A 72,089-nucleotide genomic window follows, 5' to 3' on the forward strand; every position below is an offset into this window, starting at 1 on the left:
TAATAATATTATTACTAATAATATATAAATAATAATATTATTAACAATAATATACAACTAACAATACTGATAGGGTCAATATAAAATATATATGTATATGTATGTAGATATATATTAATACTAACTATGAAATAAATATATATGTGTGCGTGTGTTGTGCGTGCCTTGCAGAGGGAAGCACTTACAGTGGGGACTCACCGGGGAGATCTTGCCGTCGAGACTCGTGGCTCGCAAACAGCAGCAGGGGGCTCTGGGGGGTGGCTTCGTGGGGAAGGAAGTCTGGTGTCTGTGGCCGAGGGTGGTGCTGGAGCTGGAATGGATGGAGGCTGTGGATGGTCTGGAGCAGCAGCGGGAGACCTCTTCGGCTTGGGCAGTGGCTTCTTTTCAGGGAGGTTCACGGATGTTCTGTGAGTGGTGGCCGGTAGTCGTCTCGGGAGGAAACAGACACGGTGGTTGCTGGAGGTGGCTCACGGCAGCAGTGGAAGCAGCGGGCTGCTGTGGTGACGGCTAGGTGTGCTGGTTGAGGCGGGTATGATGTTCGCCGACGGTGACGGTTAGAGCTTCTGCTGCTGCTGCGCCAGCAGGGTGGTAGGGGACGATGATGCTAAGGAGTCAGTTTTCCGACGGTTGGAGCTACGACGATGACGACGACTCAGCCAGAGGATAGGGGCGATTGCGACACCTGCCTGCTGGGCGCTAGAGGTTTTGCCGTGAGGTTTGACTGGAGGCAGGGGAAGATGGAGCGAAGAAGCAATGAGTTTGAGAGAGGAGATGGTGTTGGAGAGCTGGGCTGGTGGTCGGAGACGTAGGGATTTGGCGATGAAGAAGAAGAAGAAGAAGAAAAAAAATTTTTCTTTTTCTTTTTTGGCTGTGCTGCGCTGGCTCCGTGTGCCCCCCCTTTGCTGTGTGTTCCCAAGCCTTTTTAAAGGCTCTCCCCAAAAACCCTAATATAACTTTCCTTTTTTGTTTTTTTTGTTTTTATTTTTTATAATGATAATAATAATAGGTATAATAATAATAGTAGGATAATAATAATAATCATAATAGTAATACTAATAATACCAATAGTAATAATAATAATAATAATAATAATAATAATAATAATAATAATAAAACAAAAATAATAATGATTGCAAAAATAACAAAAATAATAATAATGATAATAACTAACAAATAATAATAATAATAATAATAATAATAATAATAATAATAAGAAAAATAGCAAAATAATAGTAAAGTACTAATAACATAGGAAAATAATAATAATAATAATAATAAAGTATTTTGAATATAATAATAATAATAATAATAATAATAATAATAAGGTAATAATAAAAATAATAGTGGTAATAACAATAAGAATAGTAATAATCCAAAATAATTATAGTAAATTAATAATAACAATAAATAATACAAATAATTATAAGAAAGTAAAAATAAAAATACTAATAATAATAATAAAATAATAATAAAAAGGGAATCCCTTGTTCTATTTGACTAGGGCAAAAATAGGGTGTCTACACTCATCACAATACTTAATGCCCAAAAGGACACCAAGAGAGGTCAACCAATTATCTGGTGTTCTCTCTTAAAGATATCTCACCATCCCATTCTCTTACACGTGAGTAACCATTCGTTGGTCTAATGACCATAGATCAAGGCGTGATAATGCCATCATAACAACTATTTGGATTGATCACGTACAATGTCATAGTGACATTTAAAATGCATCCTAAATATATGATAACTAAACTTCCTTCAATAATCCATTCGACAAATTAGTTGTTTGGACAAGGGTCACAAATACAAGAATCTAGCGCTGTGACACATAGCACTAGTACATAATTTATATGCTTATTAATATTTCATATAGTAATAAAAATGCTAATATTGATTATGTTGTTAGAGAGTTTTAAATAATTAACAAACTGAGATATTTTTGCCTATTATATCAAATCTTAAACATGCAAAATATTTGTTTATGCATTGGTGTAGTGTCATGATCTCACATCAAACTGACATATATAAGAGAGATCAGACTATTAGCAACACACTCCCCTCAATCAATTCCATCCATGCATACACTTCAGCAAATCCCTCACCAAATAAAAAGAATTTAATCCATATGAAGACTACTCGAAGGGCTATAAAATCAAACAAAAAAAGGATGCTCCTAATCAATATGCAAATCTGACACCCAAAGAAAATCATCAACGGATTGATCAAACCATCGATGGTTTCACCATTCCATTGATGGAAACATTGACTGTTTCAAAAATTATGCACTCCCAAAGCAAACCGTCAATAGTACAGTCTACGGTTACATCCACGGTTTAAGACAGTATCGAATCTCAATAGCAAACCGTCGATGGTTTGGTGAAATTGTCAATGGTTTCATCGCAAGACATGACCGTTGTTGCACACTTATTGAAGATTTGATTCAATATTCAAGGAGCCAAATTTATGAAATTCAAAATACCACAATTGTATCATTCATCGCCTATAAATACTACCCTTTGTATAGCCTAAGTGTTCACGTTGCCACACCTTTAAATAAAATTATCTTTTATTTCAAATTCTTTGAATTTATATTTTTCTTTTTGGTATCAAAGCCATTGTGAACACTAGGCCAAAAAAATTATCAGTTCTTGCGTCATTCAACGTTCTTACTTACCTTCCGCTCCATTTCATTTGTATCCTTCTTGCCTTTTTTCATGGTTACATTATCCTTCAATGTTGGCAACTTCATCACCCTTAAACTTCCCCCAAACAATTATCCCTTGTGGTGTGAGCAAGCACTGGCTTTAGCTGAGAGTCAAGAATTAGTAGGGCATCTCACAAATGAAGAGCCTGCACCAACAAAATACAGCATACCAAATCCAAGCATTCCCACAAATGTAGGGGACACAACTCCTCAATTAACAAATGCTTTTATAGCATGGCGAAAGTCCGATAGTCTCCTTCGAGGTTTAATCATTGGGACACTGTTTGAGGAGACTCTTGGATTTGTTGTTGGCCTTGACACAGCTCATGCGGTGTGGTAGACTCTCAAAAGTGCATATGCCCAAGAATCACAAGAATGTGAGTTTACTTTATGCCAACAAGATACATATCTTTGAAAAGAAGGTCACATAACAATCACAGACCACATTTGCAACTTTAAAGGTTTTTGTGACAATTTAGCAGCAATTGGGAAGCCTATTCTAGACCAAGAAAATGTATTTTTCCTTCTCACTAGTCTTGGTCCACAATATAAAGTCTTCACAAAAAACAATATGTTCTGAGTTGGTCTCTCAACTCCGAAATTTTGATCAAAGACGAAATTGGTTTTATAGCCACACCGATGTTTTACCCACATCTCTTGCCCAGCAGGTGGCATTTTATGGACAACAACAGTGACGTTCCCAATCAAGCCCTTCAGACTATCATGAACCATCACAAAAATTCATGTCAACCGGACGTGGATTTAAGGCACAACAAAATAGGGACTCAAGGTAAGCCCACACAAAATATACCCCTTAGTCAAATACACAGCGGCGTCCTCCACCACCAGGACACTGTATAACACCTATCGAAAGGGACAAGTATTGTGACCAACAGTGTCAATATTGTGGCACGATGGGCCACATTGCAAAGATATGCTGGTGGATACCCAAGAAATTAGTTTCTTAAGATGATATCCACAAGCACTTGCAATATTAATGCTGGACAACACCGCTGCAGACACAAAATGGACTATCGACACCGGTTGTAGTGACCTGAATTTTATATAGCGAAAGACCTCAAATATATTTACTAGAGTACTAAAAATTATTATTACAACAATATCTCCAATATCAAATATTATCATTCTTAAAATTCTAAAACATTAAAAAAACAGCTAATTTAAGATCTATTCTAAATAACTCTTCTATCCCACCCACGTTTCTACTACGCTACTCTGATTTCGATTAGGCTCCTTAGGATATCTGAAATGTATGAAAATAATTGGGTGAGACACCTCTCAGTAAGTATGGACTAAATTATTATCAATGTGTGGCTAAAATGAGTTGTGGTATAAAAATACATTCAATAATTATATTCTAATAAAAATTGAATTTGTAAATATTTAATTTAATAATTTAACTCTTAAACTTGCATTTGTAAAACAATGGACCACATATAAACAAATATGCGTAATTTCCTTCAAATCATAATTTAAGCCTATCATATGGTCATAATCATATAAATACATAAATATGTATAAAGAACTCTTTTTTGGTCATATCATGTTTAACCCCCATGACCAGGTTGTCCGATCCGAGGACTGGACTTAACTAGTTGGTCACCAACCAACCAGACTAAATCAAAAGTTTATGTCTGTAAGATCAGTTTGTCTGTCACATCCTCATACTCATTCTCATACTCAGGCCGAACTGACTATCCACCGCCAACACTTCAACAACAGTGTAGCTGCACTAATATTCATCTATAATTATGACCATCGAGGTTCTTAAAACATATAATACAATTTATGCAATTAAACCATATAATAATCTAAACATTTCCCCAACATCAAATTTATAGTCAAATTGCATAAATATTTTCAATAAATCACATAATAAGCATAACACGGCGAAAATCTCAAATTTGCTCAGTTATGGAAAAATAAAATTAACTCATGCCACCCGATTTGTCTAATAATTATAAATTTAACAAATTACCATAAAAAATGTATAATAATCCACCTATTTAATTTAATACCAATATAATCAAAAAACCCGATATAATCAAATCTTCGCAGTACAATTTAACTCAAGCATAAGGATATAATTAAATTAACGTAATCAATTTAATTTAAGCATATTTTAAAGTTAAATCTGACATAATCTAGCCCACTTACCACATCCCTGGAGTGGTGCCTACAGCGTACATGAGACAAAATTTCTCCGATCAAATCCTTGAAGGGCGGAACTGGGACCTGGGAATGATGACCGTTCTTCAATTTGGCCAAGAAATGCAAGAGAGAGAAAGAGAGAGTGAGAGAGACGTTGGGGGGGGGTTCTTGCTTCCTTATCTCAATCTATTGTGTGTGTATGTATATATATATATATATATAACATTATAATATTATATTATATATGTATATATTATATAATATTATTTAATTAAGTATAATTATTATTTAATTAAAAATTATTATTAATTAATTAATTAATTTTAATTTTTTTACACTTTCATGCATAATATTTTTGGGGTCGTTACATTCTCCCTTTCTTTTAAAAATTTTACCCTCGAAATTTTGGTAGATATAACCCTAATTGAAATCTAACGTAATCCTAGGTTTAAAGCTATCCTAGCCTACCCATTCCCTACCCTTATCCTAATTAATACTTGGTAAAAATCATTCCTAAAGTCTACATAATCTATATCCTAACCTCTAATACCAACTGTAGTGACCCAAAAACTTGCTCTGATATCAACTGTAGTAATCCAAATTTTATATAGCGAAAGACCTCAAATTCATTTATATTAGAGTACTAAAAACCTTTATATTACAACAAAATCTCCAATATCAAATATTATCATCCGTAAAATTCTAAAATATTAAAAATACAACTAATTTAAAATCTATTCTAAATAACTCCTCTATCCCACCCACGCTTCCGTTACGCTACTCTGATTTCGGTTAGACTCCTCAAGGTATCTGAAATGTATGAAAATAATTGGGTGAGACACCTTTTAGTAAGTATGAACTAGATTATTATCAGTGTGTGACTAAAATAAGCTATAGTATAAAAATACATTCAATAATTCTATTCTAATAAAAATCGCATTTGTAAATATTTAATTTAATAATTTAACTCTTAAACCTGCATTTGTAAAATAGTTGACCACATATAAACAAATATACATAATTTCCTTCAAATCATAATTTAAGCCTATCATTTGATCATAATCACATAAATACATAAATATGTATAAAGAACTCATTTTTGGCCATGTCATGTTTAACCCCTATGATCGTGTTGTGCGGTTCGAAAACTGGACTTAACTGGTTGGCCACCAACCAACCAGACTAAATCAAAAGTTTATGTCTGTAAGATCAATTTGCCTATCACATCCTCATACTCATTCTCATCCTCATACTCATTCTCGTACTCAGGTCAAATTGACTATCTACTGCCAACACTTCCACAACAGTATGACTGCACTAATATTCATCTGTAACTACGACCATCAGAGTTCTTAAAACATATAATATAATTTATGCAATTAAATCGTATAATAATCTAAACATTTCCCCAACATCAAATTTATAGTCAAATCGCATAAATATTTTCAATAAATCACATAATAAACATAACGCTGCAAAAATCCCAAATTTGCTCAATTATGCAAAAATATAAAATTAACTTATGCCACCCAATTTGCCTAATAATTATAATTTTAACAAATTACCATAGAAAATGTATAATAATTCATCTATTTAATTTAATACCAATATAATCAGAAAACCCGATATAATCAAATCCCAGCATAAATATATAATTAAATTAACGTAATCAATTTAATTTAGGTATATTTAAAGAAAAATCTGACATAATCTAATCCACTTACCCTACCCCTAGAGTTGTGCCTACGATGTACGGGAGACGAAATTTCTCCGGTCAAATTCTTGAAGAGTGGAATTGGGACCCAGGAATGGCATCCGTTCTTCAATATGACCGAGAAATGTAAGAAAAATTAAGAGAGAGAAAGAGAGAGCGAGAGAGAGGTTAAGGGAGAGAAAGGACGGAGAGAGAGAGAGAGAGAGAGAGAGAGAGAGAGAGAGAGAGAGAGAGAGGAGAGAGAGAGAGAGAGAGAGAGAGAGAATTTTCTTTATTTGTGCTGGATTTGCTAACCACAATTTGAATATGCATATCTCTGGAATTCATCCTTCACTAATAGAAGAATAAGGGATTAGGTAACAGATGGTTAAAGGAAGAAGGGCGGAGGGGTTTCCAGAAGGAAGGCAAAAGTGGGAGAGAGAGAGAGAGAGAGAGAGAAAGTGAGAGAGACGTGTGGGGGGAGTGCTGCTTCTTTGTCTCAATCTTATTTTAAAATTAGATTGAGGTTGAATCTTAATCTAATGTGTATATATACATAATATTATTATATTATATTATAATTTAATTAAAATTTATTAATTGATTAATTAATTATATTTTTTTTTTACACTTTCATGCATATTATTTTTGGGATTGTTACATTTTCTCCTCCTTATTGAAATTTTGTTAAATATAACCCTAATTAAAATCTAACGTAATTCTAGGTTTAAAGCTATCATAACCCACCCATTCCTACCCTTATCCTAATTAATACTCTGGTAAAAATCATTCATAAAGTCTACATAATCTATATCCTAAGCTCTAATACCAACTATAGTAATCCAAATTTTATATAGCGGAAGACCTTAAATTCATTTATATCAGAGTACTAAAAACCTTTATATTACAACGAAATCTCTAATATCAAATATTATCATCTGTAAAATTATAAAATAATAAAAATATAGCTAATTTAAAATCTATTCTAAATAACTCTTCTATCTCAGCCATGCTTCCGCTATGCTACTCAGATTTTGGCTAAACTCATAAAGGTATATGAAATGTATGAAAATAATTAGGTGAGATACCTCTCAGTAAGTATGGACTAAATTATTATCCGTGTGTGGCTAAAATGAGCTGTAGTATAAAAATATATTCAATAATTCTATTCAAATAAAAATCGCATTTGTAAATATTTAATTTAATAATTTAATTCTTAAATATGCATTTGAAAAAGAGTGGACCACATACAAACAAATATATGTAATTTCCTTCAAATCATAATTTAAGCCTATTAAATGATCATAATCACATAAATACATAAATATGTATAAAGAACTCCTTTTTAGTCATGTCATGTTTAACCCCCATAACCGGGTTATACGGTCGTCTAAAAACTGAACTTAGCTGGTTGACTACCAACCAACCAGATTAAATCAAAAGTTTAAGTCTGTAAAATCAGTTTTCCTGTGACATCCTCATACTCATTCTCATACTCAGGCCAAACTGACTATCCACCCCCAACACTTCAACAACGGTATGGCTGCACTAATATTCATCTGTAATTATGGTTATTAGGGTTCTTAAAACATATAATACAATTTATGCAATTAAACCGTATAATAATTTAAACATTTCCCCAACATCAAATTTATAGTCAAATTGCATAAATATTTTTAATAAATCACATAATAAGCATAACACCGCAAAAAATTCCAATTTTGCTCAATTATGCAAAAATATAAAATTAACTCATGCCACATGATTTGTCTAATAATTATAATTTTAACAAATTACCATAGAAAATGTATAATAATCCACCTATTTAATTTAATACCAATATAATCAGAAAACCCGATATAATCGAATCCTCGCAATACAATTTAACTCAGACATAAGGATATAATTAAATTAACGTAATTAATTTAATTTATGAATATTTTAAAGTAAAATCTGACATAATTTAGCCTACTTACCCTACCCCTAGAGTGGTTCTTACAATGTACGGGAGATGAAATTTTCCCAGTCAAATCCTTGAAGAGCGGGGCTGGGACCTGAGAATGATGTCCATTCTTCAATTTGACCGAGAAATGCAAGAAAAATTAAGAGAGAGTGAAAGAGAGGTTGAGGGAGAGAGAGAGAGAGAGAGAGAGAGAGAGAGAGAGAGAGAGAGAGAGAGAGAGAGAGAGAGAGAATTTTCTGAATTTGTTCTAGATTTGCTAACCACAATCTGAATATGCATATCTTTGGAATTCATCCTTCAGCGATAGAAGAACAAGGAACTAGGCAACTGATGGTTAAAGGAAGAAGGGGGGTGGGGTTTCCAGAAGGAAGGAAAAGGGGGAAGAGAGAGAGAGAGACGTGTGGGGGGTATCCTGCTTCCTTATCTCAATCTATATATATAATATTATATTATTATATTATTATATTATTATATTCTATTATGTTATTTAATTAATAATTATCATTTAATTAAAAACTTATTATTATTAATTAATTTTTTTTTTTACACTTCTATGCATGTTATTTTTGGAGTCGTTACATTGGTGCTTCCAATAACATGACTGGTAAGTCAGGTATGTTAACTAATCTCCAAAAATACTCTGGTTTTGACTCAGTACTAATTGGAGATGTGTCTTCATTGCCAATTCTCGCCATTTGAGACTCTTATTTAAAACAAAACAACTTTGTCTTACACCTAAATGATGTGTTATTAGTCCCTAACTTAACAAATAATTTACTTTCTGTAAGTTGATTAACCACTCAATTTCCTGTTAATTGTGAATTTTCTAATATTGATTTTCTTGTTAAGGAAAGGGAAACAGGACAAGCAGTGATGACAGGGAAACGCAAGAGCGATTTTTATGTTCTACCAACTTCACTAGAGTTATATTTCTCTTATCGATTCAAATCCAGCATTGCAGAAGTTTGGCATCAACACTTGGTCATCCTTAGTCTTCAGCTTTACAAAGACTAAAAAATAAAGGATTAATTGATGTCGTAGGGATGACAAAATCATAGTATCTTTGTGATAGTTGTCAATTAGGATAACTTAGTCGGTTACCTTTTTCTTGTTCAAAACATTCAAGTACTAGTTCCTTTGAAAAAAAAATCATTGTGATTTGTGGGCACATGCTCCTACTCTTTCTATTGAAAAATTCAGATATTATGCTTGTTTGGTTGATAATTTTTCTAAATATACATGGATTATTCCTTTATGTCAAAAATCTGATTTTTTTCAGTGCATATATAGCTTTTGAAAATTATGTAGCTAGACAATTCAACAAGCAAATACAAATTTTTCGTTCAGATGGAGGTGGTGAGTTCATAAATTCCTAATTGTCTACTCACTTTCTTTCCACAAGCATTGTGCATCAAGTATCAGCACCATTTATGCCCAAGCAAATAAGTATGGTCGAAATACGCCATAGGACTATAAGAGAACTAGTTATGACCATGCTATTTCATTGAGGTAAACCTTTATATTTATTGGTAGAAGCCTTCACTATCGCAGTTTATCTAATGAATCGGCTGCCCTCATTAGCCCTCAATTTTGAAACTCCATATTATGCATTACATGAAACCCATCCAATTTACTCCTCACTTCGAACCTTTGGCTCTAAGTGTTTTTCCTACACTTGGGATATGTGACGCCACAAGTTTGACCCCAAAACACTTCTCTGCATTTTTGTTGGTTACAACTGTAACGCCTCAAACCAGCTAATTAGGGCCTGGGGTGTTATGTGTTCTATTAACCTATCTCTGATACCATAAATATCATCCAAGCAACGGAATACACTTAAACATCCTCAAATAAAATACCAGAGTGTTGACCTCATAGGTCACACACCTGATTTTGATAATGACAAATACTCAAGTATTTGATGGCTATCTAGTTTATGTGCAAGTATATAATTAGCCAATCAAATTGATGGCACATGAAGTAGAGCTAGAAGACCTTGAAGACTATAATATGTTGTATTTCAATTCATTTCTTATTTGGATCTATAATAGTAAATAGGAAATGGTCTGTAATAATCAATGCATTTCATGCATGATTAGATAGATAAGTTCAAAAAGACCTAGACTAACCTTAGGTCCCCCATGCATGCATAAAAGAGTGCCCTATTAAAATAAGTTGATCACCATGTGAATAGGGTTAGCATTTTAAAGAGAAAAGGACTGATGCCCAAATTGACATATTCTGTAAGAACCCAAACCGTGATAGGTGGGTTTAATTAATTAAGAGAAGGGCGAGATGGTAATTAAAGAGGCTTCTTCGACGAAGCCAGAGTTTGTCGACGAAGGCCTTACATTTCTCGTCAACGAGGTGCAGGGGTTCGTCGATGAGGAGAAGTCGAGAGGTTTTTGGGAGTGCGACGAAACCCCTCAGCTTCTCCTCGTCGATGAGATTCTGAATTCATCACACAGAATTCCCCTGAGCTAGTAGGGAATAATTCCTTTTCAACAAACTTTGTGATTGCATTTCGTGATTGCATTTCCTTTTTATTTTTGAATTTCATTTGCTAACCAACGTGTAATTTTGAAATCGATTTTTTTTCAAATTTTAATTAAGTTTTTAGAGTGAGTCTTTAAAATCATGTGCTTGCTGAGTCTTAAAGTCATTTTATCATCAGGTGTCTTTTAGGACAAATTGGTCAATTGTGGGTCAAAATTGAAATGCACGTATTTTATTAAAAAGGGGAGGGGGCACGTGTCCCAAGTATAGGTGAGGGCAACACAATGAGGAAATACAAATTGCTCATGGGGAGAGCCGCACTGAATACAAGGAAAATAAAATGACAGATACAAGGGAATATAGTACATACAGTGAAAAGTGTATGTGTCAAACTAAAAAAAGAGATAAGGAACTCTATTTCAAAAACTAGGGACTTACAAAACTTGTCCTAAAAGAGATTGACTTTGAAATAACGGACATTAACTAAAGTTAAAAGAACTCCTTTTAAAATGAAAATTAAAAGGACTTAACATTTTTCCTAGGCTAACATGACTCAAACTCGAAATAGGAAGACTCTACTTGAAACAACTAGGGCTTCAAAATGGGACTCTAATTTTGAAAATGACTCAATTGAAAACAAACTAGGGCTTCCAATGAAATAGAACAATCAGTGCTTGATCAAACTTAAAGTTGACTTTTTTACGCTAGGACTTTTCAAGGTTGCCTGGTTAAAATTGGAGTGTCCACAGGTATGTCAAAGGGTTAATTGGCATGGGGTTACATTTTTCTTCACACACCACACTTGATCTAGTTGCTTTTTCAGATGCAAATTGGGCAGGAAGTCCTACAACGAGATGATCAACCACAGGCTATTGTACATTCCTTGGCGGGAACCTCATCTCGTGGTGTGTAACGACCCGAATTTAGAATGGTATTTAAATAATAAAGAGAGGGAAATGGAGATCGGAAACAGAAGGAGGTCTTCGACTTCGTCAACGACATTGAACTTTGGGAGGAAGAACGGAAAAAGGGAATCAGCAGGACTTCATTGACGAGCACAGGGTTTCATTGATGAAGGCTTAAGAGAATTCGTCAACGAACACAGGGGGCTCGTTGACGAGAAAATACTGAGAGGGGTTCTGAGGCAGCCTGAATTTCATCGACGAAAACAGGGTCTTGTCAACGAAAATTGTGAAGGACTAGTAGACGAATGACGTGGCTTGTCGATGAAATCCCCAGTTCTATAAATATGGAAATCCATATTTTAAGCTTCTTTAAGAAACTAACTCTCTCCTCTCTCTCCCCTTCAGTTCTCCCTCTTTCTTTCATCGATTTCAGGCCAGATTTTCATCGGATCGACAATCCAAAGTCACCATAACGCTCTTGGGGAAGTTCTCTCCAAATCTACTGGAGCGGATCGTTGGTGAAAGCAAGTTGGAAACCATCCTAAATCCAGGGTAAGACTTTTTACTCATTATTTGAACTTTTGACAATAGAGAAAAGTGTTATACACGTAGAAATATCGAAGTTTAATATTGGGAATTTTCATTTCCAGGGGTGTTGAATTGGGAACGTAGGAAATCATCCCTGAGTTGAGGTAAGGTTTTTTAAGTCATATTTGGTCTTGCGCTAGTTATAAGAAATGTTGTGCGCATGAAAATACTAAAGTTTAATACTGAGAATTTTCATTTTCAGGTTATTGAGTTGGGAACCTTGGGGGTGCAGGGACGATTTTCTTAGGGGCTTTGTAGGAATCAGGTAAGGGAATAAACTAAGCTAGTTCTGTTTTAAGAAAATGTATGTATATATATATTTAGCATCTGATTTGCAGAAAATGTATATATATTTATATATATGTTTTATATTTGCAAAATACTGTGAAAATGATCGTATGATTGAATATGTGAAAATCCGTTTGTGTGGCATGAGTATAAAACTGTTGTGAAATACTGTTTTCTGGGAATGTGGATGATGTGAATTTTTATGATGGAAAACCAGCGTACGGGCCGAGATTTTTATGATTTGCCAGCATATGGGCTGTGCTATGATTTGCCAGCGTACGGGTCGTGCTATATGGATGCGATTTGCTAGTATACGGGCTGTGCTATGTGATTTGCCGGCGTACGGGCCGAGTTATGTGATTTACTAGTGTACGGGCCGATGATTTTTATAATACACGTATATATGCAAAATGATATGATTGATGTGAAAATTAATGATATGAGATATCCATGTATCACCGTTTTAGAATATATATTATATGATATCAGAACTTGGTTGGCTTGGTTTAGGCTAGCACTTGCACGGTACCATTGCTACGTGTCCATGGTCTTCGAGATCATGATAATTGTGTTAACGTCGCTGTACGGAGTGGTGTGAGATTGGATGGTCGATGTGGTTATTAAAGAAGTGTGCTGTTATCGCCCCTAGTGTACGGACTAGGTCTAGCAGACCCATCGGACCTACAGACTAGACTATTGACTTGGCAGTGGTCCGCCAACCATTATCAAGTCCCGCCTTCGGGCCACATAACCCAGTCATGTGGGGGTAATACATGACAATAGCCAGCTAACCTACCAGGATTGTTTTTATGTTATTATTATTATAATATGAGATAAGATATGCTTATGAAATGCAGTATGTTCTACCATGTTTTGATATACATATGTTTTCCCAGATTTGATAAACAGTACTGAATATGTTATATATGATATATGTAGAACACAGAATACTTATGTTGTCACACACTGGTATTAATTTATTTCCCTTACTGAGAGGTGTCTCATCCCTTAACCTTATAAACTTTTCAAGAGACCCTGATAGGAGAGCGGGAAAAGCCCCGCTGACCTAATGCTGGATATCTGCCCTTTTTGAAGGGTAAGTTTTTGGTAGGGATAGTTAGGTTTTATGAGACTTGTCCCTAGATTTCATTTTTGGGATGTATATATAGAAGTACAGCGATTATAGTAACTCTAGTATATTGTGATATATGAAATGATGAGATGCATGAGATTGTATGTTTTTTGCTGCTAGGGCTTCTGCTGTATGTTATGATGTATCCCTGGTACCCACGGGTCCAGGTGGATTGTGACCTGCTGAGCTGGAATGTGAGATGTGTGGTATTGATTGATATTGATATTATTATAAAAAAAAAAATATGTGGAAAATGAGCCGGTCGCGACATGGTGTGCAAAGAAATAACACACCATTTCACGTTCAAGCAAGGAGGCTGAGTACCGTGCCATGGCCAACACAACAACTGAGCTTTCTTAGATCACCTTTATCCTCCAAGACATTCGAATTACATTACCATCACCTCCCATACTCTACTGTGACAACCTCAGTGTACTTCACATAACTGTTAATCTTGCTTCCCACGCTTGTAGCAAATATATTGAGCTGAATTATCATTTTGTGCGCGAACATGTTGCACGTGGTGTGCTCATCACTCAACATGTCTCAACCACTCAATAGGTCGCCGATCTCTTTACTAAGTCAATGTCCAAGTCAGCTCTTCATTATTTTTGTACCAAATTTTGCCTCTAGACCCGACAAGGTTTGCGGGAGAGTATTAGCAACACACTCCCCTCAATCAATTCCATCCATGAAGAAATCAATTCCATCCATGCAGACACTTCAGCAAATCCCTCACCAAATAAATAAGAATTCAATCCGCATGAAGATTACTCCAACAACCATAAAATTAATCAAAAAAAGGACGCTCCTAATCAATACGTAGATTCGACACCTGACAAAAACCGTCAATGGATTCATCAAACCGTCAGCAATTTCACCATTTTGTCAATGCAAACATCGACAGTTTCACCATTCTGTCGATAGAAACATTGACAGTTTCAGACAATACACACTCCCAAAGTAAACCGTCAACAGTTTCACAAAACAGTCAACAGTTTCATCGCAAGATATGATCGTTGCTGCACACTTATTGAAGATCTTATTCGATATTCAAGGAGTCGAACTTATGAAATTTAAAATATCACAACTGTATCATTCATCCCCTATAAATACTACCCATTGTATAGCCTAAGTGTTCACGTTGCCACACCTTTAAATAAAATTATCTTTTCTTTCAAATTCTTTGTATTTCTATTTTTCTTTACAAACCATATATTAAGGATGATTTAGACCTTCATATTGTGAGACTCCTTTACGGGGTGAAATCATAAAACCGATTGGAACAAAGTGAACAATGCCTTATGGTTTTGCACATAGATTGTTGCATTTGATATCAATGCCACCTTGATAGTACTTGTATGTGAATGGATCCTAACAATGGCTCTCACATAGGCATGCATGCCACCTGGACAAGTGTCTCAAGAATTAGATTGGAGTTTGTTATGATCTCAGGCTGGATGTATACTTGGTGATCTTGGTTGTATAAAAGGATTATTAATTATTCTTAAACCTTATGAGGCGCTTTTTGTAAAGAAAAATTGTGAGATCTAATAAGATAAAGTGAAAATACTTCATTAAAGTTGGGGTAAGACTATAATGCATAGTAGATGAATGGAGGCCTTATTCATCCCATCATGTTTAGGGCTCCCAAAGTCAGCAAGTGCTTATGTTTATACTCTAAAATAGGGAATTTCAAGTACATATTGTTGGAAAAAATGAATAAAAAGAGGATGCAAAAAATAAAATCAGTACAACTTATTGGGTGTACATAACACTATCCTTAGGGAAGATTTTGCCCATTCAATACGGTGCAAAAGGTTGATTGGCATCTACTCTCAAGATATAATAGCCCTTTCTATTGGTATGCAGTCATTAATTGGGAGATAATGACAATATGATTTAGTTAGTCCAAACAAATATAAATAATCATAGAACAGAAACAACAATCAAATTACAATAGAAAATGGTAGCATTCACATCCTATAATATATCTAGCATCAATACTTACACACACAAAATTCTTATAAGACAGTGATAAAAAGTCATGGAACAGTTACAAAAACAGTTATAACCAATTTAAAAACATGATCATGTATGTATGGGTTTTCAAAGTTTCAATAGCATTTCTTATTAATGTTGGACATTCTAAAAAAGAAATTTTAAAATAATTGTATATATTTCAAGATTAACCTTGAGGCTAACCTCTTCAACTTGCTCCCCAAGTCCCCACAATAAAAGCTTTCAACTTAAAAGCTTGAAATTGTGACACTAACCTCTACACAGTAGTTAGAGTTACTGTAATTCCGTTGACAACCAAACCCTTAAAGAGGATCAACTTAAAAGTTAGGATCATATGCTTGTTATTTTTCTCACAAAGTCCTACCTTGTGAATAGTTGCATTTTTTTTTTCTCAATTATTATCATGAAAAGTAATAATGATAAAAATTGTAATATTACATTTGACTTGAAAAAAATATATATTGCTAGAAATAAAACAAAATATATTTTGTAAATGCGATAGAGATTATATAAAATATAATATTTTTAAAAATCATCAAATTTTCATTACTTAGTATTTGTAAGGATGAATTTTTTCATGACTTGAATTTGAGTTTGCGCGTGTTTAAAAGAGTCCTAACCAATACAAATTCAAGTTCAAAGTTCTAATTTCATGCTCCCAAGTAGGGTAAGAATTTTCCTTTAATTTTGAAAATAAATATTGATTTTTTTATTTTATGTTATAGCTAATAAATTATTTTTAGACGAAAATACATTTTCTTTTAAGTTTATCAACCAAACGTAACCTAAAAAAATAAACGCACGCGCCTTCCCTCCCTCTCCCTTCACTTTCGACTTCCGACCCCGTCCGCTCTCATCGCCGTCGCGTCCCTCACCCTACATCGTCGACGCTTGCCAATCCCAACCGACGTCGCCACTTCCTCTCGCCCCTGTCACTCTTCCCTGTCAGCTGCAAAACGATTTCACGCGCGGGGGTAGCGGCCCAAGCTGATCAGAGTGGCAGCTACCTCTCTTCTTGATCATTCGGGCTGTCTTTGTCTCTCAGCCCTGGTAACCACAACCATCTTCTTCCTCTTCAATGCTGCAAGTTAATTAGTTTTTGAAGAAACTGATTTTGAATTATAATTGAAAGTTTTGATTAGAAAATGGAGCGTTAATCAGCTTTACGAAATTAGAATTAGAATGGTGCTACTATATGAATTCCGAACCGCATGTATATATTTCGAATTACTACTGATATGTCATCCTCATCACCTTTTACTTGCTACTAATTGATTAGTGTATATGTTGGATGGTGATATATTATTTCTTAGTGTTTGGTCTATACTAATCACTTGCTGCTAACTTAGGGCCTGTACGTGCCACTCAGCTAAGCTTATTATATACTGTTCAAATTGCCTTTAATTTCCAATGTCTCTTTCTGCCTACGGGATGTTTGTTAAAATGCCTAAGTTCTCCATATATGGGATGTTTGTGAAAATGTTTCTGTAGTTATTAACCACTGAAGTTTATCATTGTTATGTTTCTTGAGTGCTGGCATAATTCCTCCTCCCTGTTTGTCATTGTTTTTTTCCCTTTAAAGATTTTTCAGTTTGATATTAATTGGGTGCAACCAAAGCAAGAATATTGCTTTGAGGTGACTTGTTTAAGTAAAATAAACTAGGTTTTGTTTAGGAATGTAGGCTAGGTGGACAAAGGAGTTCATAATGGCAGCCATGGTAGTGGCAACAAGTCAACAATGCACGAGACGTATGATGAATGGGTGATAGACGGAAATGTTGTGGATGCTAGAGGCCCTGGTGAATTGGAGTCTAGAGATAGAAGTTGGTGTTGAATGAAGTGAGTTTTGAATTTGAAATTTACAAGTTAACAATGTGATCAACAACATTATAAAGTCATCAATAAAAACTGTAGTATTACTGTGTACCAATTCTGTCCATATAGCATTTTAAATATATACTTTATTGCCAGCTTGTAAAAAAGTTGCAAGATTATTAAAGCATGAAAGCATAATAATTCCAATGGTCTGACACTCTGACTAAAATTTTCCTAAAAATGAAAATGACTAATAAACAAATAACTCCCATAAGGGTTTAAAATGCTTAGTATTCTAATTTTTACAGGTTGAGTATGATGAATCCAAAATCCAGAGATACAATTGAAATTTCACTAGCCTATAGATAATCGTACCTGTTTTTGTTTTACAGGTTGACCTTGGTGCACAGAGACTTAATTGTTTGTGAAGATGAAATTTTTTCATGTTATAAAAAATCTATATTTTAAATCTTTATGAACTGTTCTGCATTTTGATTGATTGTTTGGAGGCTGGTGTTTAATAAAATTGAAATTCAATATTGTAGTTTGTGTATAGAGGTTTGTCCTACAGTACATAAAATTGCGTTTTGATTTACAAGTTAAAGAATATCTGGGGTGTCCAAAAGAAAAATTTCAGGTAGGAAACAATGTGAAAATTCTATCTTTGTAGTCTTAATACCTAAGAAGGTGTTGTCAAGGAGGGACAGATTTAGACCTATAATTCTATGAGTTTAGTTACTAGTTTTTACAGGATTTTAAATGTTAAACCTCGTGTTGAAGAAAGCTACTGAAGGAGGGCTCCTTAAAAGTCTCAGATTGGAGAAAAACTGGTGGTTTATGGAAGTCTCACATCTTCTCTTTGCGGATGACACCATAATTTTTGTGAAGAAGACCCCCTCCAAATCCTAATGGTTTTACATTCAGGATAGTTGGGAGTTCATATAGGAGGATATTATGAGGTTTTTCACTTTAATTGTAATTGTGTGGTAGGAAACAATGTGAAAATTCTATCTTTGTAAACTTCATTCCTAAGAAGGTGCCGTCGAGGAGGCTGAGAGATTTTAGACTGGTGATTCTATGAGTTTGGGAGTCTGGGACAAGATTTGAAGTGTTAAACTTCAGGTTGAAGAAAGCTACCAAAGGAGGGCTCCTTGGTGACTTCGGTTTAGTTTGCTTTTACTAAAGTCATACAAATTTTATATATAATGTTGGTGGCTTAAGACATCAAGGTATCAACCTATCTGGTTCTCCATTAGAATTAAAGCTGCAAACAAGCCAGTCTGAGCTTTATCATGTTCAAGCTTGTTCATTAAATATTTAATTGAGCTTGAGCTGGAGCTCAAGACAAGCTAAAATCAAGCTTGAAGTGTGAGCTTGAAATACTTGTTCAAGCTTGTTATTGAAGTATAAATGGAGGTCAAGCCAAGCTGCACTAAGCTAACCCAATCTTTATTATGCTCATGCTAAATGGTTAAATTTTTAATAAACTTATAGAGGTTGAGTTGAGTTTAATTCAAGCTTTATTATGCTAATGCTAAATGGTAAATTTGATGTCATGTGACCTGGAGGTCATGGGTTCGAGGCATGTAAACAACCTTTTGAAAAAATGCAAGGTAAGACTACGTACTATGAACCCATTGTTGTTTGCCCCTTCCCAGACCCTACATGTGCAGGAGCTTTGTGCACTGGGCTGACCTTTTTTTTAATATACTTATTCAAGCGAGCTTGCTACCAAGCTTTGGTTATTTATTTTAATTTAAAATAAGCTTATTTGATATATTTATGTGATGAACATACGTACACATAAACAAGGAGTGGGGCTACCATGTTGTCATCCTTTTGTCTTACTGATGATAATCACTTTTTGAGGGTGCATGAGTTTACAATTCTTGTTTCTTAATTATTGGTACTCGAAGTAGATGGCTAGGTTAGGTTTGTCAAATTGAAAATTTAGAGATTGAAAAAAGAGTAAAAAATAAAGATCAAAGTGAGTTAGATTAAATGGGTTGTATATTGATATTTTTATTGTCACTCCTATTTGGCCCTTTAAATGTGTCCACCAGCAAGCTTTCAAAAGGCCTAAGCCTGTAAATGAGCCCAAACAATCCGATAAATGGACTATTCACAGACCCAAAAGAGCCAAGCTTCAACTTTGTTTAGGCTTTGCTCGTTTAATAAATGGCCCTCAAAATGAGGTTTTGGAATTGCTCTTTTATGCAAATGAATGAGCGAGCCCTTACAAGCTGAGCTACCAAGCTGCTCATGAATGGATTGGTTTGTTTGTAGCCTTAGAATGCAGAAATGCAGGAATTTTTTTTTTAAAATTTGGGAACCAGGTTTATGTAGTCAATAGTATGACGTTTTAATCTACAATTTCAATATGAGATTAGTTTAGATAAATTATGAAAGAAAATTTTGTTGGTGAACTCCTAAATCTGGACCCATAACCATTTGAAAGACATTTTTCACTATAGAAGAGTTTATGCATGAATTCTTAAATTGACCTTCTATATTTTGGGATTACAAAAATTCCAATTTATCAATGGTAGGTGGTAATGTGGTTATAGAAGTCAAACTTCTACCTAAAACGTGAAAAAGCCTTATTATTTCACCTGCTTTAGTAGGTTCTTAGTTATCATAATTGGGATATGCATCACTTTTGTCTCAATTGGAAGTAAAACATCTTTATTGAAATAAATGATGTCATAAAGCTAGCACTTCTCAGATTAAATGTTGGAGACATTACAAGACCCTGAACATGGCATACACTTGCATCTTGATCTTGATCAAGATCATGAGCCTAACTATAAAATAATTTATCCAAAATCCATAGAAAATTTTGAGTTCCCATTTCAAAAACTTTTCCTGTTGCCCAGATGAAGTCATCCACTTGAAATGTGGAGTAACTTTTCCCATTGCCATCTGTATTGAGAAAGTGATTATCAAATAACTTATTAGATAAGCAAATGTTCTGCATTAAACTTAAAATTTATAAAGCTCAGTGAATTCATCAAATAGTTAGAGGGACCCTGAAATCTAATAGATTGAGTACAAGCAACATTATCTCACTTCTAAATTTGAAGTGAAACTTATGAATAACAGAATCAATTGTCAAACATGCTTTTAGAATTACAATGTCTGTTCACTTATATTTCATGTTTTAGCATCAAATTTACTCATGGAGCACAAAATCGATTGTCCTGTTTCAATTGTTTTACAATTACAATATCTGTTCATCTGTATTTTAAATTTTAAATCAAATATAATTTGTATGTGAGACGATGTTGCTTTTACTAAACCTATAAGATTTCAAGGTCCCCGCCTATTTGATGAACTCAATGAATGAGTTCTATATTTTTGAAGAGAAACAAAAACATTTGCTTTTCTGTAGTTTTATTTGATAAATTACTTTACCATTAAGTAGGGCTGTGGGAAAAATTACTTTTCATTTCATGTGGATGACTTCATATTTCTATTGACGTGCAGTTGTTCTGGAAATTTTGAAATGGGATCTCAAAATTTTCTATGGAACTTGGCTAAGAAGTATTTCACTGTTGGGCTCGTGACCTTGACCATTTCAGATCGGTATGCAAGTATGGGCCATGTTCGGGGTCTTTCTATGTCACCCACATTTAATCCAAGAAGCACTAGTTTTATGGGATCATTTTATGGTAAAAATTTCGAGATAAAGCTCAAGCGGAGTACTTTGCATGTTGAATTTTATTGGTCTGACCATTGATTTGGCTGCAGATGACTATGTTCTGGTGGAGAAATTTTGCCTTGAAAATTATAAGTTTTCACATGGTGATGTGGTAGTTTTCTGGTAAATCTTATTACAATAATTATTTTGATACCTTTTCTTCTTTGATAACCGCCATCTCTTGGAATATAGAATTGAATAGTTCAAATGATTTTGTGATAGATGTTTCATACTTTATGTAGAAATCCGGTGGCCTGTTGTAAATGTAATGCCATATTCATACTTACCTATCCCAAAGAAAAAAAAAAGTACTCAGCAAGGACAATCAAAAGTTAAGCCACCATTTTATTCATATAACTTGCTGCAACTTCTGTTGATAACCACAGAAGAATGAGAATTCTCTGTCAGTAACTAACAGTTAACTCTGATTTTGTTCACCATCTAGGTTATAACCTCTATGGAAGTTGTTAATCTAATCTTAATAGAAATGCAATGTTGTATTGTATGGACCAGAATCTTATGGCTTGCTTTAAGCTAATCCTAGTAATTCACATTTGATGGGATTAGAGCCACTCATTCTTGGATTGAGTCATCGAGCTATTAAAATTGTATGAATGTAAAATTTTGGTTTTGGTGCGTCACATCTTGTGTGGAAAGAGATTGTGTTTTAATCTTGCTATTACTTTCAAGCTTGTAATATTCGTGGAAGGATAAATGTTCAAACTTCGCTACTCCTAGGTTCAATAGCCATGACTGAAGGTGAATGTGAGGGCACATAAACCTTCAGGTGAACTTCAGTGTGAAGTGAAGTAAAAAATCCTAGAACTGAAAATCTAACACAAATGACCCAAAATGCACATGCCTTTCTTGATGAGGTGCATGCCTTTTGCAAAAGGCGTACACCTTTTCAAGCGAGGTGTACTTTTAGGCAATTAAAAAATAAAATTTTTTATTTTTATAAGATACATAATAGACTGTTCAGAAAAGGACACAGAATCTTCCATACCCTTTTACTTCTCCCTTCCCTCAGACTCTAAATTTACCCCAATCACATTTATGGTCTCTCTCTTACTGTCGTGAGACTAATCATCTTTCTCTCAGTCTGACTAACATTTTTCTTTGATCAACAAAAAGAAAATGTATTACGAACCCGTGGTACAAAACATCAACCACCCTGTTTAGCGTCACAAACATCAAGGATTACAAAATGATCATTAACAATTTTCCCACTAAGCCAGCTTGAGATAGCAGTAATCCATTGGGGTTTGCAGGTCTGAAGCATAGTAGACGAATCTTTGAAAGCTCTCTTTTTTCTTTCCTTCCAAGCCCACCAAAAGATGGCAAGACATATGAGGTTCAAAGCCTTTCGCTTCTCCTTCATGGCTTTGATGCTTTTCCAAGCCCAAATCTCCCCTCCAACTGAATTTGCCATAACCCACTGCTGCCCAGTCGAGGAAAGAGGCAAATTCCACATGTTCCTTGTCCAGGGCAGTGGAGAAGAATGTGGTTTACTGATTCTGCATCAGCCATACAGAGAAAACACCAATTTGTGACTGTAAGCCCTCTTTTCTGCAGATTGTTGAGGGTTAAAATATTTCCATGTACAGACTCCCAAGAAAAAAAAGGCAACCTTTGAAGGGCTGCTGTCCTCCAAATGTGAATCCAAGGAGAGTTATTGCAATATGTTCCCAACGGTGAGAGCTTCTTATAAAATATTTAGTAGAGAAAATGACTTTTTTGTGCAAAGCCCATTTTGGCTCATTGGGGATGTTTTGGTGATGGGAATTGTATAGAAATCTGTAGAATTGAGAGTGTGTGAAGTTCCCAATCTGCCAATGTTCCTTGTAAAAGACATGTCCCAAAAAATCCCCTGGCCAGTGATTTGGAGGTGATGACTGACAAGTGCATTTTTATCACAAGCAAGCTGTATATGGAAGGAAATGCAGCCCTAAGATTACAGGTCTCGCACCACAAATCATGCCAAAAGTAAACATTGGCTCCATTCCCTACTTGAAATGTCACAAATTGGAAATGATCATCCAATCCTTTCTTGGAGAATTTCCATACACTCACTACATAGGGGCTTATTCTATTATGTGTTGTCCAATCATTGTGCTCTAGCCCATATTTAGAAACAATAATGTTCCACCAAAGGTGGTCTTTCTCATTGATGAACCCCCATAATCACTTCCGGGGGAGGGTTTTATTGAAAGTGAGAAGGGATTTCAACCCTAGACCTCCTAAACAAATGGGTTGTTTGACCAATCCCTATCTAACAAGATGGTATTTAAACTTCTCCCTGAAGCTTCCCCAAATAAATCTTCTTTGAATTCCCTCCAATCTCCTAGTGACTAAGGCTAGTAAGAGAAGGAGAAACATGAAGTAAATGTGAAGATTTGTCAAAGTGCTCTTGATAAGAGTGAGTCTGCCTCCTTTTGATAAAAAAATTATTTTCCATCCTGCCAATCTCCTTTCGAACTTTTAAAGAATAGGGCCCTTGGCTCCTTTATCTTTGAATTTGGCTCCAAGTGAGAGACCGAGGTAATGAACGGGAAAGGTTCCCATCTTGCAATCAAATAGACCAGTAAGGAAAGTTCTCCCTTGTGTTCTCCCTAATAGGAATAAGCTAGCTTCTGCCAAGGTTCACTTTTAGGCCTGATATGGCCTCAAACTCTATCAAAATGCATCGAAGGTTGAGAATATGGAGGGGATCATCTTCACAGAAAATAATATAATCATCTGCGAAAAGAAGATGAGAAACTTCTATAAGTCTTCCATTTCTACCCACTTTTGAGACCTCTAAAGATCTCTCCTTCAATAGCTTTCATCAACATGATGCTAAGCACCTCCATCACCAAAATAAACAAAAAAAGGGACAAGGGATCTCCTCGTCTCAAGCCTCTCAAGTAGTGAAAGAAATCAAAAGGGCATCTATTAATGAGCATTGAGAAGCTTGGGTTTTTGATGCATTGAGCAATCCAACTACACCAAGCTTACTAAAGCCCATTTTCCTAAGGAGATAAAAAAGGAAGTTCTAGTTGACAAGATTGAATGCTTTCTCCATATCCAGTTTGCACATTATTCCCCCTTTTCCCTCCTTCATATAGGCATTCACCCCTTCATTAACAATAAGGGTAGCATCTATGATCTGTCTTCTAGCCACAAAAGTATGTTGATACTAGCCAGTGACTTCCAGTATTGTGTTTTTGAACCTTTCAGCATGTACTTTGGCAATGATTTTATAAATGCTTCCCACCAATCTAATGGGGCCAAAATCTTTGATGCTAACAACTCCAACTTTCTTTGGAACAATAGTTACAAAAGTGGTATTTATGCAAATGACGAATTTGCCTGATATCTAGAACTCCTCAAACATGTTTAATGAGTCATATTTAAGGAGGCTCCAGTTAGCCTAAAAAAGCCAAGGGGAAACTATCTAGCCTAGGCACTTTAGCCATTGCAATTTTTAATAGCTTGGAGCACTTCTTTTTCTTCAAAAGGTCTCTCAAGCCTCTACGATGGAAGAACTAAGGGATCTAAAATTGATGTCATCCACTATAGGTTTTAGAGACTCGGGTTCAGTGTAGAAGTCTTTATAATTATCACAAATACCTTTTCTAAAACTCCTTCCCCTAGTTAAGGGGACTTCCCCAATTTCAATGCTGGATAGGGTGTTACTTCTATAGTGACATTTGTTGTTTGATGAAAAAATTTTGTATTACGGTCCCCCGCTTTGAGCCATAGAGCTTTGGATTTCTGCCTCCAAGATATCTCTTCAAGATTAATAACCTCATACAATTCCTTCTTAAGCAGAGCTATTTTGGCTCTCTAATCATCATTAAGACCCTAGATTACCTTTTGCTCATCAATCTCTTTGATGCCATTAAAAATAATGTTGTATTTGTGTGTGGCTCTTATTCTTATTGGGGTTCATAAACAAAGCAAGAAAAGGATATGGATAAAGACTTTGTGCTATGCAGCAGTGACTCGTCGACTAGCAGGTACTGAGAGCCAGAAAATTGCAAAAGTTCTGAGACTCGTTGACGAGTGGCTGTACTAGTCGACAAGTGGTCTTCTCTCTCTCGTCGACGAGTGCCCTGTGCTCATTGACGAGTGCTTTGGGGCTGCGAGGAAAAATTCAAATTTTGAATTGGAACGTTGGGAGGTTGGGCATTCGGAGGGAAACCTCTGAGTGGTTGTTATATATGTTCTTCGGGGCATATTTTGATAAGAGTGAGGGGGAGAGAAGGAGAGAAGATTATTGTATACCATTGTAGTGTGTATCTTTGATTTTCATAGTGAAACTCTTGTTGATTGTTCCCGTGGATGCAGGCTTTGCTGAACCACGTAATTTCTGGTGGTGTTGTTCTTATTATTGTTTTTTGTTATGTTGCTATGGTTGTGTAAATATTCTGTATTCACCATTTAGATTGTTGCAAGTGTATGTTTGATCCTTTACAACAATATTATTATTTTGCTGTGCATTAGTTGAGAGGTGTTAATTTCACAACAAATTGGTGCTCGTAGATACCTAGAGCTAGAAAATTGCAGAAGTTCTAAGACTCGTCGACGAGTGGCCGTATTAGTCGACAAGGTGGAGATTGTTGTATTTGTGTGTGACTCTTATACTTGTTGGGGTTCATAAACAAAGAAAGAAAAACATATGGATGAAAACTGTGTGCTGTGCAGCAGTGACTCGTAGACGAGTAGATACCGAGAGTCAGAAAATTGTAGAAGTTTCGAGACTCGTTGATGAGTGGCCGTACCAGTCGACGAGTGTTCTTCTCTCTCTCGATGACGAGTGCTCTAGGGTTGCGAGAAAAAATTCAAATTTTGAATTGGAACGTTGGGACGGTTGGGTATTCGGAGGGAAGCTTCCGAGGGATTGTTATATATGTTCTTCTGGGCATATTTTGATTAGAGTGAGGGTGAGAGAAGGAGAGAAGATCATTTTATACCATTGTAGTGTGTATCTTTGATTTTCATAGTGAAACTCTCATCGATTGCTCTCATGGATGTAGGCTTTGCTGAATCACATAATTTCTGGTGTCGTCGTTCTTATTATTGCTTTCTTTATGTTGCTATGGTTGTGTAAATATTCTGTATTCACCATTTAGATTGTTGCAAGTGTATGTTTGATCCTTTACAACAATATTATTATTCCGCTGTGCATTATTTGAGAGGCGTTAATTTCACAATAGATAACAATCTTCTTCACTTGGACATTCCTAAAGATGTTTGTGTTCCAAATATTAAGCTTTTCTTTTATTCCCTTCAATTTTGAGACAAGCACAAAACTAGCCTTCCCTGTGATTAGAATAGAAGACCACCAAGTTTTTACTAACTCCTTGAAACCATCATGTTTTAACCATATATTCTCAAAGTGAAAGGGGGTTGGCCCCTATTTAACTCCCCTTATGTCAAGGAAGACAGGGAAATGGTCTGAGATGGGCCTAGGAAGTATACTTTGAATCATGTAAGGAAAATAAAGTTCCAATTCAACTGAAATAGGAACTTATCGATCCTTGAAAATGAAGGTAACTCCTTGGAGTTGGACCAAGTGAGTTGCCATCAATGAGAGGGCGATCAGTCAAGCCATTCCCACTTCTAAAGTCAAGGAATTCTCTTATGCTACTAGTTTCAAGGCTACCCCAACTTCTTTCATGCGAATACACAATCATGTTGACATTGCCTCCAAAAATCCAAGGGGCGTCCCATCTACTCCTTTTCTCAAAGAGCTCATTTTAAAAAAGAGACCTAAAGGGGCCTTCATCCAGGCCATACTCCCTAAGAAAATCCACTAAAAGTTATCATTCGTGTTTTTGAACAAAGAGGCTGAGAAGGAGTTTATGGACTAGTCCAACAATGCCACAACGCTAGGCTTCCACAAGACTAGTATACCCCCTGAGCTACCTACTACTCCAAAAGATATCCAATCACAGGCATCTCGGCCTCAAAGTCCATTGATCAAGAGCTTCTCCATAGTCTCCACCTTGGTTTCTTGCAAGCACACTACATCACCCCTCCTATCCTTAAGAAAGGACTTGATTGCACTCATGTTCTAGGAAATGATTTTTCTTGACATGATTTAACACCAAAGCTCCAACTGTTGCATGGCTCTTCTATTTTTGACCATCCTCCTGTTTTTCCATAGTTCACTGTCCATACTGTGCGCTTCAATTCCCTATTGGTATCCAACTTTCTCATGCTTCCTGTAGGTTTTTGTGTGATTGCTTCCCATTTCCTCTATTCTCTTTGCTTCCCATTTCCTCTCTTCTCTTTCTTTCAATATCCTCAAACAACTGTAAGGATCTATCCTTAAATCGTTCGAAATACACGCCTATGGTTTTGCTTATCGATTTCAGCTTCTAGAGGACCCAAACAATTACCTGTTTCTAAGCACTATTTGAGTCTAAATCAAAGTTTCAAAATTGGGTCTATCAAACAAAACCTCAAAGTTGGGATTGGCACCCAAAGTGTCAAAGCTAGTACTAGGGGCTGGGACAAGGGCTAGTCGTCCAATGTCATTTGGAGAATTAGGAGGTTTTTGCTCCAAAACTGTCTCCTTCTAGATGCAACTACCTATGTGGGGAGGTCCTGTAGGAGGACAACCTTCCCGAAGTGAACTAGCTTTTTGACAACTTCAAAAGGACCATCATGCAGCTTAAAGGGAGAAAAAGATTTGGGATTGGACATTGAACAGTCAAGTGGGATCGCAAGGCCGAAAAATATCCCCTTATCTATAGCTCCAAGGTCCAAGTTAAGGCCCACACCGACATCCTCAAATGAGACAAAGGTTTTGGGACTGCCTTTATCAATCTTGGGGAAATCCGAAGAGTCACCTGCATCACTGCTCTTCAGTAAAAGACTCAAAGGCTTGCCACAATGAGGGCAAGGGCACACGGGAGCTGAACTGTTGAGAATTGCAATTGCTAAATCTCTCTCTCTTCTCTTGATGATATTGTCTACTAACTCCTCCATTACCATTCTTCTCGACTGCTTTTTACCTCTTCGACAAATACAAATCAGAGGTTTTCTTTCCCTTGCCTTTGTGCCTTTTTGAGAAACAGACAATAAGTTGATATTTTTTTAGATATATTATGCTAGTTAAAGATGAAAGTGAATACAATATAATACATTGAGTTAAAGCTGGTTGGTTAAAATGGAGAAATAATTTGGGTGTGTTGTGTGTTTTTTAGAAATTTTTAAAAAGGAAAGTGTATGGAATGGCTATGCCATTATGCCATATGGAGAAGAAGGTTGGCAACTAAGAAACAATATATCCAAAATTAAAGGTTGTAGGAAAATGTTATGATGGATGAGCGGTATAACTCTAGAAGATAAAGAAATGAACAGGTCCATGGTAAGGCAGGTGTAGCACCTATATAAAATAAGGGAAGGGCAGTTAACATGGTTTGGACACTTGCAACATAGACCAAATAATGCAGCAGTGACATGAGTGAACTAGTTGTTCTTAGTGTCAGAAGGATAGAGTGGTAGACTTAAAAATAACTTGGATCAAGATGGTAAGAATTTAGCATCATTCCAACTTTTTAGAGTTATTGACTTAGATTGATTGGAATGGTAGAAAATGATTCATGACCACACCTAGTGGCATTTAAGGTTTGGTTGTTATTGTTGTTGTTGTTGTTGTGTATGTGTATATACATTATATATATTTTGTAGCACTACAATTGATTGTGACCAAAGATCATATTTGATAATTTAGGCTAATAAGGGAGGAGAAAGGATTTATTAATGTATAATGTTTATTTATATATTTTTTAACAGAAGTAAATTTCCAAAGGCCTAACCTTGCTCATTAGGGATATAGGGCTAAAATACCTCGTCTTATACCTTTGCCTTTCAAGATACAAAGAAACACTACCCTAACCCCACTCATCTCCTAAATGCCAACTGCAATCTAGAAGGCACATGCATAATCAAGAAGCTCATCACAATCACCATTGCTAACAATTTATGAGTTAGAACATAAGTATAAAAACAATGAAGTGAGAATGAATTACAGGCAAAAAGAACACTCAAGTAGAGCATCATACAGTGTATTAATAACACAGAATGAGAACTATGTGCCTTGAAACTCAAAAATTTTCAATTGAGATGCCACGCTAATTGCAATGAGTGTGGGGTGCACATCCATCTATATACATATTATATGTTAGAGTATGAATGTATTAAGGGTGTAAAACATTGAGTTTGACAAAAATATCTTTCCTTTTCAGGCTGTTTGTACAGAAATGCCTTTTATGGGACTACCATACGCAAGTACCTTAAGTACATTATTATATGTGATGAAAATATCCTTATCTTTGTTTCTACTAAAACATCCTTGAATGCCATTCTGAGTAAAATATTATATTTGAAAAAAAAAAATACTTATTTCTGAAATTGTTATATTGAAATACTTATAGGTATACCATATCTAATGATCCTATTATGATTGTATACAAATATTTTATGGTAAAATGAATTTTTATTTTGTGCGAAAAATTTTTATTGCCAAAAATTCTGTACTTCAAAATCATCAATCCAGACTAATAAATTGATTTTTTTTAAAATTTTACTCATACATTTTTCATAAGATGAGGGGAAAAAATATATAGAAACATCTATCTAAAAGATTGAATGCTTTTGTCTGAAAAATGCCAATACCAAAGGATTAAATATTGCTCCTAGGAGGAATTAAATGCAAAAAGGTGAAGTATCAAATTCATTAATGTTGCTACAAATTGATTATTGTCTTATGATGGTTCATATTTCCCTCTCCCACTCTCCTTCTTCTCTCTCAAAGATCTTCCTTTATCTCTCACTTGCTATATTTCATCCTCTCTTAGCCATGGTTGCAGTATCTAGTTGCCATTGTGAAAAGGAATCACTTGCAATCTGTCCAAATCAAAGGGAAACTTTTGATTCGAAAGTAGAATTGGGCTTGGAGTTGCCTAGTGAGTATCTAGTTGCCATTGTGAAAAGGAATCACTTGCAATCTGTCCAAATCAAAGGGAAACCTTTGATTCGAAAGTAGAATTGGGCCTGGAGTTGCCTAGTGAGGATTTCTAGGTCATCGGTTTGTTTTTTCTTTGGTTAGGGCATTTGTTGAATGTTTGCGGTGTTTCAAGTATTTCATGACAGTTAGATCAACAAGAAGGGGCAAGTTTCTTGAAGTGGGTTTGTATTTGAATTGTAAGGGCGATTCCATTTCCACTAGTGGTTGGAAAATATTTGTGGAAGTGTTACTGTATCATGTTCAGTTTGAAGGATTTAAATGTATCCCAGTACAAGAGTCTTAGAAATTTTGAGGTGAATTTAGTTAATCATTGACTTAAGCGTGTTGATTGTTTGGTTAGATCAACAAGAAGGGGCAAGTTTCTTGAAGTGGGTTTGCATTTGAATTGTAAGGGCGATTCCATTTCCACTAGTGGTTGGAAAATATTTGTGGAAGTGTTACTGTATCATGTTCAGTTTGAAGGATTTAAATGTATCCCAGTACAAGAGTCTTAGAAATTTTGAGGTGAATTTAGTTAATCATTGACTTAAGCGTGTTGATTGTTTGGTTGGTGGTACAAGCAGGGGTTGGCTGGGTTTTGCAGATGAATGAAAATGTGGATAAAAAATGAAGCGCATGGTTAAATTGCAGGGCTGCAACTGGGTTGGAATTGGCCTGGCATTATTCAGATCTTAGTGGACTAACTTGATAAAAGTAATGAGAAGGTCCAGTTACAAATTAAGTATCAAATATTAGTTTTGGGCTCTTTTTTGGTAGAAACATACCTTTATTAAAAAATCAAAAGGAGAAACAAAATATTAAAAGGGTACAATCATATTTATGGTGGATGAGATGCAAGCCATGTGTTAAAATCCTGTTTTTCTGTGAAAATGGCCTATTGCTGAGATCCAGAAATATTGTGTGCATCCAAGATAAACATGTGATATGAGACAAAATAAAATCACTATGAAATGGATAGCCAAGCCTGAAAACATGGTGGTCCAAAATAAGATTGCAGGAAGATTTTTTTTTTTTGGATGGAAGAGCGGGAAGCTTTATCTAGCTGTGACTATAAGACCACATAGGGATTTTCTTCTCTAGCAATTATTGAAAATGCTGATGAGGTGGAGGGCCCTATGTATTAACAAGAAGAAGTGTCATGGTGATGAGGGGTTGAGATGCAGCTCCGTATGCTGTGGGAAAGATGGCATACTCACGGGGTCTTGGTGCTAATTTTACAGACATATTAATCCAATTGGGAGGTTTCCTCCCCAGTGATGGCAGAGGCAGAAAAGAAAGTGGATAATTGGAAACATTCTTTTAGCACAAGGCTTTCAAGTGCAAGTGTAGTTTTTAACCAAATGGGTGAAATGCTAAGGGGGCTATTTATTATTTGCGCAGAAGTCCCTGGAAGTTCATTTCTTAGTTTTCTCATTTGTTTTGTCCCCTTATTGTGTTTGAAATTAGGGATGGGTCTTCTATTTACTTTTGGTAATGTTTGGAATGGAATTTCCCCTTTGGTTGCATATCTACCTTGGCTTTGTAGAGTTTCTTATCTTCATAATGCACCTATTCATCTTTCTATCTGGAGTTCTTAACAAAAGGGGAATTGATGAGCTTATGCATTTGGTGGAGGTCTTTGCTTCTTTTGTTCCTCATTCTAGTTTTGATATCAAGTTATTCCTCTTGTATATCTTTCTTGGTGTGTTTGTTGGAGGATTCCCTTTCTCCTTTGTTTCCTTTGGAGAAGGTTATTAGGAAAGCAAAAGTTCCTAAGTTAACTTCTCCACCTAGTTTCTAGTTTTTAACAAAATTAATACCAATGGCTTTTCACAAATGAAGAGGCGTGCACAGTACAAAGTCCAAATATTTATGTTTTGGGCAAGTCTCAGAAGGAAACTGGTGCACATATTTTTCTACACTATCAGTGTGCAAGACCATTTTTTGATGTTTTTGATAAGTTACAGGTTTCTCTAGCTATGATGGGAGAACTTTTCATGTTCAGTTTAAGAGGGTTTGGTTGCAATAAGGGCATGGTTTTGTGGTATTGTGTTTGTTCTGCTATTTATTGGATTTTTTGTGTGGAGAGGAATAATATGGTCTTTCTGGATTGGTTTCCTCCTTCCACTTTGGTACAAAAATTTCTTTTTGAGCTTCTCCTTGCCCTTTTCTTCAGGTGTTTTTAAGAGTATTTCTTTGATTGGTTTGTATATCATGTTATGAACGAGCAAGGAGGCCAAACTATATTTGATAACAGGATGTTTTTTGGTTATGGCATGTAGAGTTGGAGAAAAACCATGTATTGATCGTAGTCACTAGTTTTTGAATAAATTACAACATGAACAAGTGCAATGAACTAAATCCTTTTTGATGTTAGAAAACTGGAAGTTCTATCTTTAACTTGATTACGTTTTAGTGTGAAAAGTGGACAATGTTCTTGGAAAGATGCATATAAGTCTTCTCTTTTATTTGAAGCTTAAATGGAAGAGTTTTCCCGATGTTGAAGGGTGGGGTAAAAAGTAATGAGTCAAGAATTGAATCAATTAATAAATTGTCTCCAGTAGTTGTTCATTATTAGATGGTTGATTGGATCTATCTGAGTTGATGGTATGCATAGAGTAAGAGTGAACTTTGATTTTGTAAACTATGTTTTGTTTTGTTTTGTGTGCGTGCTTGTATGTGTGTGTGTTGAGTCTTGTTTGTGCACGCACTTTTGTCTTAAGATTTTGTTTGTCTGGATGGCTGTAAACCGACTTGCATTCTCGTGATTGGGTGACATGAATGCTAGAAGCTAGCTAGCGTTAGGAAAATATGTGGACTACATGCATGCGCTCATGCGGTGTGTGTTGCTAGCCCACTTGTTATAGAAATTTGTAGCTAGAGATACAAATTATTTGACAATGTTAATGAAGTTTATTGATAGCAATTTTACAAATACTGAAATCCGATTAACTTAAGTCACATTCTTTTGCAGCTCCCCCACTAATTACAAGGAGAAACACATAAAAAGAATAATTGCCCTGCCTGGTGACTGGATCAAAATCCCTAATTCATATGATGCACTGAAGATTCCAGAGGGGCACTGTTGGGTAGAGGGAGACAATTCAGCTTCTAGCATGGATTCAAGATTTTTTGGTCCAGTATGTTACCATTACCTTATATGTATCTGTTGCTTGAACAATAGCATAAATGGGTTTTTAATGATAATAGTTCCCATCTGTTTTAATCTATATTTTCAACAATCTTTCATTTAAGAGTCCTGCAGTCCAGCGTCAGTCCTTTTCTTAAGAATGAGGGATATTCCCTTTCCGTTAAAACAACCAGTTAAAGCTTTCCATGTGTCATTCAAGGCCCATTCGTGGAATGCTTGTGAGTGTAGTATATGAATGGCTCCGACTCAAAAAGGGATTGGTCCATTTCCTGAATGAACAGGATTTAAGTTAAGAGTTTTTTATTTAGATAGAAATCAGCCTGCAGCTGGCAATGCAATTTGTTGCATTACATTTAATCTGTAATCTCTGTGGTAGATAAAAGGTTTTTGATCTATTTCACTAATTAATCAACAATATATCTAACATAAACATGCTGTCATTGGCAGATTCCTTTGGGTTTAATTCGTGGAAGGGTCACTCATATTCTGTGGCCTCCTGGGAGAGTAGGTGTCGTTGAGAGAAGAATATCTCAAGACAGGCTCTCTTCCTACTGATTTACAGACTGCAGGTTCTTCTTTCAGAGAACAAATAATTTTTTGGTTCATTTCTTTGTGGGCATTAGCCAAGCCAGCATTGTTTTCTTGAATGGGTGGTCCTGAGTCATGAAATGTTTTCACCATCCAAGAGCTGCTGTATTTGACAGAAACAGGGTTGTTCTTCCAACTGTTCTACTGCAATGAGGGTTCCTCTTGGCAGGGCTTTTGATTTATTATAGGGCATTTGCCCCACGGCAACACTTTTTGGTTGGATCAGTGATTTGAGGCTGAAATGTTTTTTCAACTATTCTGGAGATGATGCTAATTGTAGCAAACACCAGAGTATGCAGTAATTAATGTATTGACCACAGACAAATTTGGAGTGGATGTGACAAAAAAATTGACTATTTGTCATTGTTTGATGACATTTCAACAGTTTTTGTTCTAATATTTGTGAGGATGGTCAAATGATGTAAGAACTTGATGTTGAATGGACCTATTTGTGATTCATTGCTTGATGACATTTCTACAGTCATAATTGGATGAGGTTTTTCTTTTGTTTTCTCCTAATTTCATGAGCCTAAAGCATTTGGGCAACTTCATAGGAATGCATGTTAAATAGCATGGAAAGCAAGCATAATGCACCACTAGAGAACTGAATCGGGACGTCATGATGGAGAGGAGTGACGAGAAAATATTTGGGATTTTTATATTTTGGGTGGCATTTCTAGGGAACAGTTCAATCCCTGAAGCAAACACAGAAAGCCCTTGACTTGTTTTATGAAGCATGGTGTTTCATTTTCTTTTTCTTTGGCTAGGCAAAATGCTCCAAAAAATGGTTGAGTAGGCATTTTCCCTCCATATGCTATTGGCAATTTAAGTATTTTTTGGCCAAAATGTGATAAGTCAATACCTACCATTGCTCTTCCAGTCAAGCTGTCAATCACTTCTCTGTTCAAGCCTCCATTATGTAATGACCTCGACCCGCCATGTGGGTCCGTAGTCCTACTTTAATGACGTTAGTGTATCTGATACTTATTCATCAAATATAAAATACACATATGCAGCGAAAATAAAATATAAAATTCTCAAATTACATTACCGGTGTTTTAATTATCTTTATACACAAATATATCCATTTTCACATAATTACATCTCACAAAACTAAACAAAAATAAAATCTCCATCTACACATTACCTACATAAAATTCACACCACTAGCTCGACTCCTTTAGCCTGCTAGACTCGATCTATAGGATTCCCTGAAAAGACAGTTTGTAAAGTAGGGGTAAGACATAACTCAGTAAGGGAAAGACTAAGTTAATGTCAGTGTGTGACTAACATGCATTTAGTGTACAAAAAATAACTAGTTTATTAAGCAGATAAACACATTTATGAAAACATTCTTATTTTACACTCACACACACAATTAACCAATGATAGGGAAGATTACCTGCCCATACAAGTAGCTTCGCTCTGCTCTAGTACCATTACTGCTATTAGGGCACTCATCTTTCTCAATAAGTCCTCGAAGTTATCTTATTAATTAACCATATTCACATAAATTAACATATATATAAGACACTCCTTGTGACAAACACGCCATTTACATCCCCATGACACGAGTTGTGTGGCCTGAAAGTTAGACTAATGTCCTGGGGGATTCACCTAGACAGTAGTCATCTATACTCTCTGCTAACATACTTCGCGAGTACACGCAACTCCAACTGCTGGTCCGATTGCCCTCACCCAGGGGTGCATTCTCCTCACGTAGGCAAATCAGACAAGCCCATCCTACACCTCTCAGCACAGGTATGGGCGCACACGGCTACATAACAAATCTCTAGCAATGGTACCGTGCTCACACTACACTGGTCCCCAGGGTTCTTATCATGCAATTTAAATAATAGAAAATATCATTTAAAACATAATTTTACATATATTTCTTGTTATTCGAAAAACCCGGCCCTCGGCTAAAAATACAATTCAGCATATAGCCATCAAATAAAACTCGATTCTCAGCCGTCAAATAATAATCATGGCCCTTGGCCAACCAAACAATATCTGGCCACTGGTCGTTAGTTCAAACCCCTGCATTTCATAAATAGTTCTAGTATTTTTACAAGCATTTTCAGTATTTTTCACAATAATTCTAGTATTTCAAAATTCCAAATTTAGATATACAATAATCCATACAAATTAAATCATCTGCCACACAATTTTCCACATTCTGACATATCCATTTAAATAAACAAGCTTTCCACCATTCATTTTATTCAAAAATATCATACCGTATATCCTACATTAGTAAAACCTATTTCGAACGGTTGGTTTCCAAAATAGAATTTAAATTCTCAAATGAATAAATAAATAAATAAATATATTAATTTAATCAGTTAAAATTAAATAAAATTCCTAACTTAACTTAATCCCCTTACTTGATTCCTGAAAAAGCTCGCTAATACCCCGACTTACGCCCCAGGCGTTAAAAAAAATCCGGAGCCTTGAAATTCAAAATTCACTATATTATTCGTCACAATCCCTAGAACAACTTTTTCTAAAATTTCTTTAAGTTCTAAATACCCTAAATAGCCTAATAAAAGTCTAAATTATTAAACTTACCCCCAATTAGGATTGGTAACTCGGAGCTCCAATTCAAAAACTTGCTCCGGCTAGATTGTAGAGAATCTCCCCATGAGTCTCCTGACAATTTTCGTTCGTTGATGGGGCTTATAATTTAAGAGAAATTGAGGTAAGTTTGAGATTTGGCCTTACCATAGGAGATATGCCTACGCTGCTCCCGCGACAGATCCGCTCCAATAGAAATGTTGGTGGCGGGGAGCAGAGTCCAACGGTATTTTTAGATTTTTGATCGACCGGATAACGGAGACGAGATGGAGGAAAGTGGGAGAGAGGGGACGAGGTGATGAAGGACGCTGCTCTGTGCGTAGGATGAATGGAAAAAAAAACTGAGGCTTCGTGGAGGCTTCTTGAAGGATCTTTGATCCTTCAAAATAAGTTAACCTATATTATATAATATATTTTATTATAATATTAGATTATTATTATATTATATTATATTATTAATTATAATAATTAATTAATTAATTTTTTAATTTTTTAAAGTTTAAAATTTTTATTTTAATTAATTTTTTTAATAATAATTTTTTAAATTTTTTTTAGGATCACTACATTCTCCACTCCTTACAAAAATTTCGTCTTCGAAATTTGTTAACTACTACCAATTATCTCTTTAATTTACGATCCCTGTCTATAGAAGAGTCGGTAGCCACCCACATAGTGGCCTCGTTCCACATTTATTAACTATCCTCACTTATGGCAGAGGAATACCGTGGTTACAATATTGCCTTTGGGAAATTACAATAATCATAACAAAGTTTCCCAAAAACTATCCATAATTAAAACTATACACAACTAACTACACCACCTACATTAATCCATCCATATACAACAATACCCTTACCCGTCTGACACTAGCCCTCGCTGAAAAGCTGTGGGTACCTTTGGTGTATTTCCATTTCTAAATCCCAAGAAGCCTTCTCAACTACATGATTTCGCCACAACACCTTCACTAACGGTATATCCTTAGTACGTAGTTCCTGTATTTTTTGATCCAAAATCTGAATTGGTACCTCCTCGTATGACTTAGTATCCCCGATCTCCAACAATTCATAACTGATCACATGTGAGGGGTCTGGAACGTACCTCCTCAATATGGACACGTGAAACACGTCGTGTATCCTGGACAGCGTTGGGGATAGTGCTATCCTATACACTGCAGAACCAATCCTCTCCAGAATCTCGAATGGTCTAATGTATCTAGGGCTCAGCTTGCCCTTCTTTCCATACCTTATCACTCCCTTCATTGGAGCAATCATTAAGAATATCATATCCCCTATTTCAAATTCTAGCTCCCTTCGGCGAGTATCCGCATAACTCTTCTGCCGACTCTGGGCTGCTTTAATCTTTTCTCTAATAAGTTCAACCTTTGTAGAGGCCTGATGAACAAGTTCTAGTCCCAAAATCTGCCGCTTGCCTACTTCATCCCAGTATAACGGAGATCTGTACCGGCGACCATACAAAGCCTCATATGGTGCCATTCCAATGCTGGCCTGCTGACTGTTATTGTATGCAAACTCAACCAACGATAGATATCGGATCCAACTACCCCCAAAATCTAACACACATGCCCACAACATATCCTCGAGAATCTGAATGGTTCGTTCGAACTGTCCATCTGTCTGAGGGTGAAATGCAGTACTAAAAGTGAGTTGAGAACCCAATTCCCTGCAAACTCTTCCAGAAACAGGAAGTGAACCACAGATTCCGATTTGAAATGATGAACACGACCATGCCATGTATTCTGACTATCTCCTGAACATAGAGTTCTGCCAGCTTATCCATGGAATAACTGGTTCTAATCGGAATGAAATGGGCAGTCTTTGTCAATCTGTCAACCACTACCCATATGACATTCTACCCATGCAATGTTGAAGGCAATCCCGATACAAAGTCCATCGAGATATGTTCCCACTTCCACGTAGGGATGTCCAGTTGTTGAAGTGGTCCCGCTGGCCTCTGGTGTTCTACCTTCACTCGTTGACATGTCAAGCATTGACCCACAAATTTAGCAATTTCCCTCTTCATGTTACTCCACCAGTTTCTCACAAGTCTCTATACATCTTCGTGCTACCTGGGTGAACAGTATAGAGAAAGCGGTGAGCTTCCCCTATAATCGTCCTCTTTATCTTTGCGTCATCTGGCACACACAATCGAGTGTGAAATCTGAGAACTCCATCCTCAACAACATTAAAGTCTGTATGTTGCTCATCCCATATCATCTCTACAATCTCCACCAACTCTGCATCTTTCAACTGAGTTGTTCTGATTCTTTCCTGTAAAGTCGGTTGAACCACCAGACTATAAATGAGCGCTTGATGATTCCCTTCTACCAATTCTACACCCAACCTCTCCAGGTCCATCACGATATGATGAGAAGCCATAACTGCTAAGGCTGACGTACCCCCTGATTTCTGGCTCAATGCATTGGCTACCACGTTTGCCTTTCCTGGGTGATAGCTAATGGTGCAGTCGTAATCCTTTATCAACTCAAGCCATCTGCGCTACCTCATATTCAACTCCTTTTGGGTGAAGAAGTACTTGAGACTCTTATGGTCAGTAAAGATCTCGCACCTTACACCATAAAGGTAGTGTCGCTAGATTTTCAATGCAAACACAACTGCTGCAAGCTCCAAGTCGTGCGTAGGATAGTTCTTTTCGTACTCTTTCAACTGGCGAGAAGCATATGCAATGACTTTTCCTTGCTGCATTAGAACACAACCAAGTCCCTTTTGTCATGCGTCACTATAAATTACAAATCCACCCTAACCTGATGGAAGGGTCAACATTGGGGTAGTGACTAGACGCGTGACTAGACGCTGCTTCAATTACTGGAAGCCCTGCTCATATTCTTCGGTCCAGTCAAACTTCACATTCTTCCTCGTGAGTCGTGTCAAAAACCCTGATAATCTGGAGAACCCCTCTACAAATCAGCAGTAGTATCTGGCAAGACCTAGAAAACTTCTGACTTCCTGCACGTTCTTTAACCTTACTCAGTCAACTACAACCTCCACTTTGCTTGGATCCATTGAAATCCCTTCCTTGGATACCACATGGCCTAGAAATGCAACCTGCTCTAGCCAGAATTCACATTTCTTAAGTTTAGCAAATAGTTTCTTTTCCCTGAGCACTTGAAGTACTAGTCTCAAATGAGCTTCATGCTCCTCAAGGCTCCTTGAGTAAACCAAAATATCATCTATGAACACAATAACAAACTGGTCTAAGTACTCGTGGAATACCCTGTTCATCAAATCCATAAATATCGCTAGAGCATTCGTCAACTTGAACGGCATAACTAAGAATTCGTAATGGTCGTACCGAGTCCGAAAAGCAGTCTTTGATACATCATTTGATCTAACCTTCACCTGATGATATCTAGATCGAAGATCGATTTTAGAGAAAATCTGCGTACCCTGAAGCTTATCAAACAGGTCGTTAGTTTGGGGTAATGGATACTTGTTCTTCACTATTACCTTATTAATCTCTCGGTAGTCGATGCACATCCTCATCGACCTATCCTTTTTCTTCACAAACAACACTGGTGCACCCTAGGGTGATACACTCAGTCTGATAAACCCCCTGTCTAGAAGCTCCCGTAGTTGCTCCTTTAACTCATTTAATTCAGCTAGAGCCATTCTGTATGGGGCTTTGGAGATTTGTGTTGTACTTGGGATTATATCAATTGCAAATTCCACCTCCCAATCAGGAGGCAACCCCGGTAAATCCTCTGGAAAAACATCAAAGAACTCCTTTATCACTAGGATATCTTCCAACTTGAGTTCCTCCTTCAGCACTTCCTTCACCATTGCAAGGTAACCCTGGCATCCCCCCAAAAGTAACCTCTTTGCCTGGATAGCTGAAAGGATCCGTGGTGCTGAACGCACACACGACCTAACAAATACAAACTCCTACTCCCCAGGAGGTCTAAATACCACCTCCTTCCTGCGACAATCAATGCTTGCGTAGATGGATGCTAGTCAGTCCATGCCCAAAATAATATCAAAACCATGCATATCAAGGACTATCAAATTAGCAGGCAGCACTCTCCCCTGAATCTCTACTGGATAATCCTTGATCACCTTACTACATACTAACACTGACCCTGTCAGTGTGCTCACTACTAACTCTGTCTCTAACTATTGAACCCTTAACCCATATAATTTAACAAACCCTTGAGACACAAACAAGTGGGTTGCACCTGAATCAAATAATACAATGGCACTATCTGATAGTATGGAAATAATACCTGTCACCACATCGTCGGCATTCTCCACATCACCCGGCGTAAGGGAGTATACTTGCACCTGAGCCGCACCCCACTGGTGACCACCTCAGGGTGCCTGGTTACCTCCTCGATACTGTGGCTGTGGCAGCACGTAGTTCAATACCGCACGACAATCTCGCATCCGATGTCCCACCTTTCCACACCGGTAGCAAACAACTGATCCTCCCTGCACTCACCCCAATGCCTCTAATGGCATCTGGAACAGATAGGACACTGCGGACCCCCTTGATGACCTCGGTACCCCATCTCCTGTCGCTGGCCCGAGAAACTGCCAGGCCGCTTCCATGTGCCCTGGCTAGTACTGGTTTGAAACCCCTGAGGTAAGGGCCTCTTCTTCTGATTCACCACTTTTTCCCCCTCCTGAATACTGGCCTCAATTGCCATGGCCTGATCTACCAACTCAGAAAAGCTCTGAGTCAACAACGCCACCACCTGTGCGCGTATACTCTATCTCAGTCCCTCTCAAACATCCGTGCCTTCAGCGGCTCATTCGGAACCATGTGTGGAGCAAACGGGACAACTCCACAAACTTGGCCGCATACTGCTGCACAGTCATGGGCCCTTGAGTCAGCTGCAGGAATTTCTCAACCTTAGCTGCGCAGGTGACAGCGGGGAAATACCTATCGAAAAATACCTCCCTGAACCGGCTCCAAGTGATAGTCACCGGCCCTAGGCGCTGCTCTTCCACCATTTTCGCCGATCGCCACCATCTCTTTGCTTCCCCCACTAGTTTGTAAGTGGCATACTTCACATTTTGCTCCTCAGTACACTCCAACACCCCCAGTAGCTCCTCTATTTCCTGAATCCAATCTTCAGCTACAATCGGTTTCGGTCCACCTGCAAACGCCGGTGGGTTCGCCTGGGTGAATTGTTGAAATGTGCAACCCCTATTAGCCACTGGCTGATCCTGCTTTCTAGAGTCCCTCCTATTTTCCTTTCTAGCCTACCATGCTATATTTCGCAGCACTGCTGAAGCATCAGCATCATCCTCGCTAGAGGTATCTCCTCCAATCACAACATCTTTTTCCCTGGAATCCATCTCGTAAATAGGACATACCCCGACTTCAAAATTTCGCATTTAACATAATTAATACAAATATGGAATGATGGGATTGATATAATATACAAGTTCTAATTTAATAATATTCATATTCCAATTCTATCACAAACCATTGAGGTAAAAATCACCATCCTAACATTAACTTCACACATATACCCACTCATCCTAATATTTCAACCTAAATTTTTTGAGTTCAAGTCCCTCAACCTAGAAATAAAACCATCGATGGATTTACCATGGTTTTCTGAAACTCATGACTGATTCAGAAAATCACAGAAGTCTGTCAATATATTTCTACCTCCAAGCTTCCATACCAAAACCCATTTTAACTCAACCTATACTCTGGTAATTATTAATCCTCGAAGTCTGCATAACCTAACAAACCTAAGCTCTAATACCACCTGTAACAACCCCAACTCGCCACGTGGGCCGCCCGGAGTGCTACTTTAGTAACGTTAGTGTACTTGATACCTTATTCATCAAATATAAAATACACATATGCAGCAAAAATAAAATATAAAATCCTCAAATTACATTACCAGAGTTTAATTATCTTTATACACAAATATATCCATTTTCACATAATGACATCCCAAAAAACTGGAAAAAGAAATAAAATCTCCATCTACACACTACCTACATAAAATTCACACCACTAGCCCGGCTCCTCTAGCCTGCTAGACCCGATCCATAGGATTCCCTGAAAAGACAGTTTGTAAAGTAAGGGTGAGGCACAACTCAGTAAGGGAAAGACTAAGTTAATGTCAGTGTGTGGCTAACATGCATTTAGTGTACAAAAAATAACCAGTTTACTAAGCAGATAAATACATTTATGAAAACATTCTTATTTTACACTCTTACACACAATTAGCCGAGGATAGGGAAGATTACCCGTCCATACAAGTAGCTTCCCTCTACTTTAGTACCATTATTGCTACCAGGGCACTCACCTTTCTTAGTAAGTTCTTGAAGTTATCTTATTAATTAACCATATTCACATAAATTAACAGATATGCATATAAGACACTCCCTGTGACAAACACGCCATTTACATCCCCATTGCACGAGTTGTGCGGCCTGAAGGCTGGATTAATGTCCTGGGGGATCCACCTAGACAGTAGTCATCTATACTCTCCGTTAACATACTTCGCAGGTACACGCAGCTCCAACTGTTGGTCTGATTGCTCTCACCTAGGGGTGCATTCTCCTCATGTAGGCAAATCGGACAAGGCCACCCTACACCTCTTAGCACAGGTGTAGGCGCACACGGCCACATAACAAATCTCTAGCAATGGTACCGTGCTCACACTACACTGGTCCCCAGGGTTCCTAAAGCATATCATGCAATTTAAATAATAGAAAATATCATTTAAAACATTATTTCACATATATTTCTTGTTATTCCAAAAATCCAGCCCCTGGCCAAAAATACAATTCGGCATATAGCCATCAAATAAAACTCGGCCCTCACCCGTCAAATAATAATCATGGCCCTTGGCCAACCAAACAATACCCGGTCACTGACCGTTAGTTCAAACCCCTGCATTTCATAAACAGTTTCAGTATTTTCACAAGCATTTTTAGTATTTTTCACAATAATTCCAATATTTCAAAATCTCAAATCCAGATATACAATAATCCATACAAATTAAATCATCTGCCACACAATTTTCCACATTCTAACATATTCATTTAAATAAACAAGCTTTCCACCATTCATTTTATTCAAAAATATCATACTGCATATCCTATGTTTGTAAAACCCATTTCGAACGGTTGGTTTCCAAAATAGCATTTAAATTCCCAAATGAATAAATAAATAAATAAATATGTTAATTTAATCGGTTCAAATTAAATAAAATTCCTGACTTAACTTAATCCCCTTACTTGATTCCTGAAAAAGCTCGCTAATACCCCGGCCTACGCCACAGGCGTTAAAAAAAAAATCCCTGAGCCCTAAAATTCAAAATTCACTATATTATTCATCACAATCCTTAGAACAACTTTCCCTAAAATTTCCCTAGGTTCTGAATACCCTAAATAGCCTAATAAAAGCCTAAATTATTAAACTTACCCCCGATTTAGGATTGGTACCCCGGAGCTCCAATTTGAAAACTCGCTCCAGCTAGATTGTAGAGAATCTCCCCACGAGTCTCCTGGAAATTTCCGTTCATTAATGGGGCTTATAATTTAAGAGAAATTGAGGTAAGTTTGAGATTTGGCCTTACCCTAGGAGATATGCCTACGTCGCTCCCATGACAGATCCGCTCCAGTAGAAATGTTGGTGGCGGCGAGCAGAGTCCAACAATATTTTTAGATTTTTGATTGGCCGAATAATGGAGACGAGATGGAGGAGAGTGGGAGAGAGGAGACGAGGAGATGAAGGACGCTGCTCTATGTGCAGGATGAATGAAAAAAAAAAATAATAAAATTGAGAGGCTTTCTGAAGGATCTTTGATCCTTTAGGATAAGTTAACCTATATTATATAATATATTTTATTATAATATTAGATTATAATAATAATTATTTAATTATTTATTTTTTTAAAATTTTTTATTTTTAAATTGTAATTTTAATTAATTTTTTTTTTTAGGATCACTACACATTATCTCCTTGAATCTTAGCTGAGATTACTCTAAACTTACTGTGTATAGCTCCTACATCCATTGCTAAACATGTATAAAATTATGTACAACCATGTATCATTCATCATTTTGAAATATACAAGATTAGTTACTTCCTTTATGGTATCAAAGCCATGATTCCTGAAATTGACAAGCCACCTACGCTTCTCTCTCTCCATCTCTTCTCCACTCCATACACAGTCTTAGCTCAATCCTAGATTTTTTTTTTCCTATGAATCTCTCTAGTAATTCCTTACAGCCTGTCACAGGAAATGCTCTAGACTTTGGTCTGGCGCCGGCCAGGTGACAGGCCATGAGCGACGAATACAATGCCTTACTCTTCAATCACACATGGTCTCTTGTTACACGCAATCCTACACAAAATGTTATTGGGCGTAAGTGGGTCTATAGGATTAAGAGGAATCCTGATGGGTCCATAACTCGTTACAAAGCTCACTTAGAGGCCAAAGGTTTCCATCAATGACCTGGGATAGATTTTTTTGAAACCTACAGCCTAGTTGTCAAACCTGCCACGGTTCGGTTATAACTTACTCTTGATGTGACTGACGATTGGCCTATTCGCCAACTAGATGTAAATAATGCGTTCTTGCAGAACTCTTTATCTAAGGCAGTCTTCATGGACTAGCCCCCTGACTTCACCCACCCTGATCTTCTTGATCATGTCTATTTCTTATGCAAGACCATATATGGGCTTCGACAAGCTCCTTGCACATGGTATCGTGAACTTTGCAATTTTCTTATCTCGGAAGGCTTCACCAACTCTCAGTTGGACACCTCCTTGTTTATGCTTCACTCTTCCGGCACAGTTTTTTATCTATTATTTTATGTGGATGACATCATCATCACTGGGTCCTCCGCTGCTTATGTGACTACCTTCATCACCAGTCTTTCCAAATGATTCTCTCTTAAGGATCTTAGTAATCTCTCATATTTTCTTAGGATTGAAGCTCACTTTACCTCTAATGGTTTGTTTTTTTCTCAAAGGAAATATATCCAAGACCTCTTGTGTAGTAACCTAAACCCAGAAAATAAAATAAAAATAAATAAAAAAGGAAAATATATAAAGGAAAGGAGAAGTAAGAAAAAGGAAGGAAAAAGGTTTGGCCAGGACCAAATCGTGGACGGTTTGTGCAGGATCATACTAACTAGATCACATTGATAGTATGACTTTTAAGGGCCCATAATAATTAATGTCTTACCTACATGGTAAGATATATAAGCTCAAGACCATAGATGGATCTTAGGGATCACCCTTCGGTCGACTGACGCCAGATTTTTAGGGTATATGCTCAAAGGCCTTAGATCGACCATATGACTCATAATATTGCATGAAAATGACCCCAATAATCTTAGTGTTGATTATCATGTGAATAGGGGTAACTTTATAAGAAAAAGATCGAAATGCACAAAAAGGGCATGTTCGGTCGACCAAACTTCTACATGCAGAACTCTTTGGTCGACCGAACCTCCCTGGGTCAACAAGTTGACCGCTCAGTCAACCGACCAGAAACATATAGGCAATGCCCTGGTCGACCGAACCTCCCTGGGATCAAAAGTTGACCCTTCGGTCGATTGACCAGAAAATGAACTCCAATGCTCTAGTCAACTGACATCCTCGAGAGAAACCCCAACCGTCTGGTCGATCGAACCTCTTAGTTCAAAATGATCTAGTCGATCAAATCGCGCAGATTTGGAAAATTGCCTTTGAAACCCTCAAGATGGTCGACCATATTTTCAGTTCAATTTTTTCACGGTCGACCGAACTGAGACTCTCGCTCAACCGGTCAAACGAACCTTAAGTACGGTCGATCGATGCTCTTGGGTTGGTGAAAAATGCCGAGGTTAAAAACGCTGTTATTTTTTAATTAATCTCATTTAGACATTTCCAAAAATGAAAAATAGGTCCCAAACAGTTAAAAATACAAAGGTGTCTATATATACCCCCTCATTTGCAAAAATTAGTGGGAGATTAGCAAAAACAATTAGCAAATTTTCTCTGATTTTCAAAAGCTCTATTTCTCACATTCAAATTTCATTCCTTCATTCTTACTCATCCTCATTGCAAATCTTGCTAAGTAAGAGTGTTATTGTGAGTTTCTAGTTAAGCTTATACTCTCATTAGTTCCCATTTTGATTAAGATTAATTTTTCCTTAAGAGTAAGCTTCTAGTTTTTCTAGGGGGCTTCATAAATAAGCCTTCCGTAGGAAAACTTCTTAGAGCTTCTGAGTTTTGCATATTCATTGCAATACTTAAGAGTTCATATTGCATTTTGTTTGTGAAATACTATTTTACAAACCAATTTCAAATATCTTGTGTGGTTTATTTTGAGAAAAATATTTGTTAAAGGTATTTGAAGTGTGCTTGAAGATAAATACTATTTTACAAACCCATTTCAAATATCTCTTGTGATTTATTTTGAGAAAAATATTTGTTAAAGATATTTAAAGTGTGCTTGAGATCTTTGTTGTTGCATTGTGATTGCTACTATTATTTTGACACAAAGATCCTTTCACATACTCTCATGAACTGATTGTCATATTTGCATTAATCTTTGATAGTAGACATTAAGACTACACTGAGCTTATCATATCCTATCTTTCAGTAGTGCATTGATTATACTGTGTGTATCGTAGTACATACCTACTTAGTGTAAGAAACATTTCTATGTACGTAAATTTGTATATATTTATTGTATTCTGGACATATGCTTGAAGAGGGAGACTAACCTTGTTGAATAGTCTCGGATTGGCTTAGACTTGGTTAGGAAAGTTAGGTGCACCATCCTGGTAAGGTGTAGGTTGAGGTCAGTCCCGTGAATTGACCTAGTTGTAACTAGTGCCGCTCCACCCATTAAGTGAGCAATAGTGGAATCCTCGGGCTTGCGAGCTAGAGGCAGGGATGTAGGCAGTATTGACTGAACCCCGATAATATATCTGGTGTTGATTTTATTTTTCGTAATTTACGTTCTGCACTTGTATGTTTATGTTTATTATTTGAATATTTCTTTGGGATTATGAATACATAGAAAGACTCTAGGTTTGTGAAATACCGCCTGCAGGATTAGCTAAACTTAGGAAGAATTTTTAAATTTCCAATTCACCCCCCCCCCTTTTGGGATTGCATCAAAGTTAACAATTGGTATCAAAGCCTTGTGACATTGACTTAAACGTTTTTGCTAAAAGATCGAAATGACTCTTATTGGTGTATCCCCATTCGGAAAGGGACGATCACCTTCTAGTCCTCCATTATTTTGTGGTGTTGATTACACCGCCTGGAAAATTAGAATGAGCATTTTGTAAAATCTATGAATTGGAGGGTCTGACAGGTGATTGATAAGGAAATTTGTATGCAAGTAGAAAATGATATTAATTTGATGCATGCAAATTCATATGCCATGGACATGTTATATCTTGCATTAGATTCTAATATTTTTTTGTTGAGTTTGTGGCATGTTATAGTGCACAGGAAATCTGAGATGAACTAGAAAAGAAATGTGAAAAATCTTAAGAGAAGGAGATCGTAACTCCTTCGAATGCTCCAAGCTCAAATGATTAAGAGGAGTAAATCATGAGTTAGAAATCAACAAGGAGGTATATGATTCTCACTCTAGATCGTTTGATGATTCTTGTGATGAATGTTGTGTTGTGTCATATGCTGAATCATCTGTTGATAATACTATTAATGATGCATGCGATGATTCTCATGGAAAATATTGCAATATAATGTATGTTGAATCATCTGTCAAACCTTGTGATAATACTGTAAATGATTCATGCGATGTTTATTGTGAAAAATCTTGTGATGAATCATATGTTGAAGTTTATGATGAAAACATGCCCTTGAACAAAGAACTAGAATGTACTTTATTAAAAATGAATAAGCTTCTAGTTAGGATGAATAAACAAAAAACATTTTTGAAAATTTTTATTTTAAAAGGGTAGCAATACAATTAGAAGAACTAAAAGACTATCATTCTATCCTTGAAAAGGAAAAGTTGTGAAAGTTTTGAAAATCATCTATCTACAAAGAAAAACTGAAAAATATTTTGAAATGATTTTCAAATCCACAAATGCAAAAGACTACTTCGACAAACCCTTTGCAGTTAAAAACAAAAATATTTTCAAAACGGGTTCATATTATAAGTCCCACAGTCATACGTCGTCAAATAAAAATAAAACAAGTAAGCATAATCTGTCACATGTACATAAATTTCACTTGTCTTGTAAAATGAAAGGGCATATCCGACTTAAAAATGCCAGAGGTATAAACAAAGAAATGATGTGGGTTATAATGAAGGCAAACTCCGTAGGACCTAAGGAAAAATGGATCTAAATTAATATTATATAATCATTTAATCCATCCTTAGCTCCTAAGTTTAGGGGTAGTGATGATCAAAAGGCTAGGAAGTGGTCTTTGCTTAATATGTCACTATCCACTATTGCCATACTAAGAATCATAAGATAACCAAGCCAATACAAAAATTGAATAAAATCCACTTTCAAAATGGACAAAGCATTTTTTCTTGGTAAACAATTCAAAATGCTTAACTCATACTTAAAAGTAAACATCTTAAGTTAAGCACACATTATCCATTGCACAAGCTTGTGGTTTAGGGAATCCATCTCACACTATATATCATTTAATCCTAAACCCATCCTTGAACTTTATAGCCTTGAACAAGTAGAAGTCATCACTCTAGGTGTAAGCACTAGTTATTATAAATTCCTAATCTGATAAGTGCTTGTTACAAGATATCATTCCTTAGTCAAAATTAGAGGCATCCACCAGGGGAGTGTCCCTTTTAAGTTTAGATTGTAAACCCTTTAATTTTGGTTAACTTCTTCCATAGGAAATATTTACCATATCACGATCACATCAGGTAAAGATCCATCCTCTCATTGGTTCGTATCCTTGCTCCAAAACTCTGATCATGGTCGAAGGATACATTCCAATCTCCAAAGAGCATTGATAAAAAATATTCATATTCTCCTATATGCTCTTTGCCAAAACAGTTAGGACATTTTCTTTAGAATGGTTATCTTGTATAATGTCTTGCTACTACCAAAATACTCTTCTAAACATATTAATAATTTAATCTTTAAGAGTATTTATCCCTGCTAGCTTCATAAGCTCTCAAAACGTTAAGTAAAATATCTTAGAGCTTCAAATAATGTTGAATGACTAAAGTAGTTGCACTAGGTTTCAAATCTAGAAAATGAAATGAAATCTCAAGTAGACCTATGCACATGCAGTTTAAATTGAAAGCCATTTCATCTTGTGCCTCTCACACCATGAAATTCATTAAAGAAAAGTGATGTGCTGGCTTATGATCCTAAAGAAGTATTGTGTATGAATTTTTGGTCCGATAAGCCTAAGAACTCAAAGCCAAGTTAAAATCATTGAAAATATTATAACTCTTGGTTATTGAACTTGAAGCTGAAAGAAAAAGTATAAAATGAGTCGAGTGCAAAACTCAGGGGGAGATTTTATCTTTCATGATTATAAATTGAAATGCTCTCTTGATATCATATCTTTTATGCTCATATGTCATTATAAACAACATTATGAATTGATATACATAATGCATTAAATGATTAAATCTCTTTTATGGATGATTTATATTTTATGAATTGATGATTGTACTACTAGATTGCATGCTTGTATTGAAAGCCTCCTGTATGACGGATGCAGTTGATGAGAATTGCATGCTGGTAGTGGATATAGGTTCTTGTGTGCCTTGAAACAGAATTATAAAATGCTTATTTGAACCTATCAAGTACAAGATTTATGGGAAAATGTCCAATTTACAGACGGCGTGCTACCGAAATTTTGATAGACTTTTCCTAACATAAAACCTTGTTCAAAGATTATTATAATAAAATTAAAGTTAAAATATTTTTGAAAGGATAAGTGAAAATCAACTAAATAATTAAACTTTATCCTGACATAATCATTAGACATTTAGAGGAGGTCAGCTCCATCCCTATAGAAAAGACTCAAAGAACTCACATGCATAAATTCGCTTCTCGAATATTAAGGCTTTTTTGATACCCTTGAACATTTTATCCTGCACTTTAAGTTCTATGATATGATATGGAATGTTCTTGGTTTATGAACTACATTGCATGCCTTAATATCTATTTTTGATGCATTTGTTGCCTATAGGGATGACCATACTAATCCGAATATTGTTAATAAATCATTAGTATGGTTGGTTTAAAGGTTTAAAATGAATGGCTTATACTACTAAGCGTATTAAAAATGGTCTTTAACTGGTATAAGCAGATTATCACATCTTAGCATGAACTCAAATTGATAAGTGGAGCATCCAAAAATTAAAATGTCTATCATATTAAGCTCACAAACTTTTCAGCTTAGATTTGTGTTGGAACACTTGTGGCATGTGCTTAAATGAAATGATCTTTGTGAAAATCTTTAGTTGATATATCTTGCTTTGTCACATGTTCTTTGTGTTGCCATATGATCTTGCATGTGACTGATAAATTTTTAGGATCTATATAGTTGTCATATTTTAGTTATATTATGAAATTGTACTTAAATGCTAAAACCAAAATGATGTTGCTTGCTTGCATGATCTTTAAATTTTTGGCAAACACCCTCTAGCACTCTTGAAAACATCATTAGGGGAATATATATATATATACATGCATATTATTATTATATACATATATGTTTTAAAATTGTATAACTAATTCAGTAACTTCACATGAAAATGCATGCGAACTAGTCAGATTGTTTTTATGCTCAAACCTTCTTTTTGGTATCATATGCCATGTGCCTTTAACTCAAATCTTCCACGGGTCTTATGATATGTTTCAATTGCAATGGTTTGTGTATGCTTATGGTCTAACCTTGTTTTCATGTCATTTAAATCATTTAAATGACTAGCTATATAGTTTGTGTGCTCAATTGCTATACTTCATACTTTGTCATTCATTGCATTGTGCATTGTATGATTATATTATCTTTTTGGATGCTAAAAGTAATAATTCTTGATCATACTGGACTATTTGAGTTGGTAGTTGTGGATAAACTGTTAATCTAAAACTCAATCAGGTCATTTTTATACAAATATTCTTCTAGGAAATGTTTTATTTTTAAACAGCATGCTGCCAAAACTTTTAAAGATTTTCCAAAACCATATTTGTACTTGAATGATAATTATCTTTTATTTGCCTATATACTTAAATGATTTATCAAGGCCCATTTTGCTGTTGCCAAAAGGGGGGGGGGGGGGAGGAGTAGGCAAGTATTTGTCATTATCAAAAAAAGGGAGATTGTTGACCTTATAGGTCATTCCCGATTTTGATAATGACAAATACTCTTTGTATTTGATGACTTTCAAGTTTGTGTGCACGATCATACTAATTGGATCACATTGATAGTATACAGCAACTTGAAGAATTATGAAGACCCGACATATATATACATATATATATATATATATATATCATTTGTTGTAATATTATTGGGTATGTAATAATTTAAGTTCAAGGGTTTGTAATAATTAATATCTTACCTACATGGTAGGATAGATAAGCTCAAGACCATATATGGACCCTAGGGTTCGTTTGACTGACACTAGATTTTTAGGGTATATGCTCAAAGGCCTTAGATCGACCATATGACCCACAATATTGCATGAAAATGGCCCTCGTAATCTTAGTGATGATTATCATGTGAATAGGGGTAACTTTATAAGAAGAAAAAGACCAAAATGCAAAAAAAAAAAGGCATGTTCGGTTGACCGAACTTCTACACATAGAACTCTTCGGTCGACCGAACCTCCCTGGGTCAACAAGTTGACCACTCGGTCGATCGACCAGAAATATATAGGCAATGCCCTAGTCGACCGGACCTCCCTAGGGTCAAAAGTTAACCCTTCAGTCGACCAACCAGAAAATGAACTCCAATGCTCTGGTCGACCAAACATCCTCGAGAGAAGCCCCAACCACTTGGTCGATCGAACCTCCTAGTTCAAAATGATTTGGTTGACCGAACCACGCGGATTTGGAAAATCACCTTTGAAACCCTCAAGATGGTCGACCATAGTTTTAGTTCAATTTTTCCACGGTCAATTGAACTGAGACTCTCGGTCAATCGAACTTAAGTACGGTCGACCGGTGCTCTCAGGTTGGCGAAAATTACCGAGATTAAAAAAACTGTTATTTTTTAATTAACCTCATTTAAATATTTCCAAAACGACAAACAGGTCCCAAATGGTCAAAAATTTAGGGGTGTCTATATATACCCCCTCATTTGCAAAAATTAGTGGGAGATTAGCAAAAACAATTAGCAAATTTTCTCTGATTTTCAAATGCTTTATTTCTCACATTCAAGTTTCATTCCTTCATTCTTACACATCCTCATCGTAAATCTTGCTAAGTAAGAGTGTTATTGTGAGTTTCTAGTTAAGCTTACACTCTCGTTAGTTCCTATTTTGATTGAGATCAATTTTTCCTCGAGAGTAAGCTTCTAGTTTTTCTAGGGGGCTTCGTAAATAAGCCTTCCATAGGAAAACTTATTAGAGCTTCTGAGTTTTGCATATTCATTGCAATACTTAAGAGTTCATATTGCATTTTGTTTGTGAAATACTATTTTACAAACCGATTTCAAATATATTGTGTGGTTTATTTTGAGGAAAATATTTGTTAAAGGTATTTAAAGTGTGCTTGGAGATAAATACTATTTTACAAACCTATTTCAAATATCTCTTGTGATTTATTTTGAGAAAAATATTTGTTGAAGATATTTGAAGTGTGCTTGAGATCTTTGTTGCTGCATTGTGATTGATACTATTATTTTGACATAAAGATCCTTTCACAAACACTCTCATGAACTAATTGTCATATTTGCATTAATCTTTGAGAGTAGACATTAAGACTATACTGAGCTTATAATATCCTATCTTTTGGTAGTGCATTGATTATACTGTGCGTAATGTAGTATATACCTGCTTAGTGTAAGAAGCATTTCCATGTAGGTAAATTTGTATACATTTGTTGTATTCCAGGCATGGACCTGAAGAGGAAGACTAGCCCTATTGAATAGTTTCGGATTGGCTTAGACCCGGTTAGGAAAGTTAGGTATACCATCCTGATAAGGTGTAGGTTGAGGTCAGCCCGCGAATTGACCTAGTTGTAACCAGTGCCACTGCACCCATTAAGTGAGCATTAGTGGAATCCTCGGACTTACGAGCTAGAGGCGGGGATGTAGGCAGTATTGGCCGAACCCTGATAACATATCTCGTGTTGATTTTATTTTCTGCAATTTACGTTCTACACTTGTATGTTTATGTTTATTATTTGAATATTTGTTTGGGATTGTGAATACATAGAAAGACCCTAGGTTTGTGAAATACTACCTGTTGGATTAGCTAAACCTAGGAATAATTTTTAAATTTCCAATTCACTCCCCTCTTGGGATTGCACCAAAGCTAATACTCTCTTCTCTCAACTTGTCAATCTCCGTCCTCGGTGAGTTTCGGAAAGCAAGGGTTTTGCTTTCCCGTTTGTTTTGGGTCATTTTCGAAAAAAAAGTAAGGGAAATAAATTATACTAGTTTTTTTACTAAATTTGAACCGGTTATATTCGAGTATATAAGCTTGTGTATATGTGTATGATTTTCTGAATGGGTTATGTATTTGAAAATGATGGTTTTGATTATAATTCATATTTGAGGAAAAACCAATGTGAGTGGGTTATATTAATTATTTACAATATATAACAGTATGATTAACACTCAAACCATGTGGCATGAGAATAACTCTTCATAATAAACTGGTTGTGAGTATTGTGGTGAATGAATTGATATGTTTGGATGAATTGTTTTGTGTGGTTATTCGTATGTATCACAATATAACATTGGAAGGCCTAATGAGTTCGTTATATTGCCTGGGTATAAATCACGATATATCGTTGCCAGTCCCGAGGAGTTCGTTTTATTGTCATTTATATAAATAGGGTAAAATTGGCAGGCCTTAGGATTTCGTTTTACTAATATACTATGAATAGGTCATTGGGAAGAGTAGCAATGAATGTTGATTGTGATGAACTTGTGTAGTTTCCTATGTGGATGTGAAACTTGTGCAGTATCCTGTGTGGATGTGACTGAAATGTGTGATTGATGTTGAATGTGTGTGGGTACATGTATGTGAATTTAAATGCATGAATATTTACGGCGAAGTAAAACTCTCTGCCCAAGGGCTTGCTGAGTAAGGTGAGTGTCCTGATAAGTATCAGTTGTAGTCTCAATTAAATTAAAAAGGGGAAAATTACAAACAGTATCAAAGCAAAGGGGCCTTACATGTACGAGCGTGTAATCTCCCCGATTCTTGGGAACTTTCTCTATAAATATTAGTTATGTATGTGATGCCTTGATTTTTCATACAAATTTTTTCCCTTAAATAAATAATTAAATATTAAGGCCACGTCAAAAACTCTGATACCATTTCAACACCACCTGACCCAAAGTGGGTACCGGGTAAACAGTAAATCTCTTATAAACATGCCTAACAGTGGAAGTCAATATTTACAAATCATCCAAAATACACATAACCAAAGTTCTAACCATCCACACACACACACACACACACACATGACTAAACACATTTCCAAAATCAACTAAACACTCTAGGGGAAATCATACATCCCTAATACAAAACACTTACCCTGACTATTAGGGTACCAGCTCTCCTCTACTTCGAAGCTCTATTTCCTAGTTTGTTGCGGTTCCCTAAAATATTTAATTATTCGGGTAAGACACCTTTAAGTAAGACGGAATAAATTATTTATAGTGTGTGGCGCATGAGTTTAGTTATATTTTTATTATAGCTATTTAAGTAATTTTATCATCTGATAAAATATACAGATATGTACTCATAATCATATAGATATAAAACATAATATTTTATAAGCTTTAATTCCATTTCCCAAACTCATACACATGCTACCAATATTTATCAGTGAAAGTTCCCAAGGATAGGGGAGATTACACGCCCATACATGTAGCACCCCTCTGCTCTAATATCGTTTGTAACCTTACCCAATTAACTCGGGTGAAGCAACAACTGATACTTATTAGGGTACTCACCTCACTTAGTAAGCCCTCGGGTGGAGAGTTTTACTTCGCCTTAATTATTTATGTAATTAAACTCACATTCTTTCTGTAGACACCCCATTTTTACCTAGGCCCAATATGATTATTATTATTATTATTATTATTATTATTATTATTATTATTATTATTATTATTGTTAATATTATTATTTTGCTATTATTATTATTATTATTATTATCATTTTTATTACTATTATTATTGTTATTATTATTATTATTTTATTATAATTAGTATTTTTTTATCTTTATTTTATTGATTTCTATGATTATTATTATTATTATTATTATTATTATTATTATTATTATTATCATTTTTATTACTATTATTATTGTTATTATTATTATTATTTTATTATAATTAGTATTTTTTTATCTTTATTTTATTGATTTCTATGATTATTATTATTATTATTATTATTAGTAGTAGTAGTAGTAGTTTTATTATCTTTATTATTATTATTATTATTATTATTATTATTATTATGATTATTATTTTGCTATTATTATTATTATTATTTTTGTTATTATTATTATTTTTCTATTATTGTTATTATTATTTTTATTACTATTATTATTGTTATTATTATTATTATTTATTTTTATTATTATTATTTTGTTATCATTATTATTTTTAGTTTTTTTATTATCTTTATTTTATTTTTACTACAATTATTTTTATTATTATTTATTTTACTACTATTATTATTATTATTATTTATTTTTCCAATATTATTATTATTATTATTATTATTATTATTATTATTATTATTATTATTATTTATTATTAATACTTTTAGGGTTTTGGGGAATGCCTATATAAAGGCCTTATTCACACAGCCAAGGGGGGGCGCTGCGAACACAGCCGCGGGCGCACACAGCCGCCGCAACTTCTTCTTCTTCTCCATCTTCCGGCCACCCCTGCTGCTCCTCTGGCCACACCAGGCTCGAAGACCACGCTGTTCTATCCCTCCATTCTTGCATCACCTCCAACTCACCCTCATTCGCCCCCTCACAGCAGCACCGCCGTCGCCGTGAACTCCTCACGGTTTCTTAGAAAATTCAAACAGTTGCCGACGGAGCAGCAGCCCTCTGCGATCTAGAACATGGCTACTCTGGGCAACCAATCTCCGGCCTCCACAGTACACAGCCTCATTGCCGTCGCGGTCATCTATCCCCCGCGCCGTCGTCAACTCCAGTAACCCAGCCGGTGTTCGCGGCCAACCAACATCAGCAGCTCCCTCCAGCCGCGAGTTCTGGCGGCGAAACCTCCCAGCGCTGTCACTCTCTGCAATCTCGGCAACCCCCCCTCTGTAAGTTCCCCTGTACACACACGCCGACAACGCCTGGGAGTTTCCCGCACACATTCACACCCTGCACACACACACTCTGCTGCCCACTGTAATACACACTCACACCCTGCCCACACATACTCTGCTGCCCACTGTAATACACACACACACACGCATACACAGAACACGCACACACTAGCACACTTGCTACCTACACCAATTGCTCATGCTTTATTTTTATCAAGATTCAGTTTTTTGTTTGCAGTTGTTGTATTCAAGCATATATGTATATTGAGAGAGTTTTTATTTATTATTAGTATGTATTGGTGGAATAGTATTGTTAAAGTTTCTTATTATTGTTAAGTATTTGTTATATTATTGTTATATTCTATTATCGTGTTTATTATGTAGATTGTTTCATTATTATGTTTAGGTTTATATAGTTGATTTGCATATTTTATATTACGGTTACGGTTGGCATGTTGATATATCTAGTAATATTGTGTTTAGTATTTTAGTGTATTTAGCATGTTAGTTTTAAGGTATGTTCAATATTATAATGGATATTACATATTATATATTTATTACTATCATATTTGTAGCATTTTAATATCATTTATCTTGGTAACCTTAGTATTTTGAGGTTATGTTATTATATTGTATATTAGGGTATATTTAAAATTGCTGCCTTACTACTATATATTCTTAACATTGTATATCATGTTTTGATTTATTGTATTCTCATATTTTGATTTATTGTATCTTGATGTACTTTTAGAGTTGAAATTGCTTTCATATAAATTATGTACTTAGGGTTTTTGGTCATTATTGTACTCACTTTGTATTTAATATTTGTATAGTTAGGGTTGTGTATTAATTTTGGCAACAATCTTGTATTTATTATTTTCAGCAATACCTTGTTTCCATAATTTCGTTATTTCTTTATTTGTGCATAGGTTTCCATGTTTTAATTTGAAATTTGGTTTATCTCTTTTATCAATTATTTCCATATGGGTGTAAAGGTATTTATAGGGTATTAGGGGTGTACTATTAGGAATATTATTATAATTACCTTTTATTTATAGTGTATTATTATTATTATCATGTGTGAAATTATTATGTTACCATTATGATGTTTAGAATATGTATTTATTGTTAATATGTGCGTATTAATATTATTTATTTTTGTCATTATGGGATTACTACTATTAATATTAATATTATTATTATTATTATTATCATTAGTACCATTATTATTATTTTTACTATTGTTATTTATTATTATTATTATTATTGTTGTTGTTGTTATTATGTTCATTATTATAATGATTATTATTATTATTATTTTATTTTATTATATATATATATATTTTTATTAAATATTTTTGATTTTTATAATCCCTATGATTTTATTGCAGGGGTATGAGCCTTCGGGCATTACGTACCCTAAGTTCTGAGGGAATATATATATATATATATATATATATGTATATATATTATCTTTATTTATTTTTTATTTTTTTCACATGTATTTGTAAATTCATAAAAAAGGAGTAATTTAAAGACTTATTAGATTAACTTAGGGATAATTTCAAATTAATTAGGTACCGTTCGTAAGAACGGGCGCGTAGGGGGTGCTCGTACCTTCCCCTCGCGTAACCGAACTCCCAACCCCAACTCTGGTAAGGTAGACCGATTCTACCCCTAACGGGGTAGTAATCATGTGTTCTAACCGCACTAAAGGTTAGTGGCGACTCTGACATTCCATGTTTTTCCATGAAAATATTAAAATGATTTTTGATTTCGCCGCCCGGGGCACACGCGCTCCAGGGACGTCGCGACACTTTCATTTCTCATATTCATTTCACCATTTAGCTCATGAGTGTCCTCGATAACCAGTGCATATTCTATCTGTAACTCATGGTTGCCCTGTGGATATTTACCACGTCATGCTTCCCCCCATGATCAGGGTTGTGCGGCCCAAAGGTTGGATCTAAATCGCGGTTGGCCTACCTGGTTAGATCAAAATAAGAAATTCATTTGTCTTTTTGTAATACGATTGGCCTACCAAACCCTAGTCTGGACTCTAGGGGGCAAAACTACCCTTCTCACTAGCTCAATCGACTGCCACACCACACTCTCCACGAGACCGTGTAGTTGCACTTATCATCCCACTAGCAACGGTATCGTGCTTTCACAAATACTCCAGTCCATCAGGGTTCTCATTTCCACTTTTCAATATTCGCATTTCAATATTCATATTTCTGTATTCACATTGCAATATTCATATTTCTGTATTCACATTGCAATATTCACATTTCAGAATTCCCATTTCAGTATTCACATTGCAATATTCACATTTTATCTCATATCAGTATATAACTCAATTCAATATTTCTGTACTAACATATCTTATATCACGTATATCATCATTTCAAATAAAACACATATGTATCTCACATTTATCATATCACTGTAAAACTTATTGGTATATCATTTTTCATCATTTCCAGTAAAAACCATTTCTACGTACCACGTTTCATCATTTCTATAAAACATATCTTTATTTCTCATATTTTAATTTCGGTATCAACATATCATTACATCTCATATTCTCATTTCTTTCTATTCCAAAACATATACATATTTATTCCATTTTATCACAAGTCCAGTGTAAAACATTATTCACATTCCTCATGCCATACAATTTCATCTGATATTCACAATACAATATCTATAGGGAAAATATCATAATTTCATTTTCACATATTTACTTAACCAGAAATTTTCAAAAATAACTGTTATAATTTATTCCCCTTACCTGACTTGCTGAGAGGCCTGCTAAAAACATTAGATCCACGCCCGCGTCGTTCAGAGGTTACCTTACACCAGGAGTGGTGCCTACATTGCTCCTACGACCAATCCACTCTAATTAAAATGTCGGTGGCGGAGAATGAAATCCAGAGGTATCTTCCGTATTTTGATCAGTGCCCGTTTGGTCAAGGAAATTGAGGAGAGAGGGAGAGGGGTTAAGGAGAGAGACGGAGAGAAGAAGAAGAAAACGTAAAAAGGGGGGTTTAGTCTTTGGAATCAACAGGAAGTCTCTAACTTCCTGTTGATGTATATATTTTTATAACTTTATATAATTATATTATATTATATTATATTATATTGTATTAATATATTACTATATTATATTATATTATATTATTTAATTAATATTTATTTATTTATTTAATTTTTATTTTTAACTTTAATTTTATATTTTTTATTTATTTTATTATTTTATTATTTTTTAAGGTCATAACCCTAATCAAGTATAATATTTTTAGGGTCATTACATTCTCTCATCCTTAAAAGAATTTCATCCTCAAAATTCACTAATCATTACTTATTGTAGTTTCCTTTGGAAATCATTGAATTGTTTACTCGACTCTATAAAGAGCTGACAACCACTCACATAGCGGTTCCGTCCCAAATTTTTTAATAACCCTCCCTTGTGGCGGAGGTTCTAGGAGATTATAATCATACACATAAAAAGAAAAACTCCCCCAAAACCGTTCATAATCAAAACCAAAACACAAGCTATTATACACTATACAAGTCATTATACAAAGTAATCAACTCACCTCTGGGTCTCACTAAATAGGTATGGATATTTTTGACGCATTTTTTCTTCCAATTCTTATGAAGTTTCTTCTATTGCATGACTGTGCTAGAGTACTTTCATTAGTGGGATCTTCTTTGTATGCAATTCTTGTTCCTTTCGATCCAGAATTTGCACTGGCATCTCTTCATATAACAGAGTATCCTTAAACTCTAGTGCCTCATGACTAATCACATGGAAGGGATCTGAGATGTATTTTCTCAACATAGAAATGTGAAATACGTCGTGGATTTTAGATAAGATCGGTGGTAAGGCTAACCTATAGGCAACTGGACCCACTCTTTCAAGAATCTCGAATGGTCCAATATACCTTGGGCTCAGCTTACCCTTCCTCCCAAATCTCATAACCACTTTCATTGGTGCCACTTTTAGGAATACATGATTTCCTACATCAAACTCCAGCTCCTGTTAGCGAGTATCTGCATAACTCTTTTGCCGACTCTTAGCTGCCCTGATCCTACCTCTGATGAGTCTGACTTTATCTTGAGTCTGATGTACCAGATCTGGCCCTTATAGCTGTCTTTCCCCAATCTTGTTCCAACATAACGGGGATCGGCACCTCCTGCCATATAATGCCTCATATGGTGTCATCCCAATGTTGGGCTGATAGCTGTTGTTATAAGCAAACTCGACCAGCGGTATAAAGTGTATCCAACTACTCTCGAAGTTCAGCACACATGCTAGCAACATATCCTCAAGTATCTGTATCGTCCTCTCTATCTGCCCATCTATCTGAGGATGAAATGCTATATTGAACATCAACTGAGAACCCATGGCCTTCTGCAAACTCCTCCAAAGCTGAGATGTAAACCGTGGGTCTCGGTCTGAAACTATGGACACTGGCTTGCCATAGAGTCTAACTGTCTCTTGTATATACAACACTTCTAGTATACTAAGGGAGTAGTTAACTCTGATTGGCAGGAAATGGGCAGTCTTCGTCAGTCGATCTACGACTACCTAAATGGCACGCTTTCCATGTAGTGCCGACTGTAACACTGTGACAAAATCCATTAAGATATGCTTCCACTTCCACTCAGGAATGTGAAGTGGCTACACTGATCTCGTCGGTGCCTGATGCTTAGCTTTCACCTGCTGGCATGTCAAACACCTCTCTACATACTCAGCTATTTCTTTCTTCATGGTTCTCCATTAAAATGACTCTTGAAGATCCTTATACATTTTATTGCTACTAGAGTGTACAGTATACAAGGATTGGAGCACTTCCTCTAGAATAACTTCCTTAATCCCATGGTCAGTAGGTACGCACAATCTAGTATGGAACCTCAAGGCCCCATCATCTAAAATACTTAATTCTGCCCCTATCCATTCTGCACTTGATCCACAAGCTTCACTAACTCTGCACCACTCCTCTGAGCAGCTTTAATTTTTTTTTTTTTCTGTAGAGTCGGCTGTAATACCAAATTGACAATAAATGCCCAGTGATCACCGTCCACCAGATCCATGCCGAGCCTTTCTAAATCCATTTGAATCAGATGCTGGATCATCCTTGCTAACACTGCTATTGTAATAACCAGCTTAACCTAATACATAATTAATCACATATAATATAGTCAACCCGAACTCGTGTGTAACGGGGACACACACTTGTCATACACAGAGGAAACCTAAGCAGCAGTAAATATAAATTACATTCACCAAACCGTAAATTGCATAATACCAGAGTTAACTACAATCTACAAAAATACTATGTTTATATACAATCCCCAAAGCCACCAAAAATTATATTTAGGATCCCACAACAAAAATCTCCTGATCCTAGTTCAAAACTTACCCTCCTAGTGAGATAACAACTACTGCTTCAGCGGTGACCTCGATCTGCCGATCTATCTGGGTTTCCTGAAAATTTATTTAAACTGAGGGGGTGAGACACCTCTCAGTAAGGGAAAATAAACTAAATATAGTTATGTGGCAACATGAATATTCAATGATATTATAGATATAAAATATATTTTGTATACTTGAAAACATTATCATTTAATAACCGCATAAACATATACTTTGATATTTCTAATAAATCATATTGTACATGAACCATCTGGTATAGTTAATAATACTGAAATTTACTCAAGATGTATAACTAATTGATGTCATGTATTACCCCCATGACAGGTTGTACAGCCTGACGACAGGACCCGACAATGGCTGGCCGACCACTGCAGAGTCAAAAATGTTTGTAAGTACGATGGGCCCGCCACACCCTAGTTCGGACTGCCAGGTGGACGTCTAAAACTCTACACTGAAAGCCACATTGACTATCCATCTCCCACCCCCTCTTCTTGCAGGGGCGATTAGCACAAGTTTGAAACATAATAATTTGATCTGTATAACTACGATCCCGTGCTCCTGAAACTAAACTGAACTATCATCAGGGTTCTGATAACATATAATACATGATAATATACTGTTTAACGTAAATTGATTGATAGCATTTTCTATAATAACATCCATACATGCCGCCTTGTGCCGTTTACTTTCATAGCTGCGGTCTTGCGCCAAAATCATACATAAATACGGTCTTGCGCCAAACATTTCATACATATCAATTTGAAAAAATAATTTGTTTATCATGTATTTTAAAATCATAATGTACTGCATTAATTCTTAATCTCTGAAAATCACTAAAATATACTTTATTTGCAAAATTACCTTAACATCATATAATTCGCGTAAAAATAATATTCATGCCACACAATGTTGAATAAAACCATAATTTCCATTCTAAAATCATATTTCCTATATAACAACAGTATTTTCCCAAATATGAATTTTCTACCAACATACTCATACATATAATACATGCTTTTATAAAAATTAATTTTCTAATAAGTTATAATAATTTTCATGGAAAATAACTGCTTTAATTTACTCCCTTACCTGATAATTGGAAAGTCCCTAAAATATATTGGTCCTGCACCCACAGGGTTCCCCGTTCAATACCCTGAAAACGACATATCTCAGAACTAAATTTCAGTATTTCTTCGAGTACAACATTTCCTATAACTATTGGAAAGTCAAATTTCGAATTAAAAGTCTTACCTTGAATTTGGGATGAAATCCAAGGTAGCTCCACTGATGATCTACTCTAGAAGAATTGCAAAGAACTTTCCTAAGAGCGTCGTGGTGGCTTCAAATCGTCGAACTGGCGAGAATCTGGCCCGAGATCTAAGAAAGAAGGGGGAAGGGACGAATTCCTAAAGAGAGAAAGAGTTTCTCGCATGATTTCTGCTGAAAAATCTGGTTTTAGCATACTTATACACAGGCCTTCGTTGACGAGCCACGTCACTTCGTCGATGAGGTCAAGAAGGAAATTTGTCGACGAATGCAATTCCTTGTCGACGAAATTCAAAGATGAAAGAAAATAACCTCTTGGTATCTTCTCATCGACGAAGCGTACCCTCGTCAACGAGCCCAAAATTTACTATCCCCTCCTTATAAAAATTTCGTCTCAAAATTTACTATCCATACGATTCACCATCCCTTAAGAAAAATGGTCTACTTATTTTATTACTTACCCTCACTTATGACGGAAGAATACCGTGGTTACATTCTAAGTTCTGAGAGATTACATATATAAAAAATAAAATTCCCTCAAAACTAAAAGACTACTTATTAACTAACTATTACATGTACCTACAAAAGAAATACTGTATATTTACTTACATTTCCCTGGTTATAACTGATCTTCTTGGAACAATTATGGGTATTTTTGTCTAATATGTTCCTTGAAGTCCTAAGAAGCCTCTTTTATTGCATGATTTCTCTATAGGATTTTCACTAGAGGAATATTCTTATTACGTAATTCTTGTTCTCTTCTATCCAAAATATGTACTAGTATCTCCTCATAAACTAGTGAATCACTGAGTTCTAGTTCACCATAACTGATTACATGAGAAGGGTCTGGGACGTATTTCCTCAACATGGAAACATGGAATACGTTGTGAATCCTGGACAACACAGGTGGCAAAGCTAGCTTGTAGGCAACCGGCCCCACTTTCTCTAGAATCTCAAACCAACCGATAAACCTAGGGCTAAGTTTACCCTTCTTTCTAAACCTCATAACCCCTTTTAACGGAGCTATCTTCAAAAATACATGATCAACAATATCAAATTCCAATTCCCTGCAGCGATTATCGGCATAACTCTTTTGTCGGATCTGAACTGTACTGATTCTATCTCTGATGAGCCGAACCTTATTATACGCTTGCTGCACTAACTCTGGTCCCATAACTAGCCACTCACCCATCTCATCCCAATATAAAGGAGATTGACATCTCTTGCCGTAAAGTTCCTCAAACGGTGCCATGCCAATGCTGGCCTGATAACTATTATTGTACGCAAACTCCACCAGTGGCATGAACTGTGTCCAACTACCCCTGAAGTCCAACACGCATGCTCGAAGCATATCTTCTAACATCTATATCATCCTCTTAGCTTGCCCGTCTAACTGAGGATGGAACGTCGTGCTGAATGATAACTGAGACCCTAGAGCCTTCAGCAGACTCCTCTAAAAATGTGATGTGAAATGCCGGTCTCAATCTGACACTATAGACACTGGCACACCGTGAGGACAGACTATCTCCTGAATATAAATTTTTTTCTAGTCGGTTCATGGAGTAGTTGATCTTGATAGGAAGGAAATGGGTGGTCTCATTCAAACGATTTACTATCACCCAAATCGTATTCTAACCATGCAATGCCGACGGCAGTCTTGAAATAAAGTCCATGGATATATGACCTCACTTCCACTTTGGGATAAATAGCGGCTGCAACTGACCTGCCGGCCTCTGGTGCTCAGCTTTTATGTACTGCCACGTCAAATACTGTGCTACATATTCAACGATCTCTTTCTTCATACTGCTCCACCAATAAAACTCTCGCAGATCCCTATATATTTTCGTACTACCAGGATAAGATGTGTACAAAGATCTGTGAGCCTCCTCTAAGATGGTCTTCCTGATGTCAGCATCGACAGGAACATATAATCTGGAACGAAACTGTAAAGTTCTGTCATCTGACAAAAAGAATTCCTCCCCCTGACCATTCTGCACTCTGACTAATACCTTTGCTAATTTTGGGTCTTCCTTCTGAGTAGCTTTAATCCTTTCCTGTAGAGTAGGCTATTCCACTAAACTAGCACTACGTACTGAAGGATCACTCTCCACCAACTCTATGTTGAGTCTCTCCAAATCCATCATGATCGAATACTGGATCTCCATAGCTGCCAATACTGGTCTCGTAGACTTTCTGCTCAACGCATCAGCTACTACATTTGCTTTTCCTGGGTGATAACTGATGGTACAATCAAAATCTTTAATAATCTCCAACCACCTTCTCTGCCTCATATTCAATTCCTTTTAAGTGAAGAAGTACTTTAGACTCTTATGGTTGGAGAAAATTTTACATCGCTCACAATACAGGTAATGTCTCCAAATCTTCAATGCATGTACTACTGCATCCAATTCAAGATCATGGATAGGGTAGTTCTTTTCATTTTCTTTCAATTTCCTAGAAGCATACGTTATTACTCTACCATGTTGCATCAGTACACAACCAAATCTTTTCAAGGACACATCATTGTAGATAGTATAACCCTCACCCCCTGACGGGATGATCACCACTGATGCTCTGACAAGTCTCTATTTCAATTCCTAAAAACTCTACTCACAGTTGTCATTCGATTCAAATCTGATGTTCTTCCTAGTCAGTCATGTCAGAGGCCCTACTAAAACTGAGAATCTCTCAACAAAATGATGGTAATAACCAGCTAACCCCAAGAAACTTCTGATCTCCTAGACGTTCCTCGGTCTAACCCAATTCACTACCGCATCAACTTTACTGGGATCCACAAAAATTCAATCTCTTGAGATAATATGCCCTAAAAACACAACCTTCTCGAGCCAGAATTCACATTTACTGAACTTAGCGTACAACTTCTTTTCCCTGAGGGTTTGTAAAACTTACCTCAAATGCATCTCATGTTTCTCATTGCTCCTCGAATAAATCTGTACATCATCAATAAAAATAACAACAAACTAGTCTAAAAATATATGGAAGATCCTATTCATTAAATCCAAGAATATCGCAGGAGCATTCATCAGACCAAACAACATAACAAGGAACCCGTAATGTCCATACCTGGTTCTGAAGGCCATCTTCGATACATCTCTTGCCCTTACCTTTACTTGATGGTAGCCTAATCTGAGGTCAATCTTAGAATATACCTGTGTACCATGGAGCTGGTCAAATAAATCATCTATACGGGGTAGAGGATACTTGTTCTTGATTGTCGCTTTATTGATCTCCCTATAATCTATACACATCTTCATATACTCATCCTTCTTCTTTACAAATAATACTAGAGCTCCCCACAGAGATACACTAGGTCGTATAAAGCCCTTATCAAGTAAATCTTGCAATTGATCTTTTAATTCTGCCAACTCTGTTGGCACCATTCGGTAAGGTGCTTTAGAAATCGGAGCTATACGTGGAAGCAGATCAATAGGAAATCTACCTCACGATTAGGTGGCAAACCTGGTAGTTCATCTGGAAACACATTTATAAATTCTTTCACTATTGGCGTACTGGTGAGCTTCACTTCATTCCCTATTGTTTCCTTCACAAAGGCCAAGAATCCCTAACAACCACTCAGGAGCAGTCTCCTCGTCTGAACAGCTGAAACCATTTTAGGTAAAGATTGCACTCGTGACCCTATAAATCTAAATTATGGTCTTCTTGGAGGTCTGAATATCACTTCTCTCGAACGACAATCTATATTGGAAAAGTTAGCTTCTAGCCAATCCATACCAAATATGACATCAAACTCGTGTATGTCCAGCACTATAAAATCAGCAGACAAAATCTTCCCTTGAATATCAACTAGACAACCCTGAAGCACCTTACTACATCTCATTGCTGACCCAATCGATGTAGTTAGTAACAATTCGGTATCTAATAACTGTGTTTTCGCCCCACATAATTTAATAGACTTCATAAATACAAAAAAGTGTGTGGCTACTGAATCAAATAATGCAATAACTTTAAAGGAAAACATGCTAATCATACTTGTCACCACATCGCCAGCTGCCTCAGCATCACCCAGTGTCAGAGCAAAAACTCTAGCTGAAGTCATATTCCTCTGCTGGCCTCCACGTGGTTCCTGATAGTCTCCTCGAGCAAGTCTAGGAGTGGGAGAGGCACCTATTTGAGCTTGACAATCTCTCATCACATGCCCTGACTCCCCATAATGGTAGCAGATACCACGCCCGACACGACACTCACCTGGATGTTTCTTTCCACAAGTCGGGCAAGCTAGAAGTTGCTGCATACCTTGAAAACCACGATTCCCTGTCTCCCACCTCTGGTGTCTGTAGTATCCACCTATTTTCCATGAACAACAACCAACCCCCTGCGGAGAACTAGAGGGTATGGATCTCTTCTTCTGTCTCAACTCCTCAACCTCCAACCGCTCTCCAGTTTCTGCTATAGTGGCCCTATCTACTGGTTCAGCAAAATCCTACAACTTCAGTATCGACACCTACTTATATATTTCTCTCCTCAGACCTCTTTAAAACTTCAGTACCTTTTTCGCCTCATATGAAATAATGTACGGGGCAAAGCGAGATAGTTCAATGAATCTCGACGCGTACTGCTACACTATCTACTGTCCCTGCTTCAGATTCAAGAACTCCTCAATCGTAGCTTCCCTAGATGAGGCTAGAAAATAACTATCAAAGAATATCTCCTTAAATCGCTCCCATGTCATCTCCATAGGTACCGTCCTTTGCTGTTCTAGGAGTTTCATTGCCATCCACCATCTCTCGGCCTCTTTTGTTAGTTTATATGTAGCGAACAACACCCTCTGCTCCTAATACACTGCAGTACTATGAATACCTTTTCAATCTCCTGCACCCAGTTTTGAGCAACAGTAGGATCAGTTCCCCCTAGAAAGCTGGAGGAGTCATCTTAATGAATTTTTCAATCGAGTTGTCATGGCCTGCAGACGAATTACCCAGCTTCCTGGAATTCCTGGCAATTTCAGCCATGACTTGCAGTGCCACACTGCGTAAAACTACATCTGAATCACCGCCTGCAGCGCCTGAGGGCCCAGCTCCCTCATTTCCACCAGCATGGGCACTAATGCCTCCAGGGTCCATCCTAAAAAGTCAAAACCTTATCACCATAGCATATCATCCAACTAGTACTATATCTCCTTAATTAATTCATCACTCCTGATCTTAATTCAAGTTTCAATCATGCAACCTAGATACCTAACCTGACGATAGTTTAATATGGCTTTCCTAAAATCGTCACCCCAGGAAAATCACACAAACCATCATGGGAGTCCTACATCTAGACTACAAAACCAGACCTCAAATTCCCTTATCCTATACTCTGGTATTATCACTTCTGCACTTTAAAGTTTACAGAACCTAGCATCCTAAGCTCTGATACCAAACTGTAACGACCTGCTTAACCTACTACAAAATTAATCACATATAATATAGTCAACCCAAACTCGTGGGTAACGGGGACTCACACCTGTCATACATAGCGGAAACCTAAGCAGCAGTAAATATAAATTACATTCACCAAACCATAAAATGCATAATACCAGAGTTAAATACAATCCAAAAAATACTATGTTTATATACAATCCCCAAAGCCACCAAAAATTATATTTAGGATCCCACAACAAAAATCTCCTGATCCTAGTTCAAAACTTACCCTCCTAGCGGGGTAACAACTACTCCTTCAGCGACGACCTCGGTCCACCGGTCTATCTGGGTTTTCTGAAAATTTATTTAAGTTGGGGGGGGGGGGGGTGTGACACCTCTCAGTAAGGAAAAATAAACTAAATACAGTCATATGGCAACATGAATATTCAATGCTATTATGGATATACTATAGTGACTCGAAGAATAATAGCATTTAAATAATAAAGAGGAAGAGAAAATGGAAACAGGAACAGAAGGAGGAAGTAGACTTCGTCAACGACATCGCATTTTGGAGATAATAATAATAATAATAATTCAAGGAATTTCCAGGACTCATTGACAAATACAGGGCTTCGTCGACGAGTGCATAAGGAAATTCATCGACAAATACAGGGCTTCGTCAACGAGAAAATACCAAGAGGCAAATTTGGGCTACTCTGAATTTCATCGACGAATACAAGGGTTCGTCGATGAATTTACTAAAGGACTCGTCGACGAGGTGACGTGTCTCGTCAACGAATTTTGCCCTATAAATAGTTAAAAATTAGATTTTTATCACATTTTCACGGCGCTCTCTCTCTCTCTCTCTCTCTCTCTCTCTCTCTACGTCTCTCTCTCTCACTTCCCTCTTCGTTTCTGGGCCTGTTTCTCGCCGGATCGAAGATTTGAGGCTACCACGACACTCCTGGCGAAGTTCTTTGCAAATCTGCCGGAGCGGATCGTTGGGGAAACGAAGTTGGATTTCATCCCAAATTCAGGGTAAGGCCTTTTAGCCCATTTTTGGCCTTATGATAGTTATAAGAAATGATGTACACGTAGAAATACTGAAGTTTAGTACTGTGAGTTTTCAGTTTCAGGGTATTGATCAGGAAATCCTATGGGGGTTAGGCTAGAATAGTTTAGGGGCTTTCCAGTAGTCAGGTAAGGGAAATATGCTATGCTAGGTATTTTTAAAATATTATACAGTTTATTAAATGATGAAAATTATATATTAAAGTATCATGTGGCTTGTGAATATGATTATAATACGAAGATATATTTTATGATATTTCACTATCCTGATTTTACGATATTTCAGTACCATGATTTTATGAATCTCAGTACCATGATTATACGAATATCGGGCCACACAACCTTGTCATGGGTTGAGGTGGGCAGATCAGACCGATGGAGTATAGTGATTTATTCCTAGTTGGCCAGCCAGAGTAAATCCCGCCTATGGGCTACACAACCCTGTCATGAGGGGTTAAATCATGACACACAGTTATCCACAGAGAACATTTTCAATTACTATTACGTATATACATATTTACAAAAATAGGGAATAACTTATGTACACTAGAAGTATTTTGAATAGTAACCTACAACACTGTTATGTTAAGCAACATGGAAAAAGGGGTGGTGTATTTTATTGCTTATACTGTACTTACGTATCCAGTTATACATGATTTTACGAAAACAGATTTTCATGATACTGTAGCTCATTTGCCACACACTAGTAATAGCATATTTCGTCTTACTGAGCGTTGGCTCATCCTAGTGTTGAATCATTTTTCAGGTGATTCAGGTAGGCGAGCAGATCAGGCGAGCAGATAGAGGGGCTTCAGTGGTGCCCTATCAGAGAGTGAGTATGTTTTGGGAATGTTTTGTATATCCCAACATGGTTGAGGGTATTTTGGGAAACAATGATATGTGTATATTTTGGGAAACATGTAGCACTCTGGTATTGTATGGTATGGTATTGTATATATTTACATATGGATGTGTTTATTCAATTTCTGCTTCTTGCTGCTTAGGTTTATGGTTGGGTTTAGCCCAGTTTGGTATCAGAGCATGTAGATTATCACAGTATAAAAAAAAAGCCCATTTAATTAAGTAGGTCGTTATAGTTTGGTATCAAAGCCTAAGTTTCTAGGTTTTGTAAACTTTAGAGTGCAGCAGAAGCAATACTAGAGTATAGGAAAAGGATTTGGGGTTTGTTCTATGTATGGGTACAGGATTTCCGTGGTGGTTTCTGTGTTTTTCCTTGGGTGACAATTTCAGGAAAATCATAGTAAACTATTGTTGGGTCGTGTGTCTAGGTGACAAAACTGAATATTGAGTTAAGGTTAGGGAAGGTAATTAATTTTGGGTTGGTGCAAGATAGGTCTGTATAGGATATGAAGTGCTTAAGTGTGTTTCTTGTTTTCAGGATGGACTTAGGAAGTAGTGACACGAATGTTGGGGAGGATAGACCAGGACCTTCCAGCATAGGTGGAGGAGATACTGATGATGTATTGCGCAGTGTCACTCATCAGGTGATGGCTAAGATGGCCAGGAGCTCTGGGGAGCGTGGCTGTTCGATTAAGCAGTTTACGCGTATGAAGCCCCCATCTTTCGCTAGAGGAGATGACCCAATGGTAGCTGGGAATTGGGCATAGGACATTGAAGAGACATTAGCAGTGCTTCCATGTATGGA

The 72,089-nt window shown here is 36.3% G+C and overlaps 1 protein-coding gene across 1 annotated transcript; it reads left to right on the forward strand.

Annotated features, from left to right (window-relative positions):
- Positions 1 to 16,745: 16,745 nt before the first annotated feature.
- Positions 16,746 to 34,693, forward strand: LOC131168695 (uncharacterized). The gene is made up of 5 exons (XM_058128323.1): positions 16,746 to 17,013; positions 21,265 to 21,449; positions 21,529 to 21,601; positions 33,457 to 33,622; positions 34,081 to 34,693. The coding sequence occupies exons 2-5, from the start codon at positions 21,284 to 21,286 to the stop codon at positions 34,186 to 34,188; spliced, it is 513 nt and encodes a 170-aa protein (XP_057984306.1). The 5' UTR covers positions 16,746 to 17,013; positions 21,265 to 21,283; the 3' UTR covers positions 34,189 to 34,693.
- The last annotated feature ends 37,396 nt before the right edge of the window (positions 34,694 to 72,089 follow it).

Source organism: Malania oleifera, chromosome 11 (assembly GCF_029873635.1).
Source record: "Malania oleifera isolate guangnan ecotype guangnan chromosome 11, ASM2987363v1, whole genome shotgun sequence".
NCBI classification, from domain to species: domain Eukaryota; kingdom Viridiplantae; phylum Streptophyta; class Magnoliopsida; order Santalales; family Ximeniaceae; genus Malania; species Malania oleifera.

Coding starts and splice junctions, on each gene's coding strand:
- LOC131168695 (XM_058128323.1), top strand. CDS start 21,284: ATGGGATCTCAAAATTTTCTATGGAACTTGGCTAAGAAGTATTTCACT. Junction 21,450..21,528: donor TTTTATGGGATCATTTTATG/GTAAAAATTTCG, acceptor ATTTGGCTGCAG/ATGACTATGTTCTGGTGGAG. Junction 21,602..33,456: donor GGTGATGTGGTAGTTTTCTG/GTAAATCTTATT, acceptor ATTCTTTTGCAG/CTCCCCCACTAATTACAAGG.